General features: G+C 47.1%; 1 protein-coding gene and 1 long non-coding RNA gene across 4 annotated transcripts; one reads left to right on the top strand and one right to left on the bottom strand.

The window, feature by feature from the left end:
- On the bottom strand, nt 23754–40916 carry LOC110260735. The gene is made up of 3 exons (XR_002344099.1): nt 39331–40916; nt 25854–25919; nt 23754–24190 (listed from the first exon to the last, which is right to left on the bottom strand). It is a non-coding gene; the product is annotated as an uncharacterized LOC110260735 (long non-coding RNA).
- On the top strand, nt 43264–65413 carry EMP1 (epithelial membrane protein 1). Of its 3 annotated transcripts, none has more exons than XM_021090848.1 (5): nt 43264–43451; nt 58870–58982; nt 61064–61160; nt 61271–61411; nt 63139–65413. In XM_021090848.1, the coding sequence occupies exons 2-5, from the start codon at nt 58905–58907 to the stop codon at nt 63303–63305; spliced, it is 483 nt and encodes a 160-aa protein (XP_020946507.1). In that variant the 5' UTR covers nt 43264–43451; nt 58870–58904; the 3' UTR covers nt 63306–65413.

The following is a 71223-nucleotide window of genomic DNA, read 5'->3' as shown; positions in this document are numbered from 1 at the left end:
TTTCAGTCACGTGACCTGGTGACTCAGGCTCTTTCTGGTTCATGCTTGTTGGAGTATGGGAACCAGCAAGGAAAGGTGAAAAGCTTCTGTACCAGCTCTCTGGGAGCATCTGGGCTTGAGTAATAGTCTGTTGTTCTTGAGCTTGTGCTGAAACCTTTTTATGCTGGTATAAAAAAGTTATCTTGTAGCTATAGCATTGCCATTTTCAGATGACGTTTCCAGAGCCTGTGTGTTCCAGCTCACCTCTCCAACAGGAGTAAACCAGAATCATCTGAGGGGAAAAGGGAAAAAAAAAAAATCTGCGTTTCACCACTTCCTTTAATGAAATAGTTTGGTATTTAACCACGTCATCCCCAGAACTATTTCTGTGCTCTTAACCCAAAGTCACCCTGCCACGTTTCAGCACGATTCCTCTTACTCTGGGAGACAGACTGGAAAATTCGTTCCAGCACAGTAGGAATGTCTAAGTAACCTTAAGAGGAGGTGCTTATTCCAGCTTTATTTTCTCTTCGCTGCCAATCTATAGCCCTCTGTCCTTTCAAGCTAGATGTCAAGGTTAAAACCTCTTCCAGAATCTTTCACTGTTGAACCTCTCCAGTTCGCAGAAGACACCAGAACACGAGAGCTGAGCTGGGAGTTTATTTTCTCATGCATTTGTTCTTGTGCTCTTTTGCAAATATTCTGAGTCTGTTTCAGGTCACAGCACTCTTATTTGCAAGTAGGATGGATTCTTTTTAACGCAATTTTGATATTGTGAAGAAACCTGGGCTTGGAGTCAGAAGTCCTGGGCTTGTCCATCACCAGCTGTTACTTGAGACACATTCCTCAGCCTCAGAGAGGTTCAGTTTACTCATCGGAAAACAGAGAAAAAGGGCTTTAACTGTTGGGATCATCATAGAGATAAAACAAGGAAAATGGATGAAAATGCTGAGGGTAATGGCGTATTCTTAACTGATGACCACAGACACAATTCACTTTTTAAATTTTTTTTTTTTTTTTTTTTAAGGGCCGCACCCTCGACATATGGAGTTTCCCAGGCTAAGAGTCAATTGGAGCTACTACAGCTTCCGGTCTTCACCACAGTCATAGCAATGCCAGATCCCAGCCGTGTCTTCGACCTACACCACAGCTCATGGCAACACCGGATCCTCAGCCCACTGAGCAAGGCAGAACCTCATGGTTACTAATCAGATTCGTTTCTGCTGAGCCAGAAACAAATCCAGGTTCAAACCCAGAATCTGCTGAGCCAGAAACGAATCCAGGTTCGAACCCAGAACCTCATGGTTACTAATCAGATTCGTTTCTGCTGAGCCACAAGGGAACTCCTATATATTCTTTTTTAGATTCTTTTCCATTAGAGGTTATTAAACGACATCAAGTATAGTTCCGTGTGCTATACGGCAGGTCCTTATTCATTTCCTATTTTATATATAATAGTGTATTTATGTTAATCCCAAACTCCTAATTTATCCCTCATGTGCACTAATCAGGTTTTTTACTGCTGAGCCACGTGGGAACTCCTAGGGTCATTTTATGGTCTGAGGTCTGGCCAAGTCCCAGTCTGAGGGTCCCCATGCTGGGTAGTCTGCTGGAGGAGATGGGAAGATGGGGCAGTGTGTGTCTGAGCCAGGGAACCAGGTGAGGCAAGGTTCATGGAAGACAAACTTGGGGAAATAGAACTGAGGATTTCGTCTAAAAGAGAAGTCTGGGGCAGGCGTATGGACAAGAAATGTCCCCATTAAAAAAAAAAAAAAACCCATCTCGGAGTTCCCGTTGTGGCTCAGTTGTTAACGAATCCAACTAGGAACCATAAGGTTGCGGGTTCGATACTTGGCCTTGCTCAGTGGCTTAAGGATCTGGTGTTGCCATGAGCTGTGTGTAGTTCGAAGACACGGCTCGGATGTAGGCCAATGGCTGGCTCTGATTAGACCCCTAGCCTGGGAACCTCCATATGCTGCGGGAGCAGCCCTAAAAGGCAAAAAGACAAAAAAAAAAAAAAAAAAAAAAATCCTGTCTCTTACAACTTCTCCAGCTCTTAGAGTTCACCTGCATTCCAGCACTACCCTGTCACTTCAAGTCCATTTGGATCCTTATCTGTGGGGGGTGGGGCTAGTTTATCCAGGTGCTCAGTTTGATTACCTAGGAAGGTGCAGCAGTAATTGCTGCAAAAATGATTTATTTTCCCCAGAAAACACAGAATCTTGTCTCCATCTGATCCCTTAGCCCTTCTTCTGTGCAAGGGACCCCTGAGATGACTGCAGCAATGCTCTGTGAGTGCAGGGCACTGGTGTGGACCCTGCTCTGATGTGCCTCCAGGTGACAGGGGCTGGCCCACTCAGCGGTTGAGCAACCTGTTCCGCAAGTGTTCTAGGGAGGGAAATGAGATTTGGGTGGGAAACCCTAAGCCTGGAGATTACTAAGGGCTAGGGAGGGGTTTGTTTGTTGAGGGTGAGGCCAGATGAATGGATTGGGGAGGGGAGGGAGATTGTGGGAAGGTCAAGGAGAGGGTAGGTCTCTTCCACTCCCGCGCGCGGCTCACCTCTTCGGTCAAAGCCAGTGAATTAGTCAGGCTGCAGCCACGCATTTATTTTTCTACCACAAGTGCCTTCACCCATGACAGGGTCCTCTGAGGCAGAGTTGAACACATGCCTCCGTTCATTAACAGGCTGTGCAAGGTCATACGCTGGTTTCATCTTGGTTGTTTTCCCTTTCTATCCCTGATCTTCATGCCTATTTCTCTTCTGGCCCGTCCTGCACTTCCCACCGTAATTGCCAATCTCTGACTCACATACCAGGGTCTCTAATGATAGGACAAGTACCATGGGACCTGTGCTCCTGTGACTTCTGAAAGGCTTCCCTGGGCACATACTCTTTATGGGGGCTTGCTGGGCATAAAGTAGTTGAGTCCTTCATTTTCTTTCTTTCTTTCTTTTTTTTTTTTTTTTTTGGTCTTTTTGCCTTTTCTAGGGCCGCTTCCCTCGGCATATGGAGGTTCCCAGGCTAGAGGTCGAATCGGAGCTGCAGCCACTGGCCTACGCCAGAGCCACAGCAACGCGGGATCTGAGCCGCATCTGTGACCTACACCACAGCTCATGGCAACGCCGGATCGTTAACCCACTGAGCAAGGGCAGGGACCAAACCCACAACATCATGGTTCCTAGTTGGTTTCATTAACCACTGCGCCACGACGGGAACTCCCAAGTCCTTCATTTTCACAAGTACTGCTTGGTTGCTTTCCAGGCTGGGTGTTGCCAGCATAATGCTGCTCCAGAAATGCATGAACAAGTTAATTTCCCTGAATCTTCTCCATCCCTTGGTATCACCTGGCTTTCTAATCTTGGTGTATCCTGTCTATGTATATATGTATAAAGTAGCACATCTCTGTTTAAAAATTTGTATTTATGAAGGTTCCTGGTGGCTCAAGTGGATTAAGGATCAGGCACTGTCACTGCTGTGGCTCAGGGTACTGCTGTGCTGTGGGTTTGATCCCTGGCCCAGGAACTTCCACATTCCGTGGACATGGCCCCCTAAAAAATAATTTTAAAAAATTGTATTTCTCTGATTTCTTGATCTTCCTAGAAATATGTATCTCATCTCATACTTGTAGCCATTCTCTAAATTGTGATAATATATTTTATATATATGTGTGTGTGTATATATAGTTTTGTTTTGTTTTTGGTTGTGCCCACGACATGCAGATATTTTGGGAACAGGGATCGAACCCATCCCACAGCATCAAGCTGACGCACAGCCGTGACAACCCTGGATCTTAACCCACTGAGCCACCAGGGAACTCCTCTAAATTGTGTATTACATGTTTTGCTCATTTTTCTTTTGGATTTCCAATCTTTGTCTTGTTGATTTGCAAGAATTTCTTGTATGTGTTAGATATATAATTATCTATGTATGTAGGTACTATAGTTTGTGCAGTTCTTATCCATTTTTGGAAACAAGCGTATACTTATTAGCCTCATAAAGTGATTGACATTTTAACTTCTACAGTGTTTATGCAAGTTTTAAATTTACTCTTAGCCAATTTGGCACTTTATTTTTTCATGGTTTTTTAAAAAAATTATTGTTATTATTATTTTACTTAAGTCATGTAAAGTTGTATTTTTTCATATTCTTAAACAATTTTATTAAAGCATAATTGATTTACAATATTGTGTCAATTTCTGCTGTACAGCAAAGTGACCCAGTCATACATAGATACATTCTTTTTCTCATGTTGTTTTCTATCATGTTTTATCACAAGAGATTGGATATAGTTCCCTGTGCTGTACAGTAGGGGTCCAACTGCCAGTCTACACCACAGCCACAGCAATGCAGGATCCAGGCCACCTCTGCGACCTACACCACAGCTCACAGCAACACCGGATCCTCAGCCCACTGAGCAAGGCCGGGGATCGAACCCAGAACCTCATGGTTACTAATCAGATTCGTTTCTGCTGAGCCACAAGGGGAACTCCTATATATTCTTTTTTAGATTCTTTTCTGTTAGAGTTTATTAAACGACATTTAGTTCCGTGTGCTGTATGGCAGGTCCTTATTCATTACCTATCTTATATATAATAGTGTGTTTATGTTAATCCCAAACTCCTAATTTATCCCTCTGTCCCTTTTCCCCTTTGGTGACCCTAAATTTGTTTTCTACATCTGTGAGTCTATATCTGTTTTGTAAATAAGTTCATTTGTATCATTTTTTAAGATTCCATATATAATTTGACACTTTATAAATTCACTCTAATATACCTAGGCATGGATCTCCCCCGCTTACCTATTTTGTATAACACTTTTTCTTTTTTTATTTTTTTTGTCTTTTTGTCTTATTTTTGTTGTTGTTCTTGCTATTTCTTGGGCCGCTCCCGCGGCATATGGAGGTTCCCAGGCTAGGGGTCCAATCGGAGCTGTAGCCACCGGTCTACGCCAGAGCCACAGCAACGCGGGATCCGAGCCGAGTCTGCAACCTACACCACAGCTCACAGCAACGCCGGATCGTTAACCCACTGAGCAAGGGCAGGGACCGAACCCGCAACCTCATGGTTCCTAGTCGGATTCGTTAACCACTGCACCACGACGGGAACTCCCCCCACTTTTTCTTTTATTTACTTTTTAGGGCCGCACGTGAGGCATATGGAAGTTCCCAGGCTAGGGGGCAAATCAGAGCTGCAGCTGCCAGCCTGCGCCAGAGCCACAGCAACACGGCATCCCAGCCGCATCTGTGACCTTCAACACAGCTTGTGGCAATGCTGGATCCTTAATCCACTGAGTGAGACCAGGGACCAAACCTGCATCCTCATGTATACTAGTTGGGTTCTTAACCCACTGAGCCATAGTGGGAACTCCTTAATTACCATAAGTCTTATAGTCATTTGTATTTATTTCTTTTCTCAGTGGAGTACTTCTTCCAAGAGAATATTAAAAGAAGTTTTCTATAGGCCTGACATACCATTAATTTTGTCCCCAATTTTATTTATTTATTTAGTTAGTTACTTATTTTTGTCTTTGTGTGTGTGTGTGTGTCTTTTTTTTGCCATTTCTTGGGCCGTGCCCATGGCATATGGAGGTTCCCAGGCTAGGGGTCCAATTGGAGCTGCAGCCGCCGGCCTATGCCAGAGCTACAGCAATGCGGTATCCGAGCCGGGTCTGCAACCTACACCACAGCTCACGGCAATGCCAGATTCCAAACCCACTGAGCAATGCCAGGGATCGAACCCACAACCTCATGGTTCCTAGTCGGATTCATCAACCACTGAGCCATGACGGGAACGCCTGTCCCCCAATTTTAAAGAGTTTAATAGGTATTAAAATTCTAGTTAGAAGTTTCTTTTTTCTTTCTTTCTTTCTTTCTTTTTTTTTTTTTTTTGTCTTTTTACCTTTTCTAGGGCCACTCCCGCGGCATGTGGAGGTTCCCAGGCTAGGGGTCGAATCAGAGCTACAGCTGCCGGCCTACATAACAGCCACAGCAATGCCAGATCCAAGCCTCGTCTGCAACCTACACCACCACTCACAGCAACTCCAGAACCTTAACACACTGAGCAAGGCCAGGGATCGAACCCGCAACCCCATGGTTCCTAGTTGGATTCGTTAACCACTGAGCCATGACGGGAACTCCCAAAAGGTTCTTGTCTTTCAATGCTGAACAAGTTATTCTCTTGACCAGTATTTATTGTAAATATTACGAATTTCTCTTTTTCTTTTCTTTTTTTTTTTCAGGGGAGCTCTACCTGCTTTCTGGAACCTTTTAGAATTGTCATTTTTATTTTTTTGTTTCCTGAAACACATGTATTTTCTTTACCTTCTTGAGCCCCATGACATGACAGCAAAGGAATAAGAACTGGTATGGGAGCTGCTGCTGTGGCACAATGGGATCATTGCCACAGTGATCTTTGCCACAGCTGGGGCACAGGTTTGATCCCCAGTATTACACAGTGAGTTAAGGATCCGACATTGCCACAGCATGGTGTAGGTAGCAACTGCAGCCTGGATCTGATCCCTGGCCTGGGGATTCCATGTGCAACAAGGTGGCAAAAAAAAAAAAAAGAGGAAGAAAAAAAGAAAAAAAGAGCTAGTATAAATTTTCAACAATGAAGAGAACTTGGGGCGTTCCTGTTGTGACACAGTGGAAACGAATCCGATTAGGAACCGTGAGGTTTTGGGTTCGATCCCTGGCCTTGCTCAGTGGGTTAGGGATCTGGCATTGCCATGAGCTGTGATGTAGTTTGCAGACTCGGCTCAGATCTGATAGTGCTGTGGCCGTGGCCTAGGCCAACAGCTGTAGCTCTCATGGGACCCTTAGCCTGGGAACTTCCATATGGCGCAGGTGCAGCCCTAAAAAATAAATAAATAAAAATAAATAAATAAATAAAATAAAACACTTGGAAAGGGTCTTCAGAGGATAAGCAAGTTGTGTGATGTGTGGATTATGGGATGTAAGACCGTGAGCAAATGTAACTTGGGTCCACCCATCCCATGTGCAGCCAGGCCAATCCACTGACACAAGGTCGTAGTGAAGGAAAGTGGAGTGTTTACTACAGGGCATAAGCGAGGAGAAGGGGCAGCTTGTGCTCAAAAGACTTGAACTCTCCAATGACTTTCAGGGAGGTGTTTTTAAAGGCAATATTTGGGCTGAGGGTTGTAGGGTTTATGATCATTCGATTGGTTGGCAGTGAGGTAACAGAGGGTGTTTCAGGAATCTTAATCATCCACCTTCTGGTTCCAGGCAGTCTGGGATCTACATACTTGTGGTCAGCATGTTGTCATCAACCTCCCCCTCGGCAGGGGTCTTCGTTTCTGCAAAAGAACTCAAAGATATGTGCCAGATTGTTAGGTATATCCCTTGAGGAGGAATGAGGACTCTTTTATCGCTGAATTATTGTTTAAGCTACCATTACTTTTCTTGCCTGACTTCTTTTCCTTTGTTTCTGCATTCTCTCGCTTGCCTAATGAACTCGTTGCTTGAATCTGCTGTTTGGAATTCAGGGAAGGCCTAGGTGACTGAAGCCTTTTTCTACAAACAAGAAATGGGGGACTCAGGAGTTCCCATAGTGGCTCAGCAGTAACAAACCCGACTAGTATCCATGAGGACTCGGGTTCGATCCCTGGCCTCGCTCAGTGGGTTAAAGACCCAACATTGCCATGAGGTGTCGTGTGACAGAGGTGGCTCAGATCCAGCATTGCTGTGGATGTGGTGTAGGTCAGCAGCTACAGCTCTGATTGGACCCCCTATCCCGGAAACATCCCTATGCCAAGGGTGAGACCCTAAAAGGACCAAAAAAAAAAAAAAAAAGAAAAGAAAGAAAGAGGGAAGGAAATGGGGGCCTGGTGGGGCTTTTATACCCAGGAGGGCCCAATGGGGTGCTGCTTAGTTTTAATCCACCTTTTCTTTGATGCTCCTCAATCCTGAGAGGAGGAGGGAATAAAATTTGGGGTAGAGAAGTTAATCATAAACTCTGCAGAGGAATTCGGTTTTGGGGGACTTGGTTTCAGGAGGAGGGCTGGGCGCTGATGAAATGAGGTAGACAGAAGCAGATGCCACGAAAAACATGCTAAGTAAGTATGGGCGGCTGGCAAGGGAGGTTTATCTTGAGAATCCCAGAAGGGCCTCAAAAACTCTAGATGTGATGATGGGTAAGAGGGCCATGAGGCTAAGAAACCCGCAGCTTCTCCACCCGAGGTCATGGGGGGAAGGATTGAAATTGAGAAGGATCCTGCATGAACCCCTTTTTGTGTCATGTCCCCCCCTTACCCCCATTTCTTGTTTGTGGGAGAAAGGTTTCAGCCTCCTAGAGCTTCCTCGAATTCCAAAGGGCAGATTCAAATCAGTTATGAGCTAGAGGAGTGGGAGAGGGCAGAAACAAAGGAGAAGCAATCAAGAAACAACAGTGGGGCCATAAAGCCGGGTGCTGGCTCCTCCTCCAGGAATAGACTTAACAGTCTGAGACAAATCTTTTTTTTTTTTGTCTTTTGTTGTTGTTGTTGTTGCTATTTCTTGGGCCGCTCCCGCGGCATATGGAGGTTCCCAGGCTAGGGGTCGAATCGGAGCTGTAGCCACCGGCCTACACCAGAGCCACAGCAACGCGGGATCCGAGCCGCGTCTGCAACCTACACCACAGCTCACGGCAACGCCGGATCTGTTAACCCACTGAGCAAGGGCAGGGACCAAACCCGAAACCTCATGGTTCTTAGTCGGATTCATTAACCACTGCGCCACGACGGGAACTCCCTGAGACAAATCTTTGAGTTCTTCCACAGGAACCAGGCCGATCAGGGAGGATGGGAACTCCAAGCTGAGCACGAGATTCCTGAAGCCTCTCCCTGTTACCTTATCACCAACCAATCCGAAGAGTCACCCACCCTATAGCCCTCACCCCAAATTTTGACTTTAAAAACCTCTCTGCTACGAGTTCCCTCTGTGGCACAGTGGGTTAAGGGTCTGACTGCAGCAACTCAGGTCTCATCAGAGGCAGGGGTTTGATCTCAGGCTCCGAGCCATGGGTGAAGGGTCCGGCATTGCTGAGACTGTGGCGTAGGTCACAGCTGCAGCTCTAGCCCATGAACTTCCTTATGCCGTGGATGGAGCCAAAAATCAAACAACCAAACAGATCTCTCCCCTGGAAACCATCAGGGAGTTTGGGTCTTTTGAACACCTGCCCATTCTACTTGCATGGCCCTGCAGTAATTCTTTCTCTGCTCCGAACTCTGATGTTTCAGTTTGTTTAGCCTTTCTGTATGCAGGGCACATGAATTTGGGTTCAACAACAGGACGGATCCTGTCTAAAGAAATTGAACAACCTGCTCTTGTAAGAGCTAATGCCGCCACTGGGCTCCATTTCTATTCACCTTGAATTGGAGCCCAGCAGCCAACAATGTCACACGAAGTTTACAGTCAGCTTCAGTAATCTCACCTGTGACTGTGTACCTGCGGCACTGTGAAAAAGAAACTCTGGGAGTTCCCGTTGTGGCTCAGTGGTTAATGAATCCCACTAAGAACCATGAGGTTGTGGGTTCGATCCCTGGCCTTGCTCATTGGGTTAAGGATCTGGCATTGCTGTGAGCTGTGGCGTAGGCCGACGGCCACAGCTCCAATTTGACCCCTAGCCTGGGAACTTCCATATGCCGCGGAAGCGGTCCTAGAAAAGGCAAAAAGACAAAAAAAAAAAAAAAAAAAAAGAGACAGAGTATCAAATGATCAACAACAAGAACAACAACAAAATTTAGAATAATCCAGGGGCTCAACATCTAACTGATAGGCAATTCAAAAAAATCATATATATATGAGGAGTTTTATATTTATATATAGAAAGAGAGAGAGGGAAAGAGAGAGAGAGAGAGGAGTTCCCATTGTGGCTCAGCAGGTTAAGAACTGGCCTAATATCCATGAGGACGCAGGTTCAATCCCTGGCCTCACTCAGTGTGTTAAGGATCTGGCATTGCTGCCAGCTGCAGTGTAAGTCATAGATGCAGTTCAGATCTGGTGTTATCATGGTTGTAGCATAGACAGGCAGCTGCAGCTTATAGTCAGCGCCTAGCCTGGGAACTGTGGTTGTGGCCCTAAAAAGAAAAAAAATGTGGGATGGAATTACAAAGAAGAATTACAAGAGAATTTCCCGAAGTTGAAGGATACAAAATTTAAGAAATAAATGTTGACCTACTCCCCATCGTAATGAATAAAAGATTGCCGATGCAACATTTCAAAGTTCTCTCTCCCTCTTTTTTCTTTATTGAGGGTTGCATCTACGACATATGAAAGTTCCCAGGCTAGGGGTCTTATCAGAGCTGAAGCTACCCATCTATGCCACAGCCACAGCTACACGGTATCCTAGCCACGTCTGCAATCTACACCACAGCTCAAGGCAATGCTGGATCCTTAACCCACTGAGTGGGGTCAGGGATCAAACCCTTGTCCTCCTGGATGCTAGTAGGGTTCGTTACTGCTGAGCCACAACGGGAACTCCCTAAAAGTTCTCTTTTAATATTAAAAGAGAGATCTCATGTGTTTCCAGAGAGAGAAAGAAAGGGATAAAAATGACAACCCACAAATAAATGGGCCAAAGGCTTGAAGGAGCAACTCTGTAATGAAATGCTTCAAATTACGAAGGAAAACTACTTTTAACTGGAATTCTATGTCCAGCAAAAATAACCGTGAATTTTGAAGGCAGAAAAAAAGACATTTTCAGACAGATGAAGTGTTGAAAGTGCTTCATTCCACACATCTTTTGAAGGGAGTCATTTGAGGACACGCTCCTGCAAAATGAGGGAGGAAAGCAAGCCAGAGGGAGGCCCAGGATTCTGGAAGCAGTACCTGCAGCCCTAGACAAGAGTGAAGAGAAACACAGATGATGGTTTTGCTGCAGGTCTAATGAGAGATCAGTACAGATTTTACAGCCGAAGGAGGCAGGAATTTGTATCCTCCACCACTGATAAAGACCACTAAACATAGACAAGTTAAGTCAGTTGAAGTTAGTGATCTGGACACAATTAGTCTGACTTCAGAGCCCAAACTCCTTTTATCTTAGATTGCTTCTTGAAATTTAAAGTGGTTTATGGTTTCCAGCAGGAAAATAAAAATTTTAGTTCATGCGTGCTAAACACTCATTTACTAGAATCAGTATGTTAAAAAAAAAAAAAAGAAAAAGGCTATGGAATGTAAAAATTGCTAAATTAAGAAATAACTTCATAGGAGTTCCCACTGTGGCCCAGTGGGTTAAAGATCCAGCATTGCTGCAGCTGTGGCACAGGTCACAGCCCGGCTCAGAGTTGATCCCTGATTGGCGAACTTCCATATGCCTTGGAGAAGGCTGAAAAGAAAAAAATAAGTAAATAACTTTATAGAAATTAAGAAATAGTTTCTAGGAAGTTCCTGTTGTGATTTAGCAGTAATGAACCTGACTAGTATCCATGAAGATGTGGGTTTGATCCCTGGCCTTGCTCAGTGGGTTAAGGATCTGGCATTGCGGTGAACTGTGGTGTAGGTTGCAGATGAGGCTGGGATCTGGCCTTGCTGTGGCTGTGGTGTAGGCTGGCATCTGCAACTCCAATTTGACCCCTATCCCCGGAAGTTCCATGTGCTGTGGGTGCAGCCCTAAAAACAAAAAACAAAACGAAAGAAAAAAGAAATAGTTTCTAGAAAAATGAAGGTGGAGTTCCCATTGTTGCTCAGTGGAAATGAATCTGACTAATACCCATGAGGATGTGGGTTCCCTGGCCTCGATCAGTGGGGTCAAGGATCCAGCATTGCTATGGCTGTGGTGTAGGCTGGCAGCTGTGTCTCTGATTCAACCCCTAGCCTGGGAACTTTCATATGTCACAGGTACGGCAGGTATGGCCCTAAAAAAAATAATAATAATAAAAACCTAAAAAGAAGGTAGCCACCAGAAGAGAAAATTTTAAAGAGTAAGAGGTGATTTAGTTGAGGAAATGGGCATGGGTAGGCAGAAGAGGATGGCAAGAGATTTTTCTTTTTCTTTTCTTTCTTTCTTATTTATTTATTTATTTATTTATTTATTTATTTTTGGTCTTTTTAGGGCCACACCTGCAGCATGTGGATGTTCCCAGGCTAGGGGTCTAATCAGAGCTGTAGCCTCTGGCCTACACCACAGCCACAGCAGTGAGGGATCCGAGCCTCATCTGTGACCTACACCACAGCTCACGACAATGCCGGATCCTTAACTCACTGATCGAGGCCAGTGATTGAACCTGCGTCCTCGTGCATCCCAGTTGGATTCATTTCTGCTGAGCCATGATGGGAACACCCAAGAGGTTTTTCTCTACCTTCTTTTCTTTTCTTTTTTTCTTTTCTTTTTTTGGCTGCCCTAGGCATACAGAATTCCTAGGCCAAAGATCAGATCTGAGCTGCAGTTGAGACCTATGCTACAGCTGCGGCCATGCCAGATCCTTTAACCCACTGGGCTGGGCTGGGGATGGAACCTACATCCTGGAGTTGCAGAGATGCCACCAATCATGTTGTGCCACAGAAGAAAGTCTTTCTTTACATTTAAAAATAATTAAGTCATGTTCTTTTGGAAAAAAAAATTTTTTTTTGGTCTTTTTTAGGGAAGCACCCAAGGCATATGGAGGTTCTCAGGCTAGGGGTTGAATCCGAGCTGCAGCTGCTGGCCTACACCACAGCCACAGCAATGTGGGATCTGAGCTGCGTCTGTGACCTACACCACAGCTCACGTCAACGCCAGATCCTTAACCCACTGAGTGAGGCCAGGGATTGAATCTGCATCCTCATGGATGCTCGTCAGATTCATTTCCACTGAGCCACGACGGGAACTCCTCTTTGAAAATTTAAAATTTTATTTCTGTGTATTTTTAGAAAGGGTAAATAGGGCTCGTATGGACGATAAGCCCAGGGAAGATTCACGGCAATGTGCAAAGGCACAGAAGAATCAAAAAGTTCATGGCTTTGGGGAAGAACCCTATGGTTCAAGTGAATGGACTGAAGGCTTGTTGGGGTTTGGTAGAAGCCTGAGACGACTCTGGAAAAGTAGTCCAGGGCAAGCCTGTAGCGAGCATCGAAGGCCATGCTAAGACTGGAATTTCCTTCTTGGCAACGGCAATGATGAAAGTTTAGAGTAGCGTGATTCCATCTGTGTTCTAGAAGGCTCATCTTCATTGCAATGTGGAGCGGGCTCTGGAGTGTGGGAAAGCAGGAAGCCGAGGACCAGAGCACAGGTGTTATAACCATCAACAACTTTCAGGTCTTAACTAAGGCTTTCAACCAGTGAGGGGAGTGCAGCTCCATACCTGTCATCTGGAATCAAAAATCCTGCCACGTTAGCTGTACCCTGGGCTGCAGTCTGAGGTCCAATGGGTGGCCCCCTGCCCAGGGGAGCACTGATGGGCGGCTGGAGGGCAGGGAGGGCTCAGGGAACTGGAGCTGCTAGAAGCCCACGCCTGGGCGGCGTCTCACTGCAGCTTTTTAGACCTTCCTATAAACTATTTTTTGGCCACTTTAAAAGCCATGTTTTAGTTTTTAGTATGGGATTTCTACCAACTTCTCCCCACCCCCCTCCACACCCTTTAATGGTTCCCTTGGTTTTTATAAGCACTTTTTCACTTTTTTCCTCCCAACCTGCCAACTCATCTAAGAGGTAGGATTGTTTTCCCTCCTCCTTTTATTATTAATATCTTTCAAATAACAAAATGGAAAGAATGAGTGTTTGTAAACTTCTGGCCGCCTGCTTTCTAGGTTCACACCCTCTGGCGCCCTCCCTCTGAGGCTAATTGGCATTCCACGTGCTGGGTGTGTGTGTCTGTGTGACCAGGAGCCCTCAGATGGCTTTAGCCCTGTCTCCAGTTACCAAGATTTCCTCCCTGCCTTCTTACCTACTTGCATCCCTGCCTTTTTTCCTGCCCTCTGGTTGCCAGGCAACATAGCTCAGGGGCAAGGCAGTCTGGCTGGAAGTGCCCCACTGAAAGAATTCTGATGTTTCTCCTTGTCGCAGCCTGGCTGAGAGTTAGGTGACTTGCTGAAGGTCAAAGGCAGCCACGCATAGCTGTGGCATGCTCTCTGCTAGGCGTGAACCTGACTCAGGAAGGGAAATATTCAAAGGCAGAGAGTGGGGTGTAGCAGTTAGTTTTCCCTTCCCACCCAGGAGGGCGCAAGGCTCCTGCCTTGGGGCCGGCCAATGAGGATCAAAGTCGAGCTGTGAATTTCAGGAATGTGGAGTTCATTTCCCTCCAGGCCTTTCTGGCCACTGACTCTGCTTGACAACGCAGACATGACACATTCACGTGTTAGCAGAGGCTGAATCTTAGGGTTAGGGTTCCACCTCCTTGGTACTATGTGACTCAAAATGTGGTCTGGGGACAGGCAGTATAGGCATCACCTGGGATCTGGTTAGAAATGCAAACCACGGTCCTACCCCAGACCCCCTGAACCCAAAACTACCTTTTGTCCAAAGGGCCAGGTCATTTGTATGCACATGAAGTTTGAAACTCTGATTGAATACTCTACTGTCAACTAGGTTAGAGTGAGGGCACGTGGTTAACTGTAGGACTCCTGTGTTCCAGAGAATTCTGCCTTTTCCTGTTCAGTGGAGCATCACAGAGCCATAGCCTTGGGGTCCTCCGTGGATTTATGGGGGAGGGGAAGCACAAATACACAGACTGTCTCACCTGACCGGAGCCCTGCCCTTCCTTCATCAACCCAGGCTCTAATGACCAGGTATGTTCAGAGTTGTTCTCCCAATATCCTCGCACAATCCTGTGAGATAACAAAGGGGGTTATTAATCTTATTTTCTTTTCTTCTTTTTTTTTTTTTTTGTCCTTTCTAGGGCCGCACCTGTGGCATGTGGCGGTTCCTAGGCTAGGGGTCTAGTCAGAGCTACAGCTGCAGCCCTAGGCCAGAGCCACAGCAACACCAGATCCAAGCCTCGTCTTCGACCTACACCACAGCTCACGTCAGCGCTGGATCCTTAACCCATTGAATGAGGCTAGGGATCGAACCTGCAACCTCATGGTTCCTAGTCAGATTTGTTTCCACAGAGACATGACAGGAACTCCTTAATCTTATTTTGTTTTTGTTTTTGGCTGTGCCTGTAGCATGTGGAAATTCCCAGGCTAGGAATAGAACCTGAGCCACAGCAGGGACAATGCTGGGATCCTTAACCTGCTGAGCCACCAGGGAACTCCTATTCATCTTATTTTAAATAATGCACTTCCTAGTTCTCTTGTTGGGCAGCGGGTTAAGGATCTGTGGCATGGTCACAAGGTCCTAGCCTGGGAACTTCTGAATGCCGCTGGCACTACCAAAACCGAACAAACAAACACCTAACAACAACAACAAAATGAGACCCAATGAATCTCATGGTTTTGATGAAGAAATGACTACTATCTCATTCAAGGTCACAGAGCTCTGAACTGGACTTAGCCTTGTGATTGCTGAACGTCTGACTTCCCACTGTCTTTTTGTCCTTTTATATGTGACTGAGGCTGGACTTCCAGAACTTTTCAACATGAACTCAGGAAAGTAATTATTATGGAGGGAAAAAAAAGCAATCAGAAGCATAATGTTGGGTTTGGTTTGAGTCATAAATTCCACCACGTAGGGCTGAAACCAAAGACTTCTTCCTGAGCCTCTGCAAATGATTCCAGTAGTTCAGAGTCCCTTTTGAACAAGAGGTTACAGGGATTGAGTTTCAAAGAAGAGAATGTCGAAAGAGATCTCCCAGATGAGAATGGCCTCCAGATGTGAACATGGCTCTTCCAGATGTGTGGAAGAGAAGAGCCGGGTGGGGGAAACGGGGAAGGGAGACGCCTCGCACATCTGCAAGATGGAATGGAAAAACGGCTCGCAGCTGAGGGGGGGAAGTGGGGCAAAGGGAAAAGGGATAGACGGCAGAAGAGGATCCAAGTTCGACTCTTCATTACTGGCGAAGCGCTCCTTCCCACATGGGCTGACGTTTAAAATATGCGGTCTGCATGGAGGCCACACCTCGGCCTCACCTGTGCTGCTGGAGGGAAAGCAGAGAAGGTGCTGTGCCTGCAGGTCTCTGAACCCATCTGTGCCCGCCCCGTGGGGGAGCTTCCAAGGTGAGGCTGCAGGGCAGGCCAGGTGCCCTGAGTCTTACTCAGGGCGGAAGGGAACCCGGGCCAGAATGCGGAAGAAGGAGCCGGAAAACTGCACAGCCCTCCCTCCTTCAGCTTCTCAATCAGCAGGTCATCCTTTTGGGCCCCGCCTGCTGTGTTCCTTCACCATGCCTAGGATATCCCGTTTCTTATATGCACGAGTCTGCAACCACAAAAAACAGGCCTTGTGGTGGAGCCCTCATGGCTGGTCACATGTCTGAAAATCAGAGCCACTGTCCAACACCTGGGTGCAGGGACTAAAACCCCCTGGTTTCTCTTGGCCAGTGTCTTCCTCTTATCCAGAAAGACCTGCCAGATGCTCCTGGTGAAGAAGGTCTCCCCACCTCCCCACTTTCCCTTCTTCCGTGTAAAGACTGTTCGATTCCCCCTCCCGCGTCACTCTGGACGTGCAACCTCTATTCCCTCTTGCCCTTTCCAAAGTTTTCCAGCCACACAGATAATTCCCTCTATGCTGGCCCCTCTGGTGGGGTCCACATTTTGATTTCCCGCTAAAGCTTCCCAGAATCTGAAGAACACATTCTAACAAAATGAGTACATTTAAGCTGCTAATTATTTATATTATTAAAACATGTGCACATGTAGCCACGCCTACACACTGATCACATGCGCACACACACACAAAATCTCTGGCCAATATGTGTATAACCTAATACCAGTTGAAAAAGTTATTTAGCCATCTTGTGTTTTCCTGTGTGAGACCTAATCTTCTCCTGTGATCTGATCAATGCATTTCTCAAAGCCCACACCGGTCAGAGGATAGATAATCTAGTTAGAATATACTAAGATCTGGAGTTCCCCTGTGGCTTAGCAGGTTGAGGATCTGGCATTGTCATTGCTATGGCTCTGGTTACAGCTGTGGCATGGGTTCAGTCCCCAGCCCTAGAACTTCTACATACTCTGGGCGTGGCTAAAAAAAAAAGATACAGAGGAGTTCCCGTTGTGGCGCAGCAGAAATGAATCTGACTAGTAACCGTAAGGTTACAGGTTCCATCCCTGGCCTCACTCAGTGGGTTAAGGATCTGGCGTTGCAGTGGGCTGTGGTGTAGGTCACAGATGAGCCTTGGATCCCGTGTTGGTATGGCTGTGGTGTAGGCTGGCAGCTGTAGCTCCAATTAGACCCCTAGCCTGGGAATCTCCATATGCTGCGGGTGCAGACCTAAAAAGCAAAAAAAAAGATACAGAGATGATTTCAGGGTAAAGTCAGGATCAGTGCAGCTGGGTACTTAGCTATATGTTATTACTCTGGGAATCAAGTACCAGGAAGGACAGTATCACCACCACCATCATCACTATTGGCTAGTTCTTAATTCTTTGTTTCCTAAATGGAGTTGAATTCTTGAGCTACTGTTTATGTTTGAGTCTAAGCATATTTTGATAGTCTAATTATACCTGATTCAGTTTTATAAAATTTATTCTCGGAGTTCCCGTCGTGGCGCAGTGGTTAATGAATCTGACTAGGAACTGTAAGGTTGCAGGTTCGATCCCTGGCCTTGCTCAGTGGGTTAAGGATCTGGCATTGCCATGAGCTGTGGTGTAGGTTGCAGACGCGGCTTGGATCCCGCGTTGCTGTGGCTCTGGCGTAGGCCGGTGGCTATAGCTCCGATTCAACCCCTAGCCTGGGAACCTCCATGTACCTCGGGAACAGTCCTAGAAAAGGCAAAAAGACAAAAAATAAAAATAAAAAAAAAATTATTCTTTGCTGGCTCACTAGCATGTAGATCTTTCCATTTTTATACTTAAACCCACTTAGACTTGGCTTAAGGCTTAGGAAAATAAATAAGTTGGGCTAAGGTCAGTATGTGCTTCAGAAAACATCTGCACTCTATGCTGGCCTTTAATGACAAACTTGGTGTATTTCATGCTTCTGAATTGGGTAGGTTTCTGTGGGCATTTTTGGTGGCAAAGTTTACTTTGTTCTTGCAAGTTGGTTGTAATTGTTGTTTTTGAAAGATTCCAGAGAGCAGAGAGTTACAAGTTGCTTACCTTGTCCCCAAATGCTGCCCTGTAGGTCTTTAATCATTGCATTCTGCTCAAGCTTCAGAGTTAAAAAGATTTTCCACCTTCTGTTTCTAGGATTTTCCCAGAGTCACACACCAGCTCCAGGAGTGGTGCCATTTTGGGTTCACTTGCTTCCCTGGTTCGAGCAGGTGTGTCCAGAGGGAAGGGAAATGGCCTTTCTCTTATCAGAACTCCCGTCTCTGCTGGAGTGAGGATTCCCAACCTCACTCAGTGGTGACAAAGGCTTCAAAACCCAGTCCTTGTCCCTGGTTCCGCCTGTGTAATTTCATTTGGAATGTTCCTTTCCGTTTACCTGTTCTCCACCTTTCTTTTCACCTGTCTGTTGTGCTTAACTCTATCCTTGTGTACCTGTTAATTCTAATCCTTTGGTGACCTAAGCCAGAGGGAATGCCTCAGGAATAAACTGTTCTATGAGGTTTTCCCCCTTACGAGGTCTGACACCTATTCCTCTAATATGAATGCACTGGTGTGACCGGGTCCAAGTTCAAGTGCTCAGCACACAGTGAGGCCAAACAAACCAAAGCGAGTTGAAATGGAGTTTGGAGCAGAAAAGGGTTTATAGCAGGGCCATGAAAGGAGACAGGTGGTTCATGTCCCCCCAAACCCCAAATGCCCTGAAGGGTTCCAGCAAAGAATTATTAAAGGAAAGGTAGGGGAATGGAGTCCCCATCATGATGGCTCAGTGGTTAACGAAACTGACTAGGAACCATGAGGTTGCGGTTTGATCCCTGGTCTTGCTCAGTGGGTTAACGATCTGGCGTTGCCGTCAACTGTGGTATAGGTCGCAGATGTGGCTCGGATCCCAAGTTGCTGTGGCTGTGACGTAGGCCAGAGGCTACAGCTCCATATTCGACCCCTAGTCTGGGAACCTCCATAGGCCACAAGAACAAAAAGACCAAAACAAACAAACAAACAAACAAACAAAAAAACGAAACTGAGGCTCAGAGAGGCTGAATGCCTTGCCCAAGGTCCTGCAGCTGTAAACCAGATGAAATCTGGTCCATCTGACTCCAAAGACTCTTCTCCAAGGACTTCGTATTCTGGTTCAGATTGTCCCACAAGGCCTTCTGTGACTTTAAGAAATTCTCAAATGCCCAAACCCACCTATTTTATTTTATTAACAAATAATAAATGTCTATAGGTCTCATGGGGGTGTAATGAAGTGAAAGAAAAGAGGAGGGGGTTATAACTTGAAAGGCTGGAAATCACCCCCCCACACACGGGAAGGAAGACTTCAGGTCACAAACTAGACCTTCCCTCAGAATGACTTTGGCCATAGGTGTGTGAACCCGCCACCGCCCTTTCCTTCAGTGGATGGTTTTAACTTTGCAGTTGAACTTGATGGAGGAGATTCCTTCCAGGTTCATGACTCTGCTCTTGGGGATGAAGAAGCTTGAGCTGGCAGGCCCTGAGTGACAGAACAAAGAGCTGGAGGTTTCAGACTGAGATGCACAAGATCTAGGGCTGGAAACTCTTTTTTTTTTTTTTTTTTTATTTTAAAAAAGTTTTTTTTGTAGTTCCCATTGTGGCGCAGCAGAAATGAATCTGACTAGGAACCATGAGGGTGTGGGTTCGATCCCTGGCCTCGCTCAGTGGGTTAAGGATCCGATGTGGCTGTGAGCTGTGGTGGAGGTTGCAGACACGGCTCGGATCTCACGTTGCTGTGGCTGTAGAGTAGGTCGGCAGCTGCAGCTCTGATTCGACTCCTCACCTGGGAACTCCATATGCCGCAGAAGCGGCCCAAGAAATGGCAAAAAGACCGAAAAAAAAAAAAAAAAAAAGGTTGAGTGCAGATTTACACCCTTATTCTGCCTCCTTCCATAGAGCACTCAAGGCAGTACAAACAAGACTGTGAGGTACCAGCAGTGCCATTTTTTCCCCTGGTGACAATTGACATCTCTGCTGTGCTCCTGGAGCTCTTCAGACAGTCCTGAGGGGGTCCCACAGTACCCCTCCCTGGACGGGACGCCAAAGCTGAAAGTCTCTAATTCTGCAGTCTAATCATGAGAAGTGCCATTTCTGTACGATATACAGGAAACCTTTCTTGTGGCATGAAGGTGATTGTTGAATCCCAAATGCATAGAAGAAAGTTTCTCAGCCTTCAAAACAAACTTTTAGGAAAGTGCCTTTTCATTCTTTATAAACTGCCAATAAAGGAGAGAAGGCCATATCCTCCCAGGATGCCCTCTTGGGCATTTTGCCCATGACGAAGGTGGTATTGGAAGAGAGAGAGAATGAAGTCTTTTATTCTTTCTTTTCTTTTCTTTCTTTCTGTCTGTCTGTCTTTCTTCCTTTCTTTTCTTTCTTTCTTTTGCTTTTTAGGGCCACACCTGTGACACATGGAGGTTCCCAGGCTAGGAGTCTAATTGGAGCTACAGCTGTTGGCCTACACCACCGCCACAGCAACGCTGGATCCTTAACCCACTGAGTGAGGTCAGGGATTGAACCCAAAACCTCATGGTTCCTAGTCGGATTCGTTTCTGCTGCACCAAGACAGGAACTCCTGAAGTCTTTTATTCTTTAGGTTACATATTCTTTAGGTTGCTCAGGAAATTTGAGCAAACATCTTGGTATCCTTACCATCACATGTAAACTGCTTTACTGGTTGATTCTTCAGAGATGATCGTATTTATAAAAATAAAATGATAGCTCGGAGTTCCCCCTGTGGCTCAGTGGAAATGAATCTTACTAGTATTTGTGAGGACACGGGTTTGATCCCTGGCCTCACTCAGTGGGTCAAGGATCCAGCATTGCCGTGAACTGTGGTATAGATTGCAGACATGGCTCAGCTCCTGCGTTGCAGAGGCTGTGGTGTAGGCCAGCAGCTGCAGCTCGGATTCGACGCCTAGCCAGGGAACTTCCACATGCTGCAGGTGTGACCCTAAAAAAACCAAAAAGCAGAAATGATACCTCTGTGGAGAATTTTTCATCTTAGGATTTCTTGGTCTAATCATTTTTACCTCTAAAAACCAAGAGAGGTCACAGTTGAGGAATAAGCCATCAGCAGTTTTAGTGCGGTTCCATGCGCCTGATGCACAGTGAAGCCAAAACAAACTGAAATGTCAGAGTTTGGAGCAGAGAAAGGTTAATTGCATGGCCATGCAAGGAGATGGGTGGCTTGTGTCCCCCAGACATCCCGAATCAAAATTGCAAAACATTTTTAAAGACAATGTAAGAGAGGGACGCGTGGTTGGTTGTTGCAAACTTCTTGGTTCTTGCAGCTGTCCACAGAGGTCAGATCACAATTTTCCCGTAAACCTCCAACAAGATACATGTTATCCTGCAGAGAGGAGCTAAAGCAGAGGATGTGGGGGAAGGGCCTGCCTGGAGAAGGCCCCAAAAGATCCTGTTCCCTTACAGCAGGACATGCTGAAAGCTCAGGCTTCTTCAACCTGGCCAGCATAGCCAAGACCTGGGCTCAGCACACAAGCCTCATCTGCCCTCCTAGCCGTGGATAAATACCCTCACTGCAGTGGGGGCACGTATAGTTAGTGGGATGGAGCGAGTCCGGTTGCTATTGAATTAGTTGCAAATTCGAGCTTAGCTGGGTTCTTTCATCATTAATGATCATCCAACAGCAATGCTGAGCGTCTACATGCCACGTACTGCGTGGGATGCCAAGGAGAGGATGAGGGGCTGTGACATGTCAACATTTAACTCATACAGAAGAAAGGCTGGGCACGATCTTATGCTCTGCTTTAGAGAGAAAGTCAATAAATAAACATGAAGGCAGTAAAGAAGGACACGGAGTATGTTATCGAAACGGCAGACGAAAGAGTATGGAGGGAGTGAAAAGGCAATGAATGGGTGTTAATCTCCTGGCGGTGCAGCCAGGCCGGGTTTGCAGGGTGGATGGACCAAGACTGGTTCAGAGGGCAGGGGAAGCCATAGGGAAATGGTACTGTTGGAGTTCCCGTCGTGGCTCAGTGGTTAACGAATCCGACTAGGAACCATGAGGGTGCGGGTTCGATCCCTGGCCTCGCTCAGTGGGTTAAGGATCTGGTGTTGCTGTGGCTGTGTTGTAGGCTGGTGGCTACAGCTCTGATTACACCTGTAGCCTGGGAACCTCCATATGCCGTGGGTGCGGCCCTAGAAAAGGCAAAAAAAAAAAAAAAAAGAAATGGTATTGTTAGGCAGAAGGGGTGGGGCTCTCTGAGGTGAATGAAGGGCTGGATAAGAAACAAGCAGACTGGATGGTAGTGTAATGGGGAAGAATAAACCTGACCCTATATTAGAGCTCTTACTGTTGTTTTAACCTTATTTTTACATCTGTCCCATTAGATAAAAAGTTGCAGAAGAGAGGATAACATTTGTTTGGTTAGAGGTCTATAAGGACATGGTGACCTGACCTACCTGCAAAGCTGCAAGAAAGCGGGATTTTTGCACCAAGAAGTTTGTAACAATTATCCACTCCCCCGCTCCCCCCTGTAACAAGTATCAACTCCCTCCTCCCCCGTCTCTTTCGTTGTATAAACAGAGCCTGAATTCTGACTGAGAAAAAGATGGTTCTTTGAGACAAAGCTCTGCCATCTTCTCTGTTTGCTAGCTTTCTTTTTGTCTCTTTGCCATTTCTTGGGCCGCTCCCTCGGCATGTGGAGGTTCCCAGGCTAGGGGTCGAATCGGAGGTGTAGCCACTGGCCTATACCAGAGCCACAGCAACGCGGGATCCGAGCCGTGTCTGTGACCTACACTACAGCTCACGGCAATGCTGGATCCTTAACCCACTGAACAAGGGCAAGGATCGAACCCGCAACCTCATGGTTCCTAGTCGGATTCGTTAACCACTGAGCCACAACGGGAACTCCAGCTAGCTTTCTGATTAAAGTCATTATTCTTTGCCCTAACAACTCGCCTCCCAATTTATTGGCCTATTATAGTGTGGTGAGCAGAAAGAGTTTGGACTTGGTAATAATAGGGCTGTATGTTATAAGGTAACATAAAAATCAGCCAAACCCAAAGAAATCTCTAAGAAGACAACTTGAATAGTCTAGTAAGCAGAAGTTAAAAGATGACCTAGTGTTTTGAGTTCCCTGGTGGTCTAGAGGTTAAGGATCCAGCATTCTCACTGCTGTGATGTGGGCTCAGTCCCTGGCCTCAGAACTTCAGCATGCCATGGGTGTGAGGAAAAAAAAAAAGAACTAGTATTGATACCTTTGGAATAGAAGAAAATACCTCAGAACAGGAAGTAAAGCAGAAGAATAATTAGCAGAGAAAAAAAATGCTATGGGATTGGAGGAGTAATATTTAATCTTTTTTATTTTTTTCTGATCTTTTTAGGGCTGCACCCATGGCACATGGAGGTTCCCAGGCTAGGAGCTGAATTGCAGCCAGAGCAGCCGGCCTACGCCACAGCTACAGCAATGCCAGATCCAAGCCCTGAGACCCATGCCGCAGCTTGCAGCAACACTGGATCCTTGACCCACTGAGCCAGGCCAGGGATCGAACCCAAATCCTCCTGGATACTTAGTTGGGTTCTTAACCTGCTGAGCCACAATGGGAACTCATGAATTTTTAAAATTTTTGAGTTGAAAGAACCCATAGTTCAACAGCCTTATTTTGCAAGGAAATCAAGGTCAGTTAAGTGGCACAGACAGAATTCAAGTGGGCTAGTGAAGTTCAATCAGACCTCTTATTTTATTTAGAAAGTGATACAAAAATTTTTAAGGTTCAGACACAGAAACTTCAGCAAAATAATTAGGAGAGCAGAGGAAACAGATTATTAGGTTTGGACTCATGACTTTGGCATTCTGATTCCAGAAAACTGAAAAATTCTGATCCTTGGAGAGCTTTGGTGGACAGGGAGCTACTTTGCATTGGGGTTAATCAGGATGGAGAGAATCAGGTCATGCAAAACTCTTGGGAAACATGGTAGGCAGAGGACTCGAGTCCTGGACCTTCACCCCGCCCCTGGGGACTCCAAGATCAGGGGACAGCCCGGGTAGGCTGAGGGACTGGACCTCTTCCAGGGAGCCCCACTCTGGACCGGGTCACCCGGCTCCCATCCAGACTCACGTCAGCCTCACACACTGTGATTCTCTGACACTTCAGCCAGCGTCATCTCTCCACACCCTATTATATCCAAAAAAAAAAAAAAAAAAAAGAAACGGAAAAAAAAAAATTTAAGAACTTTCCCAGGGACTAGGAATGCATTTCATTTAGCTTCCTTTGAAATACATCGTTAGACTTGGGTTCCTCAAATCTGCCAAATACTATAAATATGTATGAAGTCGCAGCAGCCTCCCACACTCATGGAGAGGCCAGTGTTTGGTCAGACAATCGGACAGGGAGAACTTTTAAGTACATACTGTTCTACTAAAGCTTGCTTTTTTCCCATTCTGCTCTCCCTCCTTCTTTTGCCTCCTCCTGCTCATCAACCCCCACCCCCCAGCCCGCCCCCCAATAGAAGAAATAATTGCCATGGGGGCTGAGCCTGGGCAGAGCTAAAGATTTCTTCTTTCCCTTCAAGTGTTGCAAAACCTTAAAACTGTGAGGGAGTAACAGTCCTCTTCCCCCCATATCCTACCCCCCTGCCTCCTGCAAGACAGCTCTTTTCTGGCAAACAGGAAACTATGCCTGGGCTTGGTCTTTGCACTTCTGGCTACCTTCCCCTCAGGTTCTTCCTGGCTATTCAACCCAGTTAAAAATAGTAACCACCAAAACCAGAAGTAAAGATGATTTCATTGTCTGCCCACTGCAACTGGTGGCTTGATTTGGGTGGTGGCAGATGGGGCCAGTCCTCTGACTCGCCACATTGGGAATTCTTGTAGGGTCAAGGCTGGTGGTCCCTCCCACAGGATTTCACCACCTTGGTGCTCCCCAAAGCAGGCAAAGCCAGCTTGCCACGCTTGTGTGCACACAGATGCAAAGCGGGCGAGATCACCGCAGAAATCCACCAAACTACGCCCTGTCCCGGGCACAGCCAGTGTTCGTGCAGGTGGCCCACACCCCCTGGCTCTCGAAGACAAGGCCAGGGCAGAACCTTCTGGCTTCTGAGCCACTCCTTCTTGCTATGGTCTGGAGAAAGTGCATCCTCACCCAGACTGACAAGCCCAAGAATGTGTACAATTCTACTCAAAATCAGTGAGCTGTCCAAGTGACAAGTACAGAAGGGACCCAATGGTCTTCCAAGGCTGGGTGACAAGAAAATTAATTTTCCTTGAGAAGGAACAAAAGATCACTAGCAGTTAATTGTGAGAAATAATGGAGAAATCAGGGAGTTCCCACTGTGGCTTAGCAGGACATGAACCTGAATATCCATGAGGATGAGGGTGTGATCCTTGGCCTCACTCAGTGGGTTAAGGATCCGGTGTTGCTGTGGATGTGGCTGTGGTGTCAGCAGGCAGCTACATCTCTGATTTGACCCCTAGCCTGGAAACTTCCACATGCCACAGGTACAGCCCTAAAAAAAAAAAAAAAAAGAAAAAGAAAAAAAGAGAGAGAGAGAGAGAGAGAAAGAGAAATCAATTTTTACCATAAAGCACTCCGCCTGTACTCCCTGCCAGGTCATTAAACTCCTCCCAGAAGAAGTAAATTCACAAAGATGAAAAGCTCCTTGTCTTCATGATTCTCTCTTTTACTTAATTTTCTCCTCAATCGATTAATCAGGCAAGTGGATTTTAAAATAACTTCTATGTCCTGACACCTCCCATACTGTTGTGGCCATTCAGAAGGTTTACAAGATCTGTTTGCTGTCTTTGGGGACTTTATAGTCATGCAAAGAGGAAGAACTCACTCAGCTGAAGTAAACTGGAAACAAAACACACCAAGTATTCACCTTGGCAGGCTCTGGAGACTGTGGCTGTGAAAAAAAAATCATAAATAAATGCCTGCCTTCGGGGGCTTCTGATTTAATGAGAAGGCAGGAAATAACTAGGAGAAATAAGTAGGATATATGTCATGCTGATAATGTAAGTGCTTTGGAGAAAAATGGAACAGCAAAGGGGGACCAGAAAAGATAAATAGAAAAGTTTGTACTGAAAAAAATGACATTTGCATACATAAGACTGGCGTTCCCATTGCGGCTCAGTGGGTTAAGGATGGCTCACTGTGGCTCAAAGTGTCTGTGAAGAAGCGAGTTTGATCCCTGGCCTTGCTCAGTGGGCATTGCCAAAAGCTGCAGTGTAGGTCACAGACGTGGCTTGGATCCGATGCTGCCGTGGCTGTGGTGTAGGCCGGCAGCTGCAGCTCCAATTTGATCCCTGGCCAGGCAACCTCTATATGCTGCAGATGTAGCCCTAAAAAGAAACAAACAAACAAACCAACAAAAAACAAACAAATAAACAAAAACATAAGAATTCAAATTGCTTGGAGTTCCTGTCTGGCTTAGTGGTTAATGAATCCAACTAGGAACCATGAGGTTGTGGATTCGATCCCTGGCCTTGCTCAGTGGGTTAAGGATCCGGCATTGCCACGAGCTGTGGTATAGGTTGCAGACTCAGCTTGGATCCCGTGTTGCTGTGGCTTTAGCGTAGGCCGGCAGCTACAGCTCCGATTGGACCCCTGACCTGGGACCCTCCATATGCCGTGGCAGCGTCCCAAGAAATGGCAAAAAGACCAAAAAAAAAAAAAAAAAAATTCAAATTGCATTGTTTTGGCTGTTTAAGCTCTTTTTTTTTCTTTCTTTCTTTCTTTCTTTCTTTTTTTTTTTTTTTTTTTTTTTTTTTTTTGGCAGCTCCCAAGGTATGGGGAAGTTCCAGGGCCAGGGATGGACCCCATGCCACAGCAGTGACAATGCTGGATCCTTAATCCACAGAACCACTATTTTTTTTGGGGGGGGGAAGTTTCAGTTCTTTAATAGAGGGGCAAATCAGTAGTCAGAGAAAATTTATGAAAGGGGTGAGGCTAAATCTAAACCTTTGAAAGTCAAAAATCTTTCTCTAGTTAGAGAGAGGAATGAGAGGACAAAATTAAAATGATTATACTGAAATTCTGTGCACTGCCATAAATGATTTCTCTTATCTGTTACTATGTTACCCACTTTAAAGAAAAACGATTATGTGGCCTAATTATACCCTTTGGGTAGGTATTTCAGGATCTAGAGATTTACCGGGGATGGCTGGGGGTGTCCAGCCCTGGGACTGGGAGGTGGCACGGGGTGTATGGGCGTCCCTTGCTCTAGCAGTGCTGGCTGGCGAGGGGAACTGGGCAGAAGAGCAAAGGCTTTGCTCTCAGCCAGAGGCACGTGGGTTCAAGCCTTGCTTGGCTACGTCCTCATCTGGATGCACTGCTTCCTTCTCTGAGCCTCTGTTTCCTCGGCTCTAAATCGGGAACTTTCATGTGCTGTGGGTGGGGCCCTAAAAAGACAAAATAAATAGATAAATAATAAATTAATACATAAGTAAATTGGGACTACTCACTTTTTTTTTTTGGAAACAGGGCTGCTGTAAGACATATATAAAATATATAAAGCCCTCAGGAAGTTATAGCTATTCTTATCATTATCACTGTCATTTTATCATTATCATGAAATCGCAGTGAGTCTGTGAAATGAAGCAACCCTATGGTCGTTGTGCAATGTGGTCGTAAAGCCTGGAGGATGCTCATAGGAGCCAAGCTCGTACTTCCCTGGAGGGCTCTCCGCTAGGGTGAGTGACTACATGGGGGACAAGGTGAGGTTAAGTGATGCACTGTGGTCGCTAGATGCTGGGGGTATGCTTAGACCGCCCACCCTGACCTTGGCCCTCAGGACAGAGAGTACTTTCAGGGCCTGGGAGCCACTGCTGGGAAGGGGGAGTTGAGAAAAGGCAGCAGAAAGGGGACGGGGCTGACCAAGGAGCAGGGCTAAGCCAGGCCCCAGCTCAGGGCCCCTGAGCTCCTAGAAGCCTCCCCATGGAAGGTGCTAGTGCTTCATCTGTGTCTCCGAGCAGCTGATTTCCTGGCAGTCTTTTCCCAGGATGAGCCTGGGGAGAGCAGGTCTTGGGACTTCCACCCTCCCCCTACCCTCTCTCTTCTTCTCTCTTAACTGATCTCGACAGTTCACCCACGTGAGCATTCAGAAGCCACATGACAGAAACTTGATAAACACAGCCGGGACACATGGAGACGGTCCAGGCATTAAAACTGGCCTAGAGATGGCCTGAGGGAATCAGTAGTGGGTGAGTCAAGAAGGGCAGAAGGCACTGGGAAGGTTGGGAAATAAAGCACGGGGCCCAGAGAGCCGAATGCTTCAGAACAAATTAAGTCTGCGGAGGAGCTCCCTAGTGGCTCAGTGGGTTCAGGATCCAGCGTTGTCCTTGCTACGGCTCTGGTTCTTGCTGTAGCGGGGTTCCATTCCTGGCTCAGGAACTTCCGCAGGCTGTGAGTGTGTTCCCCCCACTACCAAAAAAAGTCCATGGAGTGTGACAGAGCTAACTCTCTGGATGAGGGGAAGACCTCCCAGATTGGGCTTCCTCAGCGTCTAAGCAGCTTTGCCAAAGGGCATGCTCACCACTGAGCCCTGGTCTCCCTTTCAGCATAAGGGACAAGCATCTCTGTGGCTTTGTACACTGTCCCTCCCATGCACAATCTAGATTCTGTACCATGGTGGTGCCTCGGGCCTCTTTTTGCTTCCCATAGGTCTATCTGGACAGGCTTTCAACAACTCGCCGGTTCACTGATCAACAGGGCAGTTGCTAGGGCTTCTTAACCCTTCATTTCTGTTTAACATTATTGAACATTTACTACAAGCCCGGCACTGTGCTTCAGCAGCACCGCCTCATTTTATTCTTGTAAAAAACTTTACGAGGCATGTACTCTTATATTTGTTTTGCAGAGAAGGAAACTGAGCTTTAGAGAGGTTGCACAATATGCAGAGGCCTCACAGTTAGTAGGTGGTGGGGCCAAAATGCAAACTCAAACACAAACAACTGTCTGCTTTTGTCTTTTGAAGCCCACACCCGCAGCATATGGAGGTTCCCAGGCCAGGGGTCGAATCAGAACGGTAGCTGCCGGCCCATGACACAGCCACTGCAACCGAGTCTTCTACCGACACCACAACTCACCCCAATGCCGGATCCTTAACCCACTGAGTGAAGCCAGGGACTGAACCCACGTCCTCATGGATACTTTGTTAACCACTGAGCCACAAAGGGAACTTCAGCAACTGTGTGCTTGAACACAGTGCTCACCATCCACCATCCAGTATCGCTTAAGGTTTTGACTTTTTTATGTCTATAAAAGTGAGTTCTGGAGTTCCCGTCGTGGCGCAGTGGTTAACGAATCTGACTAGGAACCATGAGGGTGCGGGTTTGATCCCTGGCCTTGCTCAGTGGGTTAAGGATCCAGCGTTGCCGTGAGCTGTGGTGTAGGTCTCAGAAGTGGCTCAGATCCCGTGTTGCTGTGGCCCTGGTGTAGGCCGGCGGCTACAGCTCTGATTCGACCCCTAGCCTGGGAACCTCCATATGCTGTGGGAGTGGCCCTAGAAATGGCAAAAAGCCAAAAAAAAAAAAAAAAAAAAAAAAAAGTGAGTTCTAAGGGACAGGAAATGAGTGATTTTTCTTTTCTTTCTTTTTTTTTTTTTTGAGACAGCAGGGAGATTAACTTTTTTTTTTTTTTTTTTGTCTTTTCTAGGGCTGCTCCCACGGCATATGGAGGTTCCCAGGCTAGGGGTCCAATCGGAACTACAGCTGCCAGCCTACACCACAGCTCCAGCAATGCGGGATCCGAGCTGCGTCTGTGACCTACACCACAGCTCACGGCAATGCTGGATCCTTAACCCACTGAGCAAGGCCAGGGATCGAACCCGCACCCTCATGGTTCCTAGTCGGATTCGTCAACCACTAAGCCACGACGGGAACTCTGGGAGATTAACTTGTTTGTAGTACATTTTTAATCTTCCATTCACTTCTAAATAGATTTTGTTCAATAAAGATAATAGAGCACTGGGTGGGGGGAGAGATAAATGAGGCGTTTGGGATTAACATGTGTACTGTTTATATATAAAATAAGTAAACAGCAAGGACCTACTGTAGAGCACAGAAGACTAAATTCAATATCTTGTAATAACCTATAATAGAAAAGAATATGAAGTGAATTTAACTGAGTTACTTGGCTGTATACTTGAGACATTGTGAACTAACCACACTTCAACTAAATAATGCCCCAAATAGACAACCAACTATGTTTAGGTCTAGTTAATAATTAGTAGGATTTAAACACAAAAGACCATTTTTGTGGGAGTTCCTCTGTGGTACAGTGGGTTAAGGATCCAGCATTGCCACTACAGTGGCTCGGGTCTCTGCGGTGGCACAGGTTTGATCCCTGGCCTGGGAACTTCCACTGGTCATGGGCATAGCAAAAAAAAAAAAAAAAACCCAGAAAAAAAAAAACATGAAAAAACAAACCTTTCTTGCTAAGATTCCTGTGTTTCCTTGTGATGAGTGTTAAGATGGATGTGCTTAGAGGCTGGGGGAACTCCCAGGTGGGTACCAAATCCTCACTGGGGCAGAGGGTGTCTTCCTGGGAAAGCTGATGCCCAAGCTGAGTCTCGAAGACCAGGCCAGAAGGAAAGGGCATTTCAACCAGGCAGCTCATTGAAGGCTTGGAAGTGAGCCAGAACCATGTGGCTTTGCCCATTGTCCCTCCCATGCACCATCTAGATGCTAGATGTGAGGCTCGAGGGGTGAGGGGTTGGGTGGTGAGAGGTGTGGGATCAGACCATGAAAGGCCTTGTGTGCTGGCTGAGTAGTGGCATGTATTCTAATAACATGGGGTGGCATTGAATTGCTTTCAGTAGAGGAGAGACATGGTGGTTTGGGAAAGTCACTCAGAGAAGAGCCAAGAAGAATCAGAACAGTGCACTTTTCATGGGGAGACAAGCCAGGGAGCGAGTGTAGAGATCCATGTGGATGATCAGGACCAGGGGTTCCCAGGGCTTTGATTTGGGTGGAGGACCTTAAACACTCTATTGCCCTCCATCCCAAATCAGAAAAGCTATGCTACGCCTTCATTCCAGCGTTATTAACATCATCCTTAAATTCAAATTGGTATTTCTCTCGTTCTTACATCAAACGGCCATTGAGCATCACCAAGAGAGTCTACAGACATTATTCAGAGCCTTAGGAGCAGGTGCTGTTCAAAGTTTCCACGTAGGTCTTATCATTTCATCTTCCCCTCAACCTTCTGGGGTGATTCTGATTTTCTATATTTTAGTTGTAAAGAAGCTGAGGATTGGGGTTCCTGACGTGGTGTAGTGGAAATGAATCTGACTAGGAACCATGAGGTTGTGGGTTCAATCCCTGGCCTTGCTCAGGCGTTGCCATTGAGCTGTGGTGTAGGCTGACAGCTGTTGCTCCTATTAGACCCCTAGACTCCATATGCTGCATGTGTGGCCCTAAAAGGCAAAATAAAAATAAAAGCTGAGGCTCAGAAAGACTAAAAACTTGCTCAGTTGTCTCAAACTTACAAAGCTGGCCTTCAAACCAAACCTGGCATTCTCGGCCAAGTCCCATTATGCATTTTTGGTATTTGTTCTCGGGGCTTCCCTTCCCCACCCATACCCACACTTTATAACTGTTGGTTAATAATCCAGGTCCTTTAAGAAATTCATTTTTTACCCTCCAATTCATGTAACTGAATAAGGCTATAGGTTGTGTCAGGCATCGTACAGAAGGATTTGCTGTCTGCAAAATGTTTTCACCTATGTTATTCCTGTTACATCCTCATCTGCTGCAGTGAGGTAGGAAAGGCATCTCACGGATAAGCAAAACGAGGCTCCGAGAAACAAGGGTCCTATGTGAGTGACACAGCTTGCTGTTAATGCTCTGAATCTGTCCTTTTCCTTGTTATTGCCTTTTCTTCGATTGACTGCATTTAGGTGGGAAGGGGGCATCATATGATGTGCTTTTGGTGTATAGAACTCTGGAGAAAAAAATTGTTTGACTTTTGGCTATTTCTTTGTTCATATCCAACCCAACTCATTCAAGAAACCCAGAATACCTACAGGGTCCGGGCACCAGGTGTTCAAAGATGCCTGTTTTGTGCCTTAGGGAGTGAGTGGTACACAGAGGCGAGGGACACAGGACAGCGGAAGGTGAGACCATGTGGCATGTGCCATCACGGAGGCCCATGCAGAACCCTCTGTCTCGTGCGCAGGGGTTACTCATTCTGCTTAGGGTGGGATGGAGGGATGGGGAGAAGCTGACATTTGTATTGAGAGGAAGGTGAAACAGGGAGAGAGGGCTGGGCAGCAATGATAACATCATGGGTATCACTTGCTAAGCCCTTGCTATGTGCCAGTCCCTGTGTTAAGGGCTTAACAGGTATGATTTGCTCCTCCCAATAAGCCCATGAGGTGTCAACTGGTATTATCCTCATTTTACAGATGAGGAAGTAAAGGCTTAGAGAGGGTTTGCACCTGAGCAGCCTGATTCTAGCACGTTCTCTCGACCACTGCTGCACAGGGCCCTGTATGCGAGCTGAAGAACAGAGCTTGAGCAAAGCCCCAGAGATGAGAACAGGCCCAGCATCCTTGAGGGGCAGGGTAGAGGTGCAAGAAGGGCCTAGGCTTGAAAGGTGGATGGGGCCAGGATGTGATGGACCTCGCACTTTGTGATTTTATCTTGCCCCGAAGTGAGATGGCAGTCACGTGATCTGATTTGATATGATCGGTGTTTCACACTGATAACGCTGATGGCAGGACAGAGCAGGAGCCCTAAACGTCTGTGCCTACAGGGGACCGGCCCCCTAAAACCAAGGAACCGGGCCCAGTGGGAAGGAGGGGGATGTCCCCGCTGAAGGATGCAGGCTACACACCTCCGGCTCTTTCCAGCTCATCTAAGCCCCTTTGCAGCCAGTCCCCGTGATTTTTAAAGAAACTTTGGAAAACCAGCACTTTATTAGACATTTCCTGGTTTAAAAATGTAGGAAATGAATTCAGATTATTTTTAGAACATTTCCAGGGCCAAATAAATTCTGTGTGTCGTCTGTTAGTTTGCCACCTCTGGTTTGGATGGTGGCTTGACATAGAGAGCGTGTGGAGGCCAGGAAACCAGTAGCAGGAGGCCACTGTAAAAGTCTGGACAAAAGAAGAGGCCTGAGCAAAGGTGCTGGCTGTGGATGTGAAGAAGAGGGAGCAGGCTTGAGATATTTTTTTGGCCCGACCGGAGGCGTGTGGAAGTTTCTGGGCCAGGGATTGCACCTAGCAGTGACAACCTCAGATCCTTAACCCATCCTTAACTTGCTGTGCCACTAGGGAACTCAAAGGTACTTTTGAATGGATTAGATAGGACCTGGTGACTTTGGACCTGGAGTCTGGAAGGAGGAGTCCAGGTTGACTGGGCGGATGATGGAGCCATTAGTTCATTTAATTTGGGGACAATTATAGAGTATCTCCTAGATGCAAAGCATCATGTTGGGAGCTGAGATGGAGCGAGGAGTAAGACGCAGGACCTGGCTGAAGCGGTCTGCTGGAGGTCAAGTGCAAGGGATCTGGGGACACAGAGAAAGCCCTCCTGGTCCTAGAAGAGAGGTGTCGGCATGGTTCTGCTGAAAAGGGAAACGGGAGACTGGCACACGTGAGAGAGAAGATTTCCGAACTGATTTGGACCTTGTCGGGCTGAGCTTTATCTTCAGGCCAGCTCCTCTGCAATCTGATCCCCGCTCTGTTGTTTTTAGCTTTGTGACAGTTAAAAGTCCAGAGAGCTCACTCACATGACACACCCCTGTCTTGCATCATGCTTTCCCTTTGCCCTCTGTTAAGATGGTCAGCAGAAGCAGGTACATGGCAGAAAGTGTCACAGATGCTGGCGATACCACCATTGCCCGCGTCCTTTCCAGCTCACTTCCCCCTAGCTGCTCATCTGAGGTGTTGCAATATGTGTCAAATGAACCTGGGCTTGTTTTTTTCATTTACTCATTGTCGTGGTGGTGAACAATCTGGTTTCTTTCTGGTTTATTATCATTATTATTATTATTATTGTATGGTGGATTATTTAGGGGGAAGTTCTCTGAGCTGTTAATCATTCCATCTCCTTCCTGAGAGCGTCCCACATTTTTTTCAAAAACAGGCATGGCTTTGCTTCATTCATTTGGCAAATAATTTTTCGGCACCTACTACGTTCCAGGGGCTGCTCCAGGGACATGGGATGCATCCATGAATGAAGGATTCTTCTGCTCACATGGTCTTACTTCCCTGAAGCCCAGAAGATTTAGCTTGCGTTGATTTATCTGTTTTGCTCCAAGGATGCGCACAAACCCGGATGGCTGCCTCGCAGCCAGGACAGCCTTCCCTCCAGCCCTTCCTCAAGTGAGGCTGTGCTGTCCATCATCTGAGACTCTCCATTCTCCTGCTGTGGATTGTTCATGGTGTGGCAGCCCCTTACCCCGGTAATCGGAGCACCACTGTCCCCCAAAGAACCTTAAGTGCTTCATCCAAGTTCTTTTTTTTTTGTTGTTGTTTGCTTTTGGGGCTGCATCCAGGGCATATGGAAGTTCCCAGGCTAGGGATCGAATCGGAGTGGCAGCTGCCAGCCTGTGCCACAGCCACAGCAACACAGGATCTGAGCTGTGTCTGTGACCTACGCTGTAGCTCACAGCAACACCAGATCTTTAACCCACTGAATGAGGCAGAGGATGGAACCCGCATCCTCTTGGATACTAGTCGTGTCCTTAACCCACTGAACCACAAAGGGAACTCCCACCCAAGTTCTAAATATCACGGTCACTGCCTTTTCTCTGATTATAACTTCGTTTTAAATCCCACAGAAGGCAGCTTCTTGACATACTCTGAAAACAATTTATGCTCTCTGTAGGCAATAAATTGACTGTGTCTTTTTTATGATTTTCATTTTATTTATTTATTTATCTTTAATTTTCCTTATTATTATTATTATTATTAATTTTTGGCCATGCCTGCGGCATGGGGAAATTCCCAGGCCAGGGATCGAACTCTCGCTCCAGCAGCAACTGGAGCCATGGCGGTGACAATGCTGGATCCTTAACCTGCTGAGCCACCAGGGAACTCCTTGACTGTGTCTTTGAGCCTGTCATAAAGACTCTGTCATCAGGTCCATATTATCGAATTCTTTATCCCAACAAAGAGTCCTTTCTTGGGGACAGTCTCCAGATACTCCAGAGAGTGGAGAGCAAGCTCGAGCTGGTCCATTGATGTGAATTAGTAGAGCAGGCTGTTTAAGCAGATGTTCCCCGGGGTGGCTGGTTGTCACCAGGTCTCAGGGCCATGCAAGGTAAGCCTGGGCTCATCAACAGAAACCTGCAGGGGGTGTTTGTGCTGAGGGAGATCCCCACTTAGAGCATGGTATGGGGGTCTCTTGGTGTTGTAGCTGCTCTCTGCATGTCTAGGGAGCTCTGACTTGGACGGCACCCAACTCAAAGCCACCTCACATTTCTGGGAGGCCTCCTCCTTTTTGGATCATCCTCAAGCTACAGCAGACCCTTTAGAGCTTTCGTGAGCCACAAAAAAAGAGAAGCAGCATAGAGGAAAGAAAAAAGTAATAGCAAAATGGGAGTTCCCGTTGTGGCTCACTGGATTAAGAACTCCACTGGTATCCACGATGACGCGGGTGTGATCCCTGGCCTCGCTCAGTGGGCTAAGGGTTCGGCGTTGCCATGAGCTGTGGTGTAGGTCACAGACACGGCATGGATCTGGTGTTGCTGTGGCTGTGGTGTAGACCGGCAGTTGTAGCTCCCATTCGACCCCTGGCCTGGGAAACTCAAAATGCTGCAGATTTGGCCCTAAAAAGGAAAAAACAAAACAAGACAAAACAATTAATAGCAAACAAAGAGTTAAAAAGAAAATACAGACACCTAAGAAACCTAAATGCTGTACCTTAATAGTTTTATGGCCTTAATCATGTCATTAGGCCTCTCTGAGCCTCAGGTTTACCCTTCCAATAATGTGAAAAAGAAAGATGTTCAAGGCAAGGAAATTATGTCCAGAAGCTGCTATGTAAATGTAAGTTTTTACTGTTGTTGTTACTATTTTTAGCAGGCCTCCCTTCCTCGGTCCACACTGTTCCCGACCCGAATCCTCAGAGTGGCACTAAGGGCTCTCCCTGGGCAGGCCGAGGACAGCCCAACAGCCAATGCCTAGCCCTTCACCCCCTGCCCTGCCCATCAGTCAGCCAGAATCTGTGCAGCTGTCACCTGGTCACCAGTGAACAGGGATCTTGCATTTCATTACCTCTGAGCTGAGGCTGGAAAGTCCTTGGCAGGGGCTCCTGCAGCATAGCCTGTTCCCCTGCCCCCCGCCCCCCGCCCCCAGTTTGCTGAAGGCACCCCAGGGCACCAGGAGACAAGGAGCTGTGAGCTGATCTGTAATCGATGGCTGGCACACCCCCGGGGGCCCCCCTGAGTGCCAGTGCCAGGCTCTAGCCTGTGGGAATGACTGGGATCATATCCTGAGCCAGGCGATGAAGGCATCAAATGGGTGCTGTGAGGCCAGGAACCTGGAATTTGGGGGAGTGGATGTGCTCCTGCTGAGAACACTCATGGGGCAGTCCATGGAGAAAGACTCTTCTCAATCTCAAATTCCCGGCCACCACCCAGCCCTGTATCTCTAGGATTGGGCAGTCTCATTTGGCTCCCTTTTTTAATTTTTTTATTTTTTGCCATTTCTAGGGCTGCATGTGGAGGTTCCCAGGCTAGGGGTTGAATCGGAGCTGTAGCCGCCAGCCTATGCCAGAGCCACAGCAATGTGGGATCCGAGGTGCATCTGCAACCTATGCCACAGCTCACGGCAAGGCCAGATCCTTAACCCACTGAGCGATGCCAGGGATTGAACCGGTAACCTCATGGTTCCTAGTCGGATTCGTTAACCACTGAGCCACGATGGGAACTCCCTTGGCTCCCTTTTTTTAGATCAAAGATCAGGACAACTTAGGAACTGTCAATCATTGTTTATGTGATAAAAAGAGAAGACAGAAGTCCAGCGGGAGCTGCTTGGCATCCGTTCAAACATGCTTTGCATGACCTTCTCAAATCGGGAAAGTGACCAAAACATGCTAGCCGTGGAAGGCACCCTCGAAGGCACGAGGAATAGGATCCATAGGGCTTAAGGGAATTTTCTAAGGTTGCAACACTTTTGCATGTTGAAATCAGTGCCATGTGTCAGTCCAAGGAATGGGAGACAGAATATTTAATAAGATGGCAAATATGTCATTACACGTAAAGATATGTTATGTACAGAGTTTTCGCCATGGTGTTGTTTATGGTGACAAAAACATCAAAGCATTAATAAAGAATTGTTTAAATACTTCATGATAGAGGCACGTGATGGAAAAAATTGTAGCCATGACAAATCATGATCAACATTTATGAACTTGGGAAAAGCTGTGGGGCTTAGCTAGAGGGACACTTCTCTTGGCCTTCTATTGCGTGACAATAGCAGATGTACGTTACCCTGGGTAATATTTTACATATGTATGATGCAAATACATGGATATGAAGGTATGTTTACAGTCATTATCTCAGAGGTGAGGTCTGGATGAGTTTTTTTAACCTTTTTTTTTTTTTTTTTTTTTTTTGTCTTTTTAGGGCTGCACCTGTGGCATATGGAAGTTCCCAGGCTAGAAGTCAAATCAGAGCTGTAGCCGCCGGCCTACACCAGAGCCACAGCAACACAGGATCCAAACAGCGTCTTTGGCTTACACCACAGCTCACGCAGGGCAACACCAGATCATTAACCCACTGAACGAGGCCAGGGATGGAACCCACATCTTCAGGGATACTAGCTGGGTTCTTAACCTGCTGAGCCACAAGGGAAACTCCCTCTTTTCCTTTTTTAAGTTTTACTGAAGTATAGTTGGGGCACACGGTTGTGGTAATTTCTGCTGTACCACAAAGCGATTCTGTTATACACACACACACCCCCATTGACATGCGTTCGTTTTACTTGCTTTACTTGGCTGATCACTTAGTTGATTTTAATTGAACGCCTGCTCTGTAGCCAGCACCTATACTGGACCTGCTGCTGTCTAGGCAAAGGGAGGAAGAGTCACTCTTTAATTCCTTATAAATAAATATTCAGTCCTTTACCTGAAATGGTCTGTCATGCAGTAGGAATAACGTGTTCAGTAACACGAGAGGCCAAAGGGAGAAGGTGCCATACTTTGAATATCTACCTTCCAGAATGGACGGCAGTTGGCACTCATTGGAGGAAGGCAGGAAATTTTCATTTTTCATTTTGGTTGCAACTGCTTATTGGTTTGCTTGTTATTTTTCTCTGGTCATGAATCTGTAACAAGGTGGACAGAGATTAGGAGGTCTGTCCTTTTAGCCACTCTGGCCACCTGTCCATATGCAACTGCCTGAAGAATTGATCACAGTGATTGGGAGCCCTCTGGTAACTGTCCAAGGTTACGATGTCAGCCAAGTTCAGATGTCATTGGCGACACAGCCCTGTCTCTTCTCTAACTACATACATGGCACCGTTATGCTAGGGAGACTTTGACTCAGCTGGGAGATACTCAGCCAAGATCCCGTATTCTAGGAAGCTTTTGGAATTTCATCCAGTTTTATCTTTCAAAAGCAGTTTCAGGTCAGAGTTCCCGTCGTGGCTCAGGGGTTAACGAATCTGGCTAGGAACCATGAGGTTTCGGGTTCAATCCCTGGCCTTGCTCAGTGGGTTAAGGATCTGGCCTTGCCGTGAGCTGTGGTGTAGGTTGCAGACGTGGCTCGGATCCCATGTTGCTGTGGCTGTGGTGTCGGCCGGTGGCTACAGCTCCGATTAGACACCTAGCTTGGGAAGTTCCACATGCCTCGAGAGTGGCCCTAGAAATGGCAAAAAGACAAAAAAAAAAAAAAAAAAAAAAAAAAAAGCAGTTTCAGGTCAAGCTCACTCAGAAACAAGAAAGAGGAAGATGCAGGGGGTGTTTAGAGACTTTTCATTTTATGAAATTATACTGAAATGAGATCTCTGGGAGAGGAATCTGAGAACATAAACAGTAAAAGGAGGAAGGAAAGAGCTGGTGGGAGAAATTAAGACAGGAGCAAAGCAGAAAGAAGAAAAGAGGGTGAAATATGACATTTCTGGTAAATCCTCAAATTTCAAACTGGAATAGCAAGAACAAACATTCATTTGACTTTGGAAGATGCTATATAGCTTTTGTTTCCACCTATTTGCCTTTCCAGAAGTATTCGCTAAAATTAACGTTGACATCCCCTGCACAAATAATAGCTCTGGCAACATGTTTGGAGAGTCTCTGGGGCTAACAGAGCAAAAACAAGTTCAAACTATTGTTAGGTTCCTAGGGGCCAGTGGGGGTCAGACCTACCTTAGATGTTTGCTCCCTGTATCCTGTCCTGAAAAGCCCTTGATCCACACATCCCTTTCAACTGTTTGTGCCACTTCAGACTTGAAAAATCTGCCCCAAATGGCATGGTGCCAGAAATGGATGCTATTGCTTCAGAAGGAGGCGGCAGCGGTGGGGGGGGTTATTCCAGTGCATGCGTGTAACACAGTGGCACTAGACAAGAGGGGACATTCCTTCCCAGGCCTTTACTGAGGTCAAGGGAAACTTTGCCCAGTTTTTTACCCACGTGGAAAATGTGTCTAATCCACCTTCCAAATGGGGGAAATGCGAGCAGAGAGCAGAAAGGCAGATCACCCCCAATTGTTTGAAAAGATTGTGGGGATGCCCGAAGGAGTGGCTTTCTCCAGCCCCACGTGCTTTTAGATCCTGGAACTTTTACCATCTGCAGTCTCAAAACTGACCAGCTAACGGCCAGGAGAAGAATCAGGCTTCATATTTTAATCACATCCAGAGGCAGAGTAAACTGGAACTTCGACTGGAACAGATCCAATTTCCTGCCCAGACTTGATAACTTTATAAAGAGAGCTCCGTGACAGTTCAAATCCTGGACCTGCATTTAGCTTTGAAAAATAACGTAGGTCCTCTGGGTCCTAGGCCTCTGCATCCATGGGTTCAAATAACCACAGATCGAAAATATTCAGAAAAATTTTAAAAAGTCCAGAGAATTCCAAAAAGCAAACCTTGAATTTGCTGTGCACTGGCAACTACTTACATAGCATTTACTTGTATTTGCAATTATTTACTCAGCATTTACATTGCAGTAGGTGTTATAAGTCATCCAATGGTAATTTATCGTATATGGAACAGGAGTTCCCTGGTGGCCTAGTGGTTGAGGATCTGGCATTGTCACTGCTGTAGCGCATGTTCAGTCCTTCGCCTGGAAACTTCCTCATGCCCACACAGAGTGTATGGAAAGACATGTGTGGCTTATGTGCATAATCTATGTCATTTTATATAAGGGATTTGAGCAATCATGGATTTTGGTATCCTTGGGGTCTTGGAACCACTCCCCCCCAATGGATATGGAGGGACAACTGTGTTTACACAACTTAGTTTTATATGGCTCCATTGCGTGTGTGTGTGCTAAGAGGTCAAAGCATTGAACATTTTCTCTCCAAATTCTACATAACTCCAGAAGTACAGAGCAAAGGGCTGTGAGGCTGACTAGCCCCTTTTGGAAGGCTGTGACTTCTACTCACTTAGGGTTGAATTGCAGGAGGGCAGATCCCCCCACTGGCTGCCCTAGGTGAGGGTGGAGCCCACAGGCCAGGTGGTCAGAGAGGAAAACTAGAACTGTTTTTCTTTTTTCTTTTCTTTTTTGACTGCTCCATGGCACATGGGATCCTGGGCCAGGGATGGAATCTGAGCCAGAGTTGCAACCTATGCTACAGCTGTCACAACGCCGGATCCTTAACCCACTGCACTGGGCCCCGGGATTGAACCTGTGTCCCTGACACTGCAGAAACATGGTCCATCATGTTGCACCACAGCAGGAATTCCTAGAGCTGTTTTCTTTTTTCTTTTTGTCTTTTTGTCTTTTTCTAGGGCTGCACCTGCAGCATATGGAGATTCCCAGACTAGGGGTCTAATTGGAGCTGTAGCCACCAGCCTATGCTAGAGACACAGCAACGTGGGATCCGAGCCACGTCTGCAACCTACACCACAGCTCATGGCAACGCTGGATTCTTAACCCACTGAGCGAGGCCAGGGATCGAACCCTCAACCTCACAGTTCCTAGTCATATTCGTTAACCACTGAGCCACGTCAGGAACTCCTAGAGCTGTTTTCTGAATCCTGCCCGTCTTCAGGTCACCTTCTCAATCTACTGCCTGGCCCTTTCATACCCAGTGTGGAAATCCAAGAATCCAGAAGGACCATGTGACGCCTCTGCTCAAGTACCGCTTGCAAAGTTTCTGCCTTTTGCCCGAGTGCGTGTAGAGAGGGAGGCTGGAGGCAGACTGCTTCCCCTTGGCTGTTCCCTGGCCCCAGATTTCTCTTTAAAAAATGCAACCACCACAACAAAATACAACCAGACCACATGTGCCTCAGCATTGACTCTACCCCTGGGCCCAGCCCCCTCCACATACTGCTTCGGGAAGAGAGAGTTTGAAACCTTCAGACAGCCTTGGAGGTGGAAGGAAAGACAAAAAAAGGATGGGAGAAGGCCTGGAGGTGAGGTGGGGTGGCAGACGGTACCTCCAGGAGGCTGTGCCTTGGTCTGCCCTCACAGCCCCTGGAGAGGGCGGTTCCCAGGTCTCTCCACCAGACACCCTCCTCTCTGGAGGCTGACTCTGCTCAGAGACCACAGGACGCCTCTCCCACTTCTGGGAGGGGCTTCTCTCAAACAGGCATTTTTATTAGCAAATGAGTGATGGAGGTTGAGTGAGCATGTGTGCGCGAGAGTGCACGCATGTGTGTGGTGTTACCCCATCATCCACTTCAGATAATAGTCCCTCCTCTCTGTTAGAAAATATTTTTTTTCCTAAAAACCAAAGGAATGTAGGTTCATGGCAGAAGATTTGGAAAATCTAGACATGTGACCCAGAAGAGAGGAACAATTCATCTACAATTTGACCACCTCGTTTTATCAACATTTGTGGAATAGCCACCAGTCCCTTCTCTGTTCCTTTACGGCACATAAATTCCAGGATACAGGGATCTTGCTCACATCTGTGACTCTGTGCTCTGAACAGTGCCTACTGCATGGCTATGTGCAAATGCACTGGTTGAATGGGCAAATAAAGAACCGAGAAGAAGAATTTGAAAATAGCTTGTCATGATTCAGCAGAGAAGAGCAGAAAGAGAGTTGCTCGGGTGTGGCCGACTTGGAACCAAGCTGCTCCTGCTAATGTGCTGTTCTCCTCGGATCAGTTACCTCACTTCTCTGGGCCTGAGTTCCTTCTTCAGTGAAATACTCATCCTAGTTAATATTTATCAAGGCCTTACCATGTGCCGAGCATTGTTATAAGCGCTCTGCGAGTATTTCTCACCATAATCCCGAGAGAGGTACCGTCTACCCCACTTACGACTGGGAAACTGAGGCAGGCGGAGGTGGCTTTGCCAGTAGACACAAGGCCAAGTGGAGAATGGCTGGGCTCTGGTCTCCAGTGGATGCCTGGTCGTGGGGTGACAGGAGTCCTGGGGCCCCTCCCAGCTCCCGTGCTGAGCGAGAGGGGAGGGAGGCAGGGAGGTGCTTGTGATGGCTATGCTTGAGGAGCTCAATTGAGGAGCAAGGTCCACGTAATTATTACCTGAAGATCAGAGAACAAAGTTCTGAGCTGGAGGACTTCCTCCCGAATGTGAATGTGAGGAGTCCAGAAGGGCACTCATGGAGCATAATTAAAGAGCAGCAGCCGTCCAACCTGCCCCCCATCATTTCGAGGGCTCCTGGTGGGTCCCCTTCTTTATTGTACAGGCTCCCCTGAGGATGATGCCCAGGGTCAGGCCGGGGGAAGTAAATCAGAGGGAAATCCGATCCCTCCTGACTCTGAGCAGCCGCTGATGCGAGTGGTGGGGAAGGAAGACTGGGGACTCTCGTGGGATGATTAGCTAGGATGTCCCCCTCCCCAGCCCTCCCTCCAGATGACAGTGTGGCCAGATAACTTGTGTTTTCTTATATCCATAGTAACCAACTCTCCCCTTCCTCCTCCTCCTCCTTCTCTTCCTCGGTAAGGAGGAATGGGCTTCGGGAAACAGATCTATTTGTGTGACTCCTGTTACTCATTTGAAGGAATGTCACTCCTTTTTCCACTGCGGTCTGCGTGTCTGAGTCACCGGGAGCTGAAACAGGCTTCTCTGAATTGATGGCTCCCTCCCAGCCTCTCTTGACTGACTGCCAGCTTAGCAGGGCGTAGCTTACCAACACATTTTTTTTTTTTTTTTAAAAGCCAGACTGATTCATAGAAACTCCTTTAAAACACAGTGAAAAGAAACCGCCCATCACACACCCCAGCACACCAGCTCAGGAAACTTATAACCCCGGGAGGCCGGCCCTCCCCTCACTGTGGTCACAAACCTCCCGAAGAGTGGTTGCCGGTCACCAGCTCCTGCCACTCAGGGCACCTTGGTCGCGGGACCTTCAGGTAGGACAGCTCCCCATAGCCCAGCACACGTTCCTGCCTTCCTTCTGACCTTCCAAAGTTTCGCTTTTTCTTTTTTCCTTTACTATTTTTTTATGACTCCTCGAATCAAGTCCTTCCAGCTTTTGGCTAAAAGCGGGCACTGAGACAACTTCTTCCTTAGGGCTCAGTAAAATCTGGTTTGACGGGGGTCAGGCTTAGCAGGGCTGGGCCAGAATTCTGTCGTGCAGGAACTGGGTTCTCATTCTTAGTCTGAATGTGTGAGCAGAGCAGGGACTTTGAAACCCACCGGAATAGGCTATTCTTGGTGGAGGAAACGAGGCGTACCTTTGAAATGACACAAGGCCCTTGCCAGATGTCTGTTCCTCTGTTTTGATTGAAAGTGCTTCAGGACCCAAATTGTTTCTCTGTTGGTTGCTTGTTTGCTGGTCTTTGGTTGGGGCGGGTGGGGGCGATGGTGGATAGATGTCTGCTCTTCAGTTTATTTTTGTGGCTGCTTTTACGACTGTCCTTTGGCTGGCTCATTCGCTTTTGTTTAAATGTAAAAGCTTTTTCTTTCCACAGGATGGTGGTGGTGGTGGGGGCATTGGTTGGTTAAAAGAAAACCGTTAGAGGGAGAGAGAGAGAGGGAGAGAGCAAACCAAGTGGAGTTTTCAAACAAAATGCGGGAGGGCTTCTTTCGCTGGCATCGGGAGCCTGATGTAGATTCCAGAACACTCTCTCCCCTCACCAGATGTGCCGGGTGAGCAGAGGCTGGAGGAAACGGAGTTTGGAGGGGGAGGGTGGGGCAGGGGAACTTCATCTATTCTTGTAAAAAAAAAAATGTTGAATCGCTCTGTGCCTTTACCCTAGACACACAGCTCCGTCTGTTTTAGGGCTGAGTATAAAGACAGCATAGTGGACACGGTAAAATAATTTTTGTAGGTGGATTTTTCTGCATGGAAGGTGGCAAGTGTTTTGGAACGTGTGTCTTCTCACTCTTTCCAAAACATGGTTGTACGACTGCAAACATGCTCATCATGAGAGAATCTGGAGAGAGGAAGAAAAGTGATTTCTGTTTACTTTTTTTTTCTTTAAGGTTAGCATTTTGGTTGAGGTGTGGCCCATTTCAACATCGATACTGGTATATGTTTTCCCCTACATAAACAGGTCGAGGAGAATGACAGGATTCAGCTTGTCTGATGAAATTAGGCTTTTTCTGTACAAATGCAGCTCGTTGGAGGAGAAGATTCAAATGTAATCAGTCTGGGTAGCTGGTACAGGCAAGGCTCCTAGGAAAATTGCCCTCAAGGGGATGATTAAGTAAGTGCCAGGGCAACTTTTCAAGATTCAGGGAACTCCTGCCTTTGCTTGAAATGTTCATTATTTCCAGATTACATGGCTGTGGATTAGGGAAGCCATCATTATGTTGATTCTACGAAGCTAGGACAAATCTTTTAGCCTGTGCAGGTTAAAACCCATAAGTAGAAGATGTAACCAGTCAGCAAATAGGAAACACCGACAATTCTGGGGTTGTAAACCCTTTCACTCTTAGTGCAACACCTCGCGTTACGTTGCAGTCTTGTAAATGAGAAAGTGAACTGCATGTTATTTCCTGGAGTTTGAGAGCAATTTAAATGATGCTCTTCTGATTCCTACTTTCCCCTCTTTCTCCAAGAAGTAGGGAGAGAGTTCCTTGGTGGTGGAGTGTTTCTGGATTTCAGCTGTAAATCTTTGACAATGCTGAAAGGGGAGGGTTGTTTTTTTCCTCCTCCTGCTGCCTCCCATCCTCCGGGTGGGTTGAATTCCACCCCAGACTCTGAAGACTGGGGCGGAGGTGGGGGTGGGAGGGGGTGTGGGTGGAGAGCTGTTTGGAGGGCTGCAGGATGTCCGGTCTGGCGTCCTGGTCCCAGGACCCCCCAGATTTTGCATTGTTTGAGGGGACAACACTGTCCTGGGAATTGGCCAAAGGCCATCAAGGACCAACCCAAGGGCAGATCACATCCCAGAACAGATGCTGGCCACCCCCGCCCCCCCGCCTCCGCCTCTGGGGTACGCGGCAGCCTCTGAGAAGAGGAAAGATGTCCCTTCCACAGACCGTGGATGAGACTGCGCCTTTCTCCACTCTTCCTGCCTCCCTCCTAGGCCAGAGCTGGCTAGTCCCCTTCCCAGGACATCCAGAGGCTGGGGGTCCTAGGGAATACCCTGCATAGAGCCCACCCTGGGGAAGCAGACCGTCTTGGCTTGGTCTGGGTGGCTCTGGGCATTTTGTCCTATAAGACCCACTGGGACCAGTGGAGAGAAAGCAGTCAGGGACCAAGGAGGCTTAGAGGTGAAGCCAAACAACTTTTCTGGAGCGGCATCAGAGCCCCAAAGGGAACCTACCTGAAAAATGCCCTCAGGAAAGGGCACAAAGCAAATTTAGTCACATTTCATCCTCGATTTTGTGCACAGACTTTGGGAGGGATCTTGGAAGTCAATGCATTCCTTCTCCGACCACATGCAGAAATTGCCTTTTCACACCACCTCGGACAGATGGGCACTTTACATTTCCTTAAAATTTCCAGAGGGGAGTTCCCGTGGTGGAGCAGCGGAAGCGAATCCGACTAGGAACCCTGAGGTTGCGTGTTCAATCCCTGGCCTCGCTCAGTGGGCTGGGGATCCTGTGTTGCCATGAGCTGTGGTGTAGGTCGCAGACGCGGCTGGGATCTGGGGTTGCTGTGGCTGTGGTGTAGGCTGGCAGCTGTAGCTCCACTTGGACCCCTGACCTGGGAACCTCCATATGCCACAGGTGCAGCCCTAAAAAATAAAATAAAATAAAATAAAATAAAATAAAATAAAATAAAATTTCTGGAGGAAGGGCCTGATCCCTCAGAGCGTTTCTCCATGCTCAGCCCCCTTTGCTGGGCAGCTCTCTTACCAGAGTTTCTTAAATCTGGCAAAGTTGGCTTCTCTATAACCTCTGAATTTTGTTCTTAGTTCTGCAAGCCTGAAAATACTGATTCCATGTTTGTTGTTGATCCCTCCAGAACTTCTTATCTTCTAAACTCTTGACCTTTATTTAGTTTTCATGAGTAAAATTTGATGACTCTGTATTATTATTATTATTGTTATTATTACCTAAGATTCAGAAAGAGCAGGGAGCATTTTTTTTCTTTCTTTCCTTTTTTTTTTCCCCGCGCAGAGAGCATTTGTGAAGCTTTGAAACTATGCACATAGTCATCCATAGGCAAATGATTCGATTCTGAAGATTTTCATTTTCTAACCAGATATGCATATGACTCCTTGAACTGGCCACATGTGTATACATAGCTGTCTGGCCTGAAAGCTCTGAGACATTTGGGACTCTCAGATATACATACTCAGAGAGACACACCCAGTTACTACCACGAGGTCATGGTTAAATTACTCCAATACCAGAAACACAGGCTTCCAACTTGGCTTCGTGGGGCTGGTCCCTTAATATGGTCCATAGTTCACGGAGCTCACGCCTTTACGCTGTTACCTCCTGTCGGAGTAAGTACAGGAACAGGCTGCCCGTCCTGCGTAGGCTGGGTCTACTTGCCAGCGGGCAATCTGGACGTCAGTCCCTGGAAAAGAGCTCGTAATCCTTCACCAATGTAGAACAGGAATTTTCAGACCATAAACATCCTTTTTCCAATGCTTTTCCCATTTCTGCCCAGAGGACCCTGGAGTTGGGGTTAGTGATCAAGGCCGCCCAACTATGTCTCTAAGTGGGGGTCTGCTTGAATTCCCAAACCCCACCTCTCAACACACCCATCTCAAGACCACTCTGTGTAACCCTTCAGTTTCCATGCATTTCTCTCCACTTATTGATTCTGAAGCACAAAGATTAAAAAGAGAAGCCCTTGTAGGTAGGTCTTGGTGTTTCTCTCTTTGAAACAAAACATTGGGCTCAACCTTTCTTTCTCTGCTGTGGAAATGTTATTTCCCTGGAGCTGAAATGGACTCCCCCACTCTTGGTGCCAGGGGGCCTTATTGTGGATGTGGTGGGTTTTTTTTTTTTTATAATTCCCAAGCCTGTTTCATTTCCTTCAAGGGGGGTCATCCAAATGGAGAACCCGCTAAGGGGAGGCTGAAACTGGGGGCAAGAATCTTGTGCAGATGCCGGAAGGCTGAATAGGAAGCGGGGCGGGGCGGGGCGGGGCGGGGCGGGGGGTGTGGCCTTGTCCCCACTCTGTCTTGTCCGGACTCTGCCATGTAACGTGGGCAGGACGATCGTCTTCTCCACGAAGGGTGGAGGGAACTGAGCTTGGTGGGCTCCACGGCCTCCTGTGGCTCTGAGACCCTGTTGTTCGAAGATCCTGCCGTTCCCGTTCTGAGAAATCCCTTGGCTCATGCTAACCTCGAGATTAATCCATAAACCTTGGTAGGGAAGCCACAGGAAGCAACACGCCACCGGAGAAGGGGCATTTCAGGGAGGCCAGGGCACCCAGGCGGTCTCCTCTGCTTCATCAGCCCGGATTCCTTAGGCGCGGTGACTCTGGGCTTTACTGTTCCGTCGCGGTGAGTGTCCACCCACCTCGCTGAAGAAAAGGAAGAGGTTTGATTTAGGAAACCTAAGCTCTGGTGGGGCGGGCCAGGCTCTGGAAGCCTAGTTAAGACCCTGACAACAGCAAGGGATTCGCCAGGAGCCAGACCAGGCTCTGGGAGACCTGGGGCTGGTCCTGGGAAAGGAGCCCCACCCTCTCGTCGAGGAGGGTGTGGCCCCAAAGGTGTGTTTAGGAGGCAAATTGGGAGGAGGAAAGGGGAGGGCCAAGGAGGAAGGCCAGAGGTGGGGGCTGGGGGGAGCAAGGGGATCGGCTGGGGATTCCCTAGATCTGTGGGTTGGGAGGAAAGGGAGATGAGGGAGAAAGTTCAATGAGGAAGTCAAGGAAGGGGACAGAGAACAAGGCCAGCCATGAGGGTGCTATACGCCCAACTTCCTCCCCTCCGTTTGGGGACCACCCATCCTCCGGGTCTCAGGATGGTTCTTAGGGCCAAATATTCTGTCCCTTACCCCCTACCCGCCCCCATCCCCGTGAAGCATCTTTTGTTGCTCAGCAGCATTTGAGTTTCCATTCAGCATTTGTGCCAACAGGGCGTGATCCCCACAGACGTTTCCTCCCTTTTCAGAAGCGTCAGATCAGGGCCAAGAGCAGAAGGAGGCTCTAAACTTGGACGTCTTCCTTCACACAATCAAGACCCTGCCCAAGGGGGCTGGAGGCGGGGAGGTGGAGAGAAGTGGGCTCTCCTGAAGTGTCAGGGCAGCCAGGTGTGCAGCTGGGTGTGTCCACGCTTATTTCAGAGAAAGGGTTCAGTGAGGAGGGGTCTTGGGCTGTGGAAGGGGCCAGGATGGAGTGTTTGAAGCCTGCCTGGGAGCTGGCAGTGCTGAGGGGTGAGCTGGGGCTGAAGGGTCTGGTTCTGGCTGGACTGGCTCTATCTTCTCAGCAGCTCCCCAGGAAGAGGCGGCAGCTCTTCAAAGACCCTCTGTTTGTTTGTTTGTTTGTTTGTCTTTTAGGGCCGCACCTGCAGCATATGGAGGTTCCCAGGCTGGAGGTCAAATTGGAGCTGTAACCCCTGGCCTACGCCAGAGCCATGTCTGCAACCTACACCACATCTCACGGCAACACCGGATCCTTAACCCACTGAGCAAGGCCAGGGATCGAACCCGCGCAACCTCGTGGTTCCTGGTCGGATTCGTTTCCGCTGCGCCATGACGGGAACTCCAGATCCTCTGTTTTTAACAGTGGCACTGTTTTGGGGGGCGGTGCTGACCTTTTGATTAACTGAGTGGTGGTGAGAGGAACAGGGCGAGAGGTAGATCTGGTGAAGTTCTAACTTCTGCCCAAAGTAGGAGAGAGAAGCTTGAGTGGCAGGCGAAGAGGCCTGGCCTGGAAGATGCCAGGGATGGGCTTTGCTCTGATTCTGCCTTCACTCTGGGGACCAGCTTTCCCTTCTTTGAGGGACTGGTCCGAATAACCTCAAAGCGGCTAAGCCTCTCACCAACCAGTTGCCTTGGGAAGCAAAGCCAAGGGCCGTCCCACCCCCGCCAAGCCCACCCCAGGCACTCAGCTCAGCTCTGGGCGCCTCTGGCTGCCCTGCATCCCTCCCTCCCTCCTTCCTGCCACCTCCGAGATGCAGCCCTGCTGGTTGAAGCATGTTGCCGCCACCTACTGGGCCCGCCCAAGCGCCGCCGGGGCCGGGCCACACCTTGGTTTTCTTCCCAAACCCTAGTCATTATCTTGGCAACCTCTCCCTCGGAGACATTCTGGCCGCCAGAATGCTCCTCTTTTGTCAGAAGCAGAAGACAACGAAGCTTCCATCCTTATCCTCGCCCAGGGGACATCGCCCAATGGCCTGACCAGCTGTGGTCCGGGGGCGGGGGGGCTGGGCCCGGCCTCCCGCCCAGATCTGGCCTGAGCTTCTGCAGATGTTGCCCAGAACCACCCCCTCCCCAGACACAAAAGAGGACGAGGGGAAACCAAAGGGAGCAGTTCTTCTCCTTGGGAACATCTGCAAAAACAAGATTCAGAGCTGCTTGTCTGCTTTTAGCAGCGTCGTTGGCCCTCAGCTTCTGCTGGAGGAGCTTCCAAGTCCATTTCCAATGGGCCCAGCTTCCCATTTTCCATAAAGGAGCACAAAGATGAACCAACAGCAAGAGTTCCCTGGTGGCCTAATACTTAAGGGTCTGGCATTGTCACTGCTGTGGCTCGGGTCGCTGTTGGGGCACTGCTGTGGATCCCTGGCCTGGGAACGAATGCATGCCACTGGCAGACCCCCGCCCCAAACAAACAAACAAACAAACAAACAGAAAAAATTTTTTAAAAAGTGGTAGAGTCAGGAAAAAGTGGTGAACCTTTATTCCTCTATATCCTGTCTCTCTAGGAGCTACTGGCTAGAGAGGTCCATTTCCCAAAGTCAGCAGTTAGAGGCAGAATTTTTATGAGAATCTAGTTTTCAAATACGTGCTTCTTTTCTTTCCTTCTCTCTCTCTGTTCCCCCCCCCCCTTAAATAACGTGCTTGTCCCCTTCCCCTCACCCCCGGGTGCTTCATCCCTAACTGAGTGAGACTCATGCTAGTTTGTACCAGTGCTGGATAAACACCACCCTTTCTATAATAACCCCCATTCATGAGAGCCCACATGTGGGAGGTGCCGTCTCTTTACCCCCAACTATGAAAAAAGAGTTGTTTTCTTTGGAGCATGTAGATTCCTGTTACTTTTTGCCGCTTGATTGCTGATGTTTCTCCAGGTCATAAACCCTCTCCTGCATTTAAAAACATCGGGCCCTGGCATGATGTGTTTATTGTGAAGTACAGCCTGAAGTTCTTTCCTTCCACACCAAACCTCAGACATCCAGAAGCAGGAGGAAATGGCCCTTTAGGATTCTTTTCCTCCACGTTTCCCACGGAGAAATGAATGCCCCCCTCTCCCACCCCTAAGTAAAAACAATATTTAGAATGGAAAAGTACACTTGACATAAGACAACAATAACATTGGAGTCAGACAGGCTCATCCAAGGTCTCCTTCACTCAACCTGCCTTTAATCCCAGCCTTTTCCTCCTCCGGATACATCCTCTGTGGCCTCTCCCCAAAGACTGCATTTCCTTTTCTGCTTTTGTGTTCCCTGGACATCCACGTGGCCAACCCCCACGATCCTCAGTGAGAAACAAATACATCAAGCAAACCAACAGAACAAAAATGATGCTGACGTGTAGAGGACAGAGAGGTGTTGGGGCCGCCCCCTTGCACGACCTCCCCAGGAGAAGTGCAGCCGTGGTTTTGGGTGTGACGTGGAGGAGGAGGGCAGCTTGGGCTGGCCCATGGAGATGGTAGGACCAAAGGCCGCTTTGCTTTTCATCTTTTCTCGTGCCTTGGAGAAAGCATGGGGTCTTGGTCAGCTGGCAGGAGAAAGTTTTCTTCCAAGTTTGCAGGTATCCCGAAAGAGATGGGGATTTCACCCTTAGGAAGGCATCCATCGATGAAAAGACAGAGTGTCCAGCAGTTGAGTTATCCCAGTGCTATGCCATGACAGGCTTGAGATTTGGGGATCTTGGGTGATATCCTTTGGCTAATTCTCTGATAACCTGGAAGCTCCCCTGGAAAAGTGACCACTTCAGAAAAATGGTGAAGACGAAGGGTTAGAGCAGAAATACGAGGGAGGTCGTCATTGCCAAGAGCAGACTGATGCACTGTCAGGACTGGAAGAGGAGCGGGTCTTGGTAGGTCGTGAGCTCCCTGTGACTAGAGGAGTGTAAGCATGACTTAAAGACTTGCCATAGATATGTAGATGTATTTCATGTATGGGGGAGGAATTTTAAAGCTCCTCATTCAGTCCAGAGAGTCTGTAATTTAGAGATAGAGAGGAAAGGGAAGTCTGTGGACAAAACATTTAGATCTTTAAGATTTTTCTTTGCATTCACTTGTTTCTTGAATAAAAAGGAACAAACACATGTATACCCTTGCAATGTCCAAATGTCAAAGCTACTCAGGAAATAGTCACAGCGTTTGCATATGATGTTCAATACATAATTATAGTAGTATATAAATAATTTCTAAAAATAATACAGGACTAAAGTTCACGTATACAAAGAAGGAGAAACATTTTCTCTTCAGAATTCTGTGGTTTATTATGAAGACTTCGGTCACTTTGACGTCGATTATTTTTCCATGGAGAAGAAAATATTGCCTTCCTTGATTTACTTATTTGCTTGCTGAGTAGATACTTCATACCTGTCATAGACAAGACTCTCCCTTCAGGAACTTAGAATCTTAGCCGTGGGGGGAGCCAAACATTTCTGTAAATAACTCTATTAACCAGGCAGGCTGCCACTAGTGGTTTTAATTTTAAATTTTTTTTTTTTTTTGGTCTTTTTGCCTTTTCTAGGGCCGCTGCCTTGGCATATGGAGGTTCCCAAGCTAGGGATCTAATCGGAACTGTAGCCACTGGCCTACGCCGTAGCCACAGCAACGCAGGATCCGAGCCACGTCTGCGACCTACACCACAGCTCATGGCAATGCTAGATCCTTAACCCATTGAGCGAGGCCAGGGATCGAACCCGCAACCTCATGGTTCCTGGTCGGATTCGTTAACAACTGAGCCACAACGAGAACTCCCACTAGTGGTTTTAATAACAGGGAAAATGACTACTTCTGACCTAGGTATCTGGGAAGGCTTCCTAGAAGAGGCAAGATTTGAACTTCTTTGAAAAGAATTTGATAGGTAGTTACTGGAGGAAGGATACAAAAATAGACCTTTTAAAAAACCAAAAAACCAAAAAAAACCCTAATCCCAGGGATTCCAGATGCCAGTGTGAGGTGTTTGGATCTACTTTCCTGATTGGTGGTACGGATGGTGGGGTGTTTGGAGGATTTTGAGCAGAGGAGTGACAAGGTCAGATAACCCAGTGGCACAGAGAATATACTTAAGAAGGGGGAGTTCAGAGAGAGGGTCACGGGAGAGGCTGATGGTCCTGAGCTGGTCAGTGACGATGGGAGTGAAACGTGAGGATGCTTGGGAGATAAATACTGGAGGCAGGTTGCAAGACCTGACTGTGATGCTTTTGGCCATAAAACTGGGATAAGAGAAAAGAGTGATGGGGAGGTTGGCAGCTGGTCAATATTGCTCCTGTCTCCCCAGAAAAGCTTGGGCTGTCTTTGGCTGCCAGGGAAATGACTAAACTGTCTCTTGGTTGGCCAGCCAGATCCACAGGCTTCTCAGAAAGCTATCTTGCATCCTCTGGTCGGGGATGCCTCCACTTTGCCTTTGTCTGGGAGGATCTCACCCACTCCAAGTGAGTCATGGACCTTTGAGTTCCACGGGACTCCCCCATTGCTCATAAAGCTCCCAGCTCCCCATTTCTGATTAAGTGACACCCGCAGGCTCCAGCTAGTTCTTCGGTGACTCAAGCTCAGGATTTCCGCCACTTCCTTTGCTCAAGAAGTTTTTGGTGGTCTGTTCCGTTGTATTAATCCCAGTTATGGTTCCTTAGACCCCCCCCCCCCAGAGCACTGCTTCCCCCAGACTCTGGTGGCTTTTCAGTAAACACACGACTCCAGAGCAGGAAGGAGTTATCTGACCCCTAGCTTAGCAATCATGGAGCCAGATTTCCAACATCTCAGCTGTCCCGCTAGAAGTCAATGATTCTCAATGTCTCTGCAGTACTTACTAGTTACCCCTCAGAAAAGAAAAGGTGTCCAGAGATGCCTGATGAATCTCTCCTGGTCAGGGCCCCCTATAGAAGTACTAGGCTACCTGAAAAAGACAGAGAGACAATAGAAGGCTGTCTCAGGGCTGTGGTCCTTGGATTCTTTTAATTTTTGCAAGAGGCAAGACACCAATAAAAATGTAGGTGGATGGAGCCAACGAGAGAGGGAAGTTATCTCCGTTCCCTACATTAGTCAGTATTTACAGTGACAGTGACCAGCAACCATAGTCTTCAGGGTCATTTTACCAACTGTAATACATCTCCTGTCAGCAAAGATCTTCGTCCAGATTAAGAGTGGTAGGCGTTGTGAAGCTTGCATCAGGGACAGGAGGGTAAAGGGACCGTTACCCTGTGCTGGTCTGGGCAACGCAGGAGGAAAAGGGGAAGTGTGTCCAGAAACGAAGATGGCGGTGGTGGAAAGGGAACTGGCGGGCCTGTCCGTTTGGCCAGAAGGGAGAACAGGAAAGGGATAACGGAGAGCCTGTCTGTGGCTCTGTTACTAACCTCCCTTCCTCTTAACAATCACTTCTCTCTGGAGTCCCCATTCTTGCTGCCTCTATTTTTCTCAGCTTCCCACCCAGCCCCATGGATCCCTGACCACCCGGTCCCAAGCCTGTTGGGTGGGTGAGGAGAAAGGAGGGGATTCTGCTCTGCTTCCAGTGGCGGGTGGAGGAGGTGTTCCTGGCACCCCACGCAGAGCAGTCGGTGTGCATCTTATCCTTTGGGAATGCTGTGAATTCACTAGTTTTGGTGGCCTGGGTCCTATGCCAAACGCCACAAATAATGTGATGGAAGTCCCAACAGCCCCCTGACAAACTTTGGGACTGCCCTGAGCACAGATGCCTCTGAGGGGTAGGTGTTGTGTAGCACCCAGCTCTTCAGAACCGCCATACTGTTAGCCTCTGCTTTCTGGCTTGAGCTGCTCAGCCACAGCTAGGGGTATGCTTTTCACTGGGGAGTGCCACCCACAGCATTTGGGAGAGGTGGGAGAGAGAAGTCAAGTATTGTGGAAAGAAAGTATAGTAGCCAATACTTCTTTTTTTTGTTTGTTTGTTTCATTTGTTTGTTTTTGTCTTTTTAGGGCTGCACCTGCTGCATATGGAGGTTCCCGGGCTAGGGGGTCTAATCAGAGCTACAGCTGCTGGCTTACACCACAGCCACATCAATGTGGCATCCGAGCCATGTCTGCGACCTACACCACAGGTCACAGCAACACTGGATCTTTAACCCACTGATTGAGGCCAAGGATTGAATCTGAAACCTCATGGTTCCTAGTTGGGTTTGTTTCTGCTGTGCCACGACGGGAATTCCGTATAGTAGCCAATACTTCTGAAGATGTAAGTGCTCAGAAATGGTCTGTTTTCAGTTTTTTTTTTTAATATATGAAGCATGCTACACATCAGGGGAAGGAGTAAGGCTCCTCCAAAGCCGCCCTGCATGTAAATAAATTTCAAGAGCATATCTTTTATTTAGACCCAAACTACTCTACTGCTTGATAGGTCCTCACTCAGCTGTTATGTACCACTCCTGGTGGTCCTTAAAGATCTCAAGGATTACCTCCCCTCTCCCCACCTCCCCCAGGATGAGGGTTTCTCTGCTAGGGGCGGGGGTGGGGTGGGGAGGGAGAGGGATCTAGAATAGGGATTGGGTATTTAGGGATGATCCAGGCCAGACACTTAAGAAGATAGCTTGGGAGTTCCCACTGTGGCACAATGGGTTAAGAATCTGACTGCAGCGGCCCCAGTCACTGTGGAGGTGTGTGTTTGATCCTGGCCTAGCACAGTGGGTTAAAGCATCCAGTGTTGCTGCACCTGGGGCTCGGATTCAATCTCTGACACGGGAACTTCCATATGTTATAGGCGCAGCCATTAAAAAAAAAAAGAAAGAAAAAGAAAAGAAATAAAAAAAGGAGATAGTGCCTTGGTTAAATTTTTTGCACAAAAACATAACAGGATCTGAAGCAGGATGAGAGAAAGAGAAGAGGGAGAGAGAGGGGCTTGCATAATGTGGCCGAAGGCTGCTCCTTGCCGAGAATATGGACCAGTAGGAAGTGCCCAAGAAAGTTCAAGAACAGAATATCTATTATGAAGCTCTTTGTGATCCAGCCAGAAAAACAAACAAGAAAAGAAGATAGCTCATCCCATTTCCAAATGTGTCGGGGAGGGCCACTGAAATAAAAGGAAGCCCCTCAAAGCCGACAATGGATGGTACTAATAAAACATGACAAATGTGGGGTGATGAAAAGATGGAGAAATTACTCTTTGTGGGATGTCTTAGCTCCTGCTGAACAGCTCTTCCTTCTGGCTGGATACAGCTGCCAAAAGCAGAGAGGATTGTGTGTTCTGTACACCTAGAACACTTGTGAATCCAAGGCATTTTGCTCCTTTCTTTGTTGAAAAGATGTAACATGATTATGGAAATCTGAATTCCCTGAAAAAAGAGTCTTCCTAGCTTGATTTCCTCACGTCCTTCTCGTGGGCCCTGGAGGGGCAAAGCGATCCAGTGGGGTTGTGGTTTAGATTCAAAAATGAGAACCAGTGGCAAGGAACTGGCACGCCCTGGGGTGGGGGTGGGGGGTGGGCAGGCCGAGGTGCAGGTGCAGGGTCTTTGGAAGGCAATAATGTTCAAGACATCAGGACAGAGAGAGTGTGAGCAGGGCCCAAAGGGATCAGACTCACCTTTGGAGGTTACAGAGTCATCCAAGGTGACAGAAAACCCTGCTGGATGCCCCACAGCATGGAGGGGAGGAAACTCATTGCATTTTCCCTGGACCTTATTTAAGAAGCCTCGCTTGGTGTATCATATTCTGTCCTTGACCCCTCAAACCCTATTAGGAGGAAGATGCTTGTAAATGAGAAGCAAAGTAATAAAAAAGTCATTTATAGAGCCCAAGGAACATTAAACATAAGACTCGTTAGGTAATATTTTAATTCCCTGCATTTGGGGAAGGAATTCATGCCTTTTCCTTTCGCCATGAGGGGTTAGGTTAGCATCGAGGGATGGGGTGCAAACTTGGGGGTGTTGAGAGGATGGTCAGGGCAGGGCTGAGAAGAGTGGTTCCCCCACTCAAGGGCCAAGGATTAGATGTAATGGCGATTTCTATGAAGACCCACGTGATTTTACATGCACTGCCCTGTGAACTGGATAGCAGCTCTGATGACCAGCACTTAACATGGGGCAGCCTGACTTAACATGGGGACTGATGGGGTTGGGTTGGCTACGGCTTCTCAGATTCGTATAACAATAATTGTAATCCTGATATCCACGACCAAAGCAAGCCCACTAGTAGCTGCCACATGCCAGGCACTGTGCTAGGAACTCTACCTCTGGGATCCAAAGTGACCTTCACATTGCCCTGTACAGTTAGTATGGCAATGCCCACTTTATATACGAGGAAACTGAGATGGAAATCTCAAACACCTTTATAGGATTCGAACTCAGCGTCGGTCTCATTCAAAAACCTCCTTTCACTTTGTGCTTTAAAGTCGAGCAGAAAACTGAGGCGGTGTGCAAGTACCTGAGAAAAGCCAAACTGAATTTGAATGTGTGGGGAGATTATTAATAGCGAGCATGAAAGCTCCAAGCTCTCCCCTGGAGTGGCAGGGTAAACGTCATCATTTTTGTCATTCACGGTTAAATGGGACACGTGTCTACAAAAAGAGCCTAGGTGCAGAGATGTGATCTGGAAGGGGAAGGTGGCTCGGGGGGAGGGGTCTGGTAGGAGGAGGGTGGTTGGCATGGTGGGTGGGGCTGGGGGCTGGGGTGGCAGTGAAGACCAGTGTCTTCACAGTGAAGACCAGTGTCTGCGTCTCATTCCTGGTCTGTCGTGAGCAAGGGACCCTGGGGTAGAGTAGATCATTCTGGATTTTGAGTGCCTGATGAGCAAAGGGAGAGGAGATAAAACACACTGGAAGTGCTGGAATGATTGAATCAATAAATATCCAGTCCCTTGGGAAAGGGGCTCACACTCACTCAAAGCTTCAATTAAATTAGGTGGAGGGAGGGAGACAGACGTGGGACAATTACTGGATGTGCACCAGCGTCTCCTCCCTGGGTGGGGACAGCCACACCTCCACCCTGCCTCGGGTGAGAATAACCTGCGCCTTTTCCTTGTGAAGTTCCTGAGCCTGCACTGCAGCTCACTGTCTTGGGCATGACAAAACTCTCCTGCAGAGGACTTAAATCAGAACAGATGGCCCCTCATGCAGCCTTTACACTCTCTTTGTTTTCTAGGTTTTACGATCTTTGGGTTCCCTTCTTTCACTCTGCTGAGATTAGGCTGAACGCTTCTGTTTGTCCATGTGCCCTCTTTATCTGCATTACTATATTACTTAACCCATCCTCCCACCAGCCCTGTGATTGATGCATTTGCCTGTCGGCTCTGAGCCCTGAAGGATTGGAATTTGTGTAAATGTCACACACAAGCTGCAGACACCTTCGGTGGTCTCTCAAGCTGCATCCTTTGAAAGCCCCGGCATTGTCCTATTGAGATCTAGGACATATAACCCCCCCACCCCCCACTAAGAGGAGAATCCATACCATGACGCTGCAGTCCAAAGGCTCAGGGGCAATAACACAAGTTTGAAATGTTCCATCGGCAGATGATCAGATCATTAAACTGTAATTAGGTTGTTATAATTATGGAATATCAAACAGCACTATTATAATAGAGGTTGTGGCTCTCCCATTTTATATCTTGTCTGGGATCAAATCAGTAGCCGATTCAGTCTCTGGGCATTGAGAAATAGCTGCTGTTCTGCCGAAGGCATCCACTTCGATTAAAATTGCTGGGTGAGCAGTTTCACAGAAGTGTGGACACTTCCCTAGTGGAAAATGGAAATTTATATGACACTGTTGCACAGAGGCTTGGAAATTACAGCTGGGAAAGGACTTTAAAAAACCAAAGTCCTCTTCTGACCTCTAAACACAAACAAAATAAAATAGCAGTTATCCTAAAATTTCCTTGTTTTGAAACAGGCTGTATTGGAGGGATGAGTCAATACCTGTGAGGCAGAATTATATTTCTGTTCAGGTCTATGTAAATAGACGAGTAGGCATTTGGGGAACCGGGCTTACCAGGTGTTTTCAGGGATTTATGATGAAATGGCGATGGTTTTTATTGCAACCCCTCTAGATTTTAGCAGGTAGCCTACCCGCGTGGGAAAGCTGAATGGTCTTAGAGAATCCGACAGTAACCTCTCCTTTCCCTTTCATGTTCTCCTCTCTTTTCAGAACTCTCTTCGCTCACAAGCCATCGGAAAGCCAACATGTTGGTGTTACTGGCTGGTATCTTTGTGGTCCACATCGCCACTGTCGTCATGCTGTTCGTTTGCACCATTGCCAATGTAAGCTGTGTTCTTTGGTTCATTCATTCACTCAGTCATTCAGAAGTTATCTGAATATTTACAGAAAGTGCTACGAAAGATATTTAAGCCATAATCCCTGCCCCTTGTGTGGATTTACAGCTTAGTCGTGGAAAAAAATAAGCAATCTCTCAAACTTCAAGCCACTGAGTAACAAATGCCCACATGAGTGATCCCGCCAGGCTAGGCTTCTCCCTGGAGGTGGAGCTTGGAGGACAGGTGTGTGTGTTTCGAAAGGTACAGAGTGAAAGGAGCAAGGGATGCATTCCAGGCAGATGTGCCCAAGTGGGAGGGACAGGCTTTGTTCAGGGCATGATGAGGACACCACGCAGCAGAGTGGAACTTCCCTTGCTTCTGGGAGCCTTGATTAGAAGGATAGATGGGAGTGCGATGATGGGACTGAGATGATGGGACACTTTGGTGGCATGACAGACAGATTCAAGTTCTGAGCAGAGAGTAGCATGTAAAAGTGGAATTTTGCAAGATTAATCTGGTTCCCCTGAATTAATTCAAAACAAACAGCCTAAAAATGATGGAGGGACCATCTCTTTTTTTCTGAACCTGGGGCTACTCTGACATCTAGTGGTAGTTAGCAGGGTCCAATTTGCTTTTATCGTGCTTTTCTCAGAAAAAAAAAATGACATCTCTTGGACATAAACATCAAGGCCACCCATCACCAGGCAGACAAAGATGGTTCTAGAATCTGTTTGGGTTCCTGTTTACAGGTGAAGGACAAATGGATTGTAAAGTTCAGACAGAAGCATTTTGCCAACCTTCTTGGGTGTGATGATAAGCGAGGCTAATTTAAGCATCACCGTGATTAAGACAGAACTCTCACCCATGAGGCCTCCTCCAGACTCTAATTTAGCCGTTCTGTACGCCAGCCCCAAATCTCTCAGGATAACCGTTCTGATAAACGACTTCAAACTGGATTAGTGGATGCGGAGAGCTGGATATCTGAATGATCAGCCTCTAATGTGGGGCTTGGCACACAGGTGTTTATTGAATCAAGAGCAGGAAGGCGATTTGACATCCTGGCCCTGCTTTTCCAGTAACTCGAATTTTAACAGACTCTGTATAGACAGGGCTGGGGGTTTGTTTTCCATCCCAGAAGGGTAACTGTTCCTCTTGGGCCAGGTAGGAGGGGGCGCTGGGAATAAGCCAGCCTCGGGGAATACATTTTGGTCCTTTTTCTACTTTGAGCTGCCCCCACAGGAGAGCTCTGGCTCTACTCTGTTACTAGGGAATTCCTTTTCATGTTATGACAATCAAGGTGTGTCCTTCTGTGTAGATGACAGTGGTTTATTGCTCACCTGGATCTTGGCTCTTCTCTTCACTGCCCTTATGTTTTTTACATGTTTCCAGTTGGACTTTTTTTTTCTTTTTCTTTTTTGGCCACCCTGCAGCATATGAAGTTCCTGGGCCGGGGATCAGATCTGAGCCGCAGGTGCAACCTAAGCCACAGCTGCAGTCCTTTAATTCACTGTGTCCACTGTACCAGGCCGGGGATGGAACTGCATCCTGGGCCTGCAGAGATGCTACCAATCCCACGCACAGCAGCAGGAAGTCCCAGTTGGACATTTTTCCTTGACAGTTTTCCTTCTTAGCCATACCCTTACGTGAAACGACCTTGGTAGGATGTATGAATTGTGCCTCCTGGAAACCAATTTCCTCATGCAGGGTTTCCTTTTCTTAGAGCCTTAGAATTTTAAACAGCGGTGGTTGAATTACTTTTTCCTTTCTTTTCTTTTCTTCTCTTTCCTTCCTCCCTCCCTTTCTCTCTCTCTCTCTCTCTCTCTCTCCTTCCTTCCTTCTTTCTTTCAAGTGATGAGGAATGTGAGACCCAGAGGATGAGGTGACTTTTCCTTTTTCTCTTGGGACCTTTGTGACTTCTGTTTTAGGGAGCCCTCACTTCCACCAAGAGATGGGCCTCTTGCCGTATTTATGGCCACCTATGATGTCTTGCTTAAGAGTTGGTCCTGCCACAAGCTGATCCCCTTGTTTTCTTGTCTTTCAAAGCAGAGGGTCAATGCTTAAAGAACTTTGTTGCTTTGTGATTTCAGGTCTGGGTGGTCTCAGATGCGGGACAAGGATCTGTCGGTCTTTGGAAAAACTGTACCAGTGCTGGCTGTACTGATACCCTGTTATACGGCGGTGAAGGTATATCCCAAGCTATTGTACTTGGCGCAGATGATTCGTGCGCTCGGCAATGGCCAGCCCCTCAGGGACTGGGTAGCCTAACATCCTCGCTCTCCCCGCTGTGTCCACAGATGCCCTCAAGTCGGTGCAGGCCTTCATGATCCTGTCTATCATCTTCTCTGTCGTCTCCCTCGTGGTCTTTGTGTTCCAGCTCTTCACCATGGAGAAAGGCAACCGCTTCTTCCTCTCGGGAGCCACCATGCTGGTGTGCTGTGAGTATCTATCATCTTACACCGGAAAAGCTGTCCTGTTGATCTTACTGTGGGTGCTTCCAGCGGGCTTGAACAGACGAGCATGCGGGGCCGTGAAACTGCCTTGTTCAGTTTGCTCCCATGGTCACTTGTGCTCTTTGGGAGAACCCCTGGCCGCTGCTTGGAATAAGAACCCTCACTGGCTGGGTTCATCCTGCAGCAGCCCTTGTATGCAAGGCACTTGGAGAGGGCGGGGATGTGGGAGTCCTTATGTGAAACTGGTGCAACTGTGGCCACAAGGCACGCAATCTTGCCATTCCCCCTCTCCTGTCACTCTTCCCCAGTACACTCAGTTAGGTGGAAGGCCTTGGTCTTTTTTTTTTTTTTTTTTTTTTTTTGCTTTTTAGGGCCAAACCTACGGCATATGGAGGTTCCAAGGCTAGGGGTACAATCGGAGCTGTAGCTGCCGGCCTACACCACAGACACAGCAACTTGGGATCCGAGCCATGTCTGTGACCTACACCACAGCTCACAGCAATGCCGGATCCTTAACCCACTGAGCAAGGCCAGATATCGAACCTGCAACCTCATGGTTCCTAGTCGGATTCATTTCCACTACGCCACAATGGGAATTCCTGGAAGGCCTCGTTCCTGCTTCTCTTTGTTATCCTACCCTTGAGCGCTGAGCCAGGTGAGGGACCAGAGATGCTGTGTTTTACTTCATAGCCATACAAACCAGTGCAAATGTGAGAACCCAAACGCCTGTGATTTATTTATTTTTTTCTTTATCCATTCATCTATTTAAAAACTTTTTTTTTTTTAATTTGTATTTTCTAGGGCCACACCCGTGGCATATGGAGGTTCCCAGGCTAGGGGTCTAATCGGAGCTGTAGCTGCCAACCTTCGCCAGAGCCATAGCAACTCGGGATCCGAGCCACATCTGCGACCTACGCCACAGCTCACGACAATGCCAGATCCTTAACCACTGAGCGAGGCCAGGGATCGAACCCACAACCTCATGGTTCCTAGTTGGATTCATTAACCACTGAGCCACAACAGGAACTCCTAAAAACATTTTTTTTTTATTAAAGCGTAGTTGATTTACAGTGTTCCTTCCATGTCTGCTGTACAGCAAGTGACCCAGCCACTCATACAGACCCCTTCTTTTCTTTCTCTCTAATCTGAGAGACTAGACACTGTTCTCTGTGCAGTACAGCAGGACCCCATCACCCATATGTTCTAAATGCAACAGTGCTGCACCCACCAACTCCAAACTCCCCATCAGTCTCCCTCTCCCCCACCCCCCCGGCAAACACAAGTTTGCCCCCCATGTCCATGATCTGTTTCTATTTTGTTAATAGATCACTTGTGCCATATTTTAGACTTCACATATAAACAATATCATATGGCAAACACCTCTGATTTAGCCGTACAACCATCGAGCTTGGTTGAGGGCAAATGAACAGAACTATGTTTCAGGGGCAAGGGGCCAGATTTCATTTTCCCATTGCCTATGAGGGAAATAGCCTTTTCTAAAAGAATAAAATCTGGGGGAGCTCCCTGGTGGCCTAGTAGTTAAGGATCCTAGTGTTGTCACTGCTATGGCGCAGGTTCAATCCCTGGCCCGGGAACTTCTGGATGCTTTGGGCAAGGCCAAAAAAAAAAAAAAAAGAAATTATAAAATCTTTTTCTTGGTTTTCATGTTAAGAAACAAAACCAACAGCTCATCATTGTTTCCCCCCCTGCAGGGCTGTGCATCATGGTGGGGGCCTCCATCTATACTCATCATTATGCCAACAGTTCTAAAAACCAATACTCGGCGAGTCACCATGGCTATTCCTTCATCCTCGCCTGGATCTGCTTCTGCTTCAGCTTCATCATCGGCGTTCTCTATCTGGTCCTGAGAAAGAAATAAGGCAGCAGCGTTACTGGGAATCTGGGGGGTGGGGAGGAGGGAGCCCTTGAATCTGGGAGGGGAGTAGAAGTCACTAAGCCGGAAAAAGAAAAACCAAGAGAGGGATGGGGGGGAGGGGAAGAAAGGGGGGAGGGGCTGAAACCCAAACATTGTTGAGGGGGTCCTATACTGTTCAGCCCCTGCCCTGGGAGAAAGCCATTGGCTGCGATAGACACTCCCTGGATACGGGCCAGAGGGCCTTTCTCCAGCCGCCAGGCTTGGCCTCCAGCTGTTCTCAGTTACACACACGGCCTGGGGCCCCAGCAGCTGCCACATCACTGGCTCCACTTCTGAAGGGGAATTCAGTCCTCAGACCCACTGCACCAAGTTAGCATAGCGGTACAAGTTCCCCGCCAGGGCAGATATTGCTTTTGCGCGGAGTAGGCCAAGCCTGGAAGCCATCCCGCCCTTCCGACCCAAAGCAAAACAGCAGCGTCTGAAGGGCCCGCAGGAGGACTTTGACCACTGAGCCAACCATCCCTCTTTGGAACAGATCTTTGGCTCTGCGGAATTTAGTGGTATTTGTGACAAAATAGGAGGAAGAGAGATAGGGATTAAGGCCAAGGTGGTGGGTCAGCGAAACCGAGAAAGAGACCTTTTCCCAGTGGAAGGCCTGGGGCGTGGTCAGAATCCGGACCAGACCTCACACAGCTGTCCCCTCCCGGAGACCTCTTGCTACAGACTTTGCTGGGCCTCTTGCTTAAAGCCAAGGCAGCTCTTTGGAGTTTCTGTAAAGCTACTAATGACCAATTCAGTGGTGGAACACACCACACAAATTATGGGAACAAGGGGTAGACTTACAGCAGGGCTATATTAGGGGTATGTTATGAAGAACCTCTCTCTGTGCAATCAACGTTTAAGTACATAATGTGAGAGAGATGGATATCGATCCTTGTAACACAATCTGTTCCTCTCCCTCTAAATTATACACGTTGAGGAAGTTTTATCTAATTTTCCACGTTGGGGATCAGGGCTCCCAGGTTCAGAGACAACTCTGGCTTTGACATCAGCTGGAGCGGCCGCTCTTCAGTAGGCCTGCTGGTTCTGCAACACAGGCGAGGCAAGGCAATTCTGAAAGCTTTTTAACACACATGTGGACCCAAACCAAAGAACAGATCCTTAGGTGAAAGGTGCTATATAATTGTCAAGTATTAAGCATATCAGATGTCAGTCACAACAGGAACAGAGTGTCTACATTCCCAGGAAAGGAAGAAAATTTCCATGAGAGAAATACAAATAATAGGTGATGGGCAGATATTTTCCTTAAAAAAAAAATTAATCTAAAAACTCTTGTGGTACCCAGTCAGATGGAGGTTGAGCTTGTCTGTTACCACAGGAGAATTTCCATATAGGACATAGACGTATACAGTATGGTATTCCTGGTTAAGCAGGCATTGCTCTGGCCTGGCGCAGCTATTTTAAGCCATCTCAGATTCTGCCTGAAGGGTTTTTATTTTTATTTTTGGTGGAAGACATTTCCTTTACCAATCTGAGAAGATCTGCCCTAGGGAGAATCTGAGATATCTTGCCTGCTTTCCTTCTCCTAGCTCCCTCTTCATCTTATTTCTTAGATATTTTTCCTCTTGGGGAGTTGTTATGCCACAATTGCTGGTATTTATGTAAAAGGATTATTACTAAGTACATTTCTTTAGGTTCATTCTGGTTAAGGGGATGTTGAGGGTGGGCCACCAAATTGTCTGGGCTGGGGATAAAGCAGTTGGCAAGCAAAAACTATGGGATGATGAACTTTTCAATTATGATTTAATGATCACATGAGTATAGAAAGCTGTTTTGAGTGCTGAAACAGACTTACCTATCAGATATATCCAAAAGAGATTCTATGTTAAAAAGTCAGACTATGACTGGAGTGAACCATGTATTCCCTTGTCTTTTACTTTGTTTCTGTGACATTTATGTTTCATGTAACTTGCATTATGTTGGTGGGTTGTCCTAGTACTGTATTTGGCTTCTTCTTTAATAGATTGATATTTCATATACTATAATTGTAAATATTTTGATACAAATGTTTATAACTCTAGGCATATAAAAACAGATTCTGATTCCCTTCACTGTGTGAATGTTTTCTGTTGAAAAAATGGAGGATAAATATGGATACTAATGACACTCATTCCTAATTAAGTTTTCAATCAGTTTGATTTGGATAACTTGCATTTATCCGAGATATTGAGCTACTTTCTGATAATGCATCAAGCATTTCTACCATAACTCTTTCACGCAACTGAATGTTGTTAAGTATAGTTTTATCTTGCTTTAATTAAACTTCTTAAGCAAAAAAAAAGAAACTTCATAAGCTAATACATTAGAGAAAGGTTATGATCTTGAATCAGAATGGCTTATGGCATTAAGGAATGAGATACTTGTAAATTTTCTTTGAAACAGCCAACTCCTCTGTTGTGTCTTCACAATTCAAAAGATATGCCTCACTGTACTTGCAGAAGCCCATTCACTGCATAAACTAGGGTGTATCTGTATGGGCTCTATGAGAGAAGGAAAGCTTTGAAGACTTCTGGGTTCAGTAAGGACTGGAATCAAGGGTGGAAAGCAGAGTAGGTGCTATGTACCCCAGCATCATGTCACCACCAATACGATGAGAATGGTTTTTGTGTGAAGTAGGCAACCTTTCAGTCCCTAGTGATCTTGGATGAAATAACTGCACAGAGAAATGTACAAAAAAAAAAAAAAGATACAATGGAAACTGAAAATAAAATTTCAACATATTTAAAATTAACATAATCAGATCACATTGATTATTGATAGCTTCGACAGACCTATGGGGTTTCTTCCATTGCCTCTGGGATGCTATTGGAAGAGGCTACTCCTCTCCCTTAGCTCTCCCAGGGATATTTTTTCCCCCCATGTCACATGCCCAGTTGTGGGTCAGACCTCCAGAGCATCCCTTCTTCCCTTCCCCCTTTAGTTCTTTAGTCAGAATCGCCAGCAAACTCTCAGCCCCACCCAAGAGGTCCTCTCCTGCTAAGATGGAATCTTCCAAGTCAAGCCCTGGAGGATGAATGGGGAGACACAGAACCAACAAGATGTACACATGGAGTGAGAGTGAGAGCTTTAAGGAATTGGCTCATAAGATTGTTTTTGGACACAGGCAAGTTCAAGATCTGCAGGGAGGGCTGACAGGCTGGAGATCCAGGGAGGAACCAATACTGTAGTTCAAGTCCAAAGGCTACTGGTAGAATTTTCCCTCATTTAGGGGAAGTCAGTCTTGCTTTCTATTTAGACCTTCAACTGATTGGATAAATCCCACCCACATTTTGGAGGGCAATATGCTTTTCTTAAAGTCCATTGATTTACATGTTGTTGTCATTCAGAATACATTCACAGAAACCTCCGGAATAACATTTGACCACACGCATTTGGGCACCCGGGCCCAGTTACATTGACACATAAGATTAACCATCATAGGGTGGAACTAGTTTACTAAACATTTTCAGAAATGATTTAAAAGAAGCTTAACCAGTAGGAACTTTTTTTTTTTTTTGACCCAAGAAGGCTGTTCCCACGGCATGTGGAGGTTCCCAGGCTAGGGGTCTAACCGGAGCTGTAGCCACCAGCCTACGCCAGAGCCACTGCAACGTGGGATCCAAGCTGCATCTGCGACCTACACCACAGCTCAGGGCAACACTGGATCCTTAACCCACTGAGCCAGGACAGGGATTGAACCCGTAACCTCATGGTTCCTAGTCAGATACGTTAACCACTGCGCCACGATGGGACTTCCACCAGTAGGAACCTTGATGTTTACAGTTGACCCTTAGCTCTTTTAAGTAGTGAAATAGTAAGACCTGAGGGTTGACCTGAAGGATGGTCTTGGACAGCCTGTGGAAAGACAGCAAGTTGTCAGAGTCTTTCTGACAAAGAGAAAATAGAGGAACTTAGTAAATGTTGAGTTAAATGTCTTAGGTGGAGTCAAACTGAATTGAAGTGGTTAAGTAAATACTCTTAGGTGAAACTGGTTCAACTTATATGGAGAGGGAAGATGAGCCACAGAGCTCTCCTTTACCACTTAAGAATGGGACCTATGATGGGAGTTCCTTGGTGGTCTAGTGGTTAGGATGTAGTAGTTTCACTGCTGTGGCCTGGGTTCAATTCCTGGTCTGGAAACTGAGATCCCACATCGAGCTGTTGCATGCTGCACATACTCCTGCCTCTCAAAGAGGAGACCTGTGAGTAAATGACAACATAGTTATTCATTAAGGTGATAAATGTGAGGTACCAAATAGGTAGTAGGGAGCCATGCTACTCTGCTCTGGACTCAACCATTACAGTCTCTGTGCAAAAGTCCACTGACCCTCAGGCACAGAAAAATATCTCAGAAAGGCATTGAAAGGAGGCCAACAAAACTGAGGCCAGGAGTACCTGCCGTGGCTCAGTGGAAACGAATCTGACTAGCATCCATGAGGACGCAGGTACGATCCCTGGCCTTGTTCAGTGGGTTAAGGATCTGGTGTGGCCGTGAGCTATGATGTAGGTTGAAGATGCGGGTTGGATCCCGTGTTGCTGTGACTGTGGTGTAGGTAGCTACGGCTGGGATTCGACCTCTAGCCTGGAAACCTGCATATGCCGCAGGTGCGGCCCTGAAAAGACAAAAACGAGCAAACAAAAAAAACTGAGGCCATTGTGCCAAACTCTATACTTAAACGAAATGAAAAGCTTTCTCCTTAGTAGGAAATCGCCAGAATATAACATATGATAAAATGCCTCCCCCCCAAAATGTGTAAATGAGTTTAAAAGAAGGCTGGTGATAGGTCCAGAGGATGGAGACAGACCCCCCCCAAACCCCCAAATGTGCTGTTCCCCTTGGAGACCTGCTGTGGACACCCTCTTCCAGAATGTGGAGGCTCAAGTTGGGCGGCAAGAAACCGTGGCCTGCGGGAAAACAGCTGCCTGCATAGATTAACCTCCCATGAGGATTAACTGCCCTGGTCAAGGGACTCCACCCCCTACCCCTCCCTTGACCTTCCCCTCCTTCTTCATCGTTCCTGCCACAAGTACCCACCAGGAACTCCAGCCACAGCTTCCTGCCACAGATCCTTTATAAGCCTAGCACCTCCTCACAGTCAAAGCTGGTGCCATCTTGAGCTTAGCCCATCTCCCTCTGATGCCTTAATAAATCTCACTTGCTTTATCAACTTGGCCTTGAGCGTCCCTCCCTCAGTAAACCTAACAGCTGGACTGGGGGTGGGGGGGAAATGGGGTAGGATGGTGAGAGGCAGAATGAAAGGGGAAAACTTGCTGAAAATTTTGGAGTGGGTACCGAGGAGGAGTGGTTTATTTATAAAGATTCATTTGCAGTCCAGGGGCCCAGAACTCCCAAACCCACAACAACAGGTAGAGAAGGATGGAGGCTGATTGTGTGCAGCCCAGAGGAGATGGAGAGAAATACCCCCTCAGGGAAGAGAGAAGGACTCTCAAGTCTTCAGCCCTTTCTCATGATCCTTCTCTCACCCCATTAGCAACTACCTGATAAATGCTGTGGGTTGGATCTCTGTTGCCTCTTTTTTTTTTTTTTTTTTTAATTTTATGGCTGCACCCTTGGCCTATGGAAGTTCCTGGGCCAGGGATTGAATCCAAGCTGCAGAAGTAGCAATGCCAGATCATTTAACTCACTGTACCAGGCCAGTGATCAAACCTGCACTGCTGCAGCCACCCAAGCTGCTGTGGTCTGATTCTTAACCCACTGTGCCACAGTGGGAACTCCTCTGCTGCCTCAATTATCTGCCCAAGTCTTCTCGCCCCAAAGGCCACTTCTTTGTTCCAGGCCCTCACTGTCTTCCATCTGGATAACCGTAGGCAAGACATATTCCCACGACCACGCCTTCCTCTACAGCCTCTCCAACCTGCCCTCTAGGCTGATGTCAGGATGGGTATTAGCGGATGCTTCTATCATTGCCAGGGAGCAAAGCCAGGGCTGGGAGGACCAGAACTCTACACAAGATCCCCTATGTGTGTAATCCTATGTTAAGTGTATACCCAGTCTTCTAATTAGCCATTGATCTAGGAGGGATATAGAGAAAGCCCATAACCCAGGATAATTGTCTTTATATAGCAAATAAGGGACTTTGGGATATATTTGTAAAATTTTTTTAAAAAATTAAGGTATTTAATTTTTAAAAAATGTATATTTTTATATAATTTTTAAAGGATACTTTCCATTTACAGTTATTATAAAATATTGGCTATATTTCCCATGTTGTACAATAATCCTAGAGCTTATCTTACACCCAATAGTTTGTACCTCCCACTCCTCCACCCCTATATTGCTCAAGGACTTCATTTTATATATTTATGTGTATGTATATTTGTATGCGTGTATATATGTATATATGCATGTGTATGTATAGATATAGGCAGTGCCCTTGGCATGTAGAGAAGTTCCTGGGCCAGGGATCGAACTTGTGCCACAACAGTAACCAGAGCCACACCAGTGACAAGACTGGATCCTTAACCCGCTAAACCACAAGGGAACTCCAGGACTTCATTATATTAAGAGATAAATTGAACAAGGACGCAGAGAGTGGGGAAGCAAGAACAAACTGCTGAGCCCCGCCCAATTTAGGAACAGGTCGGTTCCAAAAGTAATTTTCCTAAGTGGGTTGTTGGGAACTTGGAGCATATTCTCCGTAGAGAGAGTGCACCATGATTTTACTTATGACATGGGCTAAAGACACTTTTTATAAGTTTAGCCAGGAAAATAAGTTCCATGATTATTAAACTATGATTATTATTTTCAATGGGAAATGAACTAAATTTTGGAAGCTGGAACCTTGTGTTGCCCCGTAGAACTTTCTTTTTTTTTTTTGTCTTTTTGCCTTTTCTAGGGCTGCTCCCACGGCATATGGAGGTTCCCAGGGTAGGGGTCGAATCAGAGCTGTAGCCACCATCCTACACCACAGCCACACACACAGCAACGCGGGATCCAAGCCACGTCTGCAACCTCCACCACAGCTCATGGCAACGGCGGATCCTTAACCCACTGAGCAAGGGCAGGAATCGAACCCACAACCTCATGGTTCCTAGTCGGATTCATTAACCACTGGGCCATGATGGGGACTCCTGTAGAAATTTCATGGCAAGAGGAGTGTATCTGATGGAGACTCAGGTAGAGAAGGGATATTTGGGAGACACTGCCGCCTGGGAATCTTCCTTCCCTGGTCATGTCAGAGTTTGCCACTGAATGTGGGAGACTGTGGTGTTCAGCCAGGACTCTGTCTATAAATACACATGAATAATTTTGCAAAGTGGATGTTGTTAAGCTGGGACTGCTTGTTCCATTCTTGGATCTCAAGGTTTAGAACCAACCTCAGTGTTCCCACTTTTATTAGCCTATCGATAACTTAAGTCCAGTTTACCTTGGAATGTTGGAATGAGTCCAACTCCTTGGGATAACAATTGACAGGCTCTTGGAAATGATGAAACCTTACTCTTTTAGTCGGATTTCACAACTTCTCCTCCCTCTCATAAAACCATGACAAAGGACACCTATAATGACTAAGGCCAATCAAAATTAAATCTGTGTTGAGCACTTGGGTACTGTTTCGCAACAGCTCTTGAGGTAACTAGGCATTGCAAAATCAAGTTTTGAGAATTAGACTGGACTAATGAATGAAATAGATCCCACGAATTAACCTGACACTTGGTCCACCCGTTTTGAGAAAGTTAAAACCGTCTTGGTAGTCCTATTGAAATCCAGATGGATTTCCATAAACCAAGCTACCAGATTCACTCAACATGGCATACTTGAAGCCACTCTACTAACTTCTTTCTCCAGAATCATTCGAATTCGTTGCCTATCATTGTGTTCAATGCCTGTCAGAGCTCCCGGAAGGACAGAAAAAAGATAAAT

This window comes from Sus scrofa, chromosome 5 (genome assembly GCF_000003025.6).
Source record: "Sus scrofa isolate TJ Tabasco breed Duroc chromosome 5, Sscrofa11.1, whole genome shotgun sequence".
NCBI classification, from domain to species: domain Eukaryota; kingdom Metazoa; phylum Chordata; class Mammalia; order Artiodactyla; family Suidae; genus Sus; species Sus scrofa.
Note: the sequence above shows the minus strand (reverse complement) of the source record. Positions and strands in the feature narration are given on the sequence as shown.

Excerpts from the sequence above, each read along its gene's own strand:
- EMP1 (XM_021090848.1), top strand. The coding sequence starts at position 58,905 with ATGTTGGTGTTACTGGCTGGTATCTTTGTGGTCCACATCGCCACTGTC. Across the intron at positions 61,161-61,270 it reads CCTGTTATACGGCGGTGAAG|ATGCCCTCAAGTCGGTGCAG; the intron begins GTATATCCCAAG and ends CTGTGTCCACAG. Across the intron at positions 61,412-63,138 it reads AGCCACCATGCTGGTGTGCT|GGCTGTGCATCATGGTGGGG; the intron begins GTGAGTATCTAT and ends CCCCCCCTGCAG.